Below are 72089 nucleotides of genomic sequence, written 5' to 3'. Positions count from 1 at the left end.
ACATGGCGATTATGTAATATCTAATATTTTAGAGATTATATACTCTTATTCTAACGGTAAATCAAATGAGATTAATATTATATTAACTCATTGAATCCATGATTACATCTGTAGAAAATATATATGTATATGTATTTTCATAAGGATTGTAATAAAAAGTTCTTTTGTACAAACTGTTAATGGTGAAAAAATTTTAACGGGTAGGTAATACCCGAGGAATATTTAAATTTCACATTAATAAGTTATACTGTACATTTTTCGAATCTGATTCAACAGTCAATTACTATCCCACTTACATCCACAGATATACGTATCCGTTCACCGCGGAATAACCATTTTCATTCAATTTCATATTTGGATTTTGACCTATCAGAATCCAACAAGTGGCATAATGAAGAAAACATTGGACAAATTAAAATTTGTTAGAAACAGACAAAATTAACTATGAGAAATTTTGTTAAGAATCCACGCTAACAAAATCCTAGCTAACTGTTCCTAGCTAACTGTTAATTCCTTATTACATTTATTTATCTCAATTTATTTATCGCAATTTTAATTCTCGCAATTTTATTTGTCGTAAATTAATTTCTGTTATTTACTTTACGCACTTTAAATATCGTCGGATAAATCGGGACACATATACAATGTTTTGACATATCATATCGACACATCTATATATATTATTTGGAATAACCATAGACACTTTATATGCGGTAATGATCGAGTTAGCTATACAGGGTTGAGGTTGATTCTCAAATAATATATATACTTTGAGTTGTGATCGAGTCTGAGACATGTATATAATGGGTCACGATACGTATTAATTAATTCGAATATTATATATTAAACTATATATGAATTATTGAATTATTAATTGTGGACTATTAACTGTGGACTGCTAACATTGGACAATTAAAATGAATTAAAATATTGATTATAACATATGAAACTAAACATTTCTTCAAGTTTGCCACTTGATTTCATCTTAAACCTCATTTGTATCTTGACGATTACAATCTGCGTTCAAACCTTTCATGATTCTTGAAAACACCTCAATCAAGAGGATGAACAAACCGCACTTCATCGACGGAAGGAAAGATTTATGCATATAGTTATGCACCTGAAAATACTCGGAACCTGAGTAAATGTTTAACACGTATCTGTACTAGCTCCTTTGGCGTTGTTATTACCAAAAATAACTTTACAATCCCTTTACAAAGTAGCCAATTTTGTCACAGCTTCAGCAAATCAATTTTGACTTTTCATTCAAATAAACTCTACTATAAATTTGATATATAAGTTACCGTTTGTCAACATTACCATGGAACTGTTTATATTCCACCACACTAGTAGTAAATTTACCAACAACCTTGTTGATCTTTGACTTTTCGAAAAATCATTATATTTTCTCATTAAAACCCTATCATATACTCATCTGTATCTTGTAACGAGAATTGCCATACCAGTTACCGAAAATTGGCAATCAGTATTTGGAAACTCGCAGCATGTCTACATTGACAGTTATATGTATACCATCTATCTCTTAGAATTATGATCTTTCATTCTGGAATTACGAAAAACAACCAGTCTACGAGTCAACACTCCAAAGTTTGAAAATTTCTGATGAAGCAGCAAAAACTGTAAATAATCTTTAAAGTCAAAGTTAATGATAAAGAATGGATTGTTGGAAACGCTTGATAGAAAATTTAGTATTAAAAAGCGGATCATGCGAAACTATGAAGGAAACTGTGGGCAAATCACAAAGACTAAACCTGCCTCCAAAGAATCCAAATGATTCAATATCTACTGAAGCCATTAACGAATACCTTGCTCCTGACTCTACTCTTTTACGGACAAATCTTCATCATCATCCATCGATATTAGAAATTCTAAGATATCATCGTATCTTTCATTATAAATATCCTCGATATTTCTGAAGATATTTTCATAACTATTCTTGTCTGAAATCATTTATCTCTTCGCGATATCAGTGTTACATCAGAAAGGAAACTGTTTTAGTTTCTAAAATCTGAAAAATTCGAACTTAAAATATGAATGTTATTGAAGTAGTGTTGGGAACTGAAGCATGAGTTAGTATAATATAATGACACTTGATCAACGTGATTATATTACAGTAAGTCATGCTGAGTTTCTAATGGAACGTGATGATTCACAGACCCTATCGTCGTCATGTGCCATGTTACACGACTCTTACATTCTACTAAATCTCTAAACAAAATCAAGAATATATTTTCTTGATAATTCTATCTTTTCCTATGACTCCTGATAATTTGGCAAATGTTTTGGAAATATGAATTGAAGTATAAAAGATGAGAGTTGTGGAAATAATGGGACGGAAGAAATTAATTTATAGTGAAATATCAGACAAAGCAATCAAAACAGATCATCACATTTAATCAAAGAGGATCCTAATTTCCTTAATTAACGAAGAATCAAATCTTATCACGAAGATTTTCTCTAAATCCCTTGAACTCCGAAAATCAACCATATCTACGTCAAAGAATATGACGAAACATTATTTTCTCATTTCACTCTTTTGTGATAGCTTCACTTATACTCTTCGCGTAGTCGAATTGTTTTATCCATATTATTCGATAATGATAAAACTCTATTTATCAACTCATATTCATCATGAAAACATTTTTATTGTTAGCTATGATGACCTCGATCAAATTTCGGGACGAAATTTCTTTAACGGGTAGGTACTGTGACGACCCGAAAATTTCCGATCAAATTTAAACTTAATCTTTATATGATTTCGACACGATAAGCAAAGTCTGAAATGTAGAATCTCAAAATTTTTTGAACTGTTTCATATATACAATTACCCTTCGACCAATTCCCGACGATTCACGAACAATTATTTTTAAATAAATGTGTGTGTATATATATATATATATATATATATATATATATATATATATATATATATATATATATATATATATATATATATATATGAATTCTATACATAAATAAAATTATATATTGTAATCAATAAAAAAAATTAAAGATTCAATATATTAATTACTAAACAGGATATAATTAATAAATTGTATTACGAGTTTGAATATAAACGTTATATTAATATTATATTCATTACTTTCATTATTATTATTGTTAATATTAATATTAATAGTATATCATTAATATTATTATATAATATATATATATATATATATATATATATATATATATATATATATATATATATATATATATATATATATATATATATATATATTATATTTATTACTTTCATTATTATTATTATTAATATTAATATTAATAGTGTATCATTAATATTATTATATAAATATATATATATAAAATTAATATACATACAAATTGTTATAGTATTGTTATTACTAATATTATTATTATCATTAATAATATTAGAATTAGTACAATTAGTATTATTGTTAATATTAATATCAGTATTATTAAAAATTATTATTTTTATTTTTATTTGAAATATATAAATTTTATATTTAGTGTTATAAGCAATAATATTACTATTATTATCATTTTTATATTAAAACTATTATCATTTCTATTATTATGGTTATTAATATTAGTATTTTTATTATTATCAATGTAAATAATATTATTATCATTAATACAATGATAATTATTAATATTAGCTAAATCTAAACATATATATATATATATATATATATATATATATATATATATATATATATATATATATATATAAATACATATACAAAATACAGTTATATATCAATACATAAATATATATACAGATATAGTTATAGATAAATACGGTCATATACATAGATAAATACATAATTACGTATTCTGTATCCCAGCATAATCAGCTTTTACAAAATTCTTCACCTTCTGTTCATGATTTGTACTATCTCTGATTCATATCGATCTCCATTCGGAGATATAAAACAAAGTATGTTAAATAACAAAATCATAAAATCGTACGAATCTGATTTCAATCACAATCAAACCTTTTGATTTTTGTTTCTTGTTCTTGTCTGTGAGAATCAAAGGATGATAGATACATCTTCTCTATATAATAACAATAAGACATCTTAGTTGTTGAATTATTATTCGATTGTCCGGCATCTTCTATAACTATTACTATCAACACAAACAAAACTTATCTTGATTTCTGCATCGTTTTTCTTTTCAAACTCAACCATCCTTAACTCTTGGCCACCATCACAATGGTCTCCCATCGTCACCCTCTACAACCCTTGAGCCACCAAGAGCCGATACCCTTTTCATTGTATCATGAAACACCACCACCTTGGCCATGAGACTCCTCGTAAATTACTAGCAGTCGAGAGCACCACGCTATATTTTTTTCTGTTGCTATATGATCTCCACCATTTAATCATTAATGAACTGCCACCATCCACTATTCTGCTTGTTCGAAAATCAAACCACACGCCCACTTTGCCAATCGTTTGCTTACTTCTGTTTCTCTTCTAATCGTGATCAATCAATCACCACCACCATAGTTATTTTCATTTAAACCCACTAGCTATTACCGCTGCTTAAATTGCTTCTTCTTCGTGATAAACCACCACCATTCCACACCATAAACCCACACTTGTAAACCGAAGCCCAAAACACCATTTGTGCTTTATTTCTTCTATTATTTTTTGTTGTTCTTATTGAACTCCATCACCCTGTTTGAACCAAAGAAAAGCCATCCGATTATTTTTTTTCTCTCTCGAAAACATAACTTACAACACCAACAATTAATTTATGTTTCTGACTGATCAAACCTCATCGAAATTATTGTGTGAGCAAGTAATAAAGAATCTTTATGGTAGGAGTTTGAGTGGGTAGCATATTGACCCCATCCTAAAATAATTAAGGATCTCCACTCTCATTACATCACACTAATTACGGGTACCATGTGTCCTTTTCACTTTGGTAGTGGATGATGATGATTTGATGATGATTTATTAAACGAACGCCTTAAAATTCCCTTGCGGGTTGTAAAGTCTGTTTATTAGTTAGACATCCTGTTGGCCGATTAGATAAAGGCTTGTTGAGTCATATATCACAAGAATATTGGGCTGGGAAAACGTTGGGCTTGTGAAACTACACTTGGGCCGGAAGAAAATTTGGGCAAGACTTGTATATAGCAATGATTTCTGTTTCTGTGATATTTTTTTAACGAATCCATTATGTTTAAGGAAAGGAAAATGCGTATTTTAGGTTGGTGATGATCAGTAGGATCGATGATATTATTTATGAAGATGGTACACATCTGTTTCTCTTCCTATTCCATCTGTGGGAAATTAAAACGTGAATTTATACATGTTAATTTGTGATGATGATGATGATGATGATATTGGGGGTTATGATCTTATGATGAAAATAATTATGTTACGATTAGGAATATGGTGAGTACTATTGTGTGTCGAATTTAGATGATGATGATAGTTGATGATAGTCATGAAGTTTGATGATGATGTAAGTGATCGTTGATGATGTATATCAACGAATAATTCTGGGTGTTTTTGAGGAAGGAGAATGAAACAGAATTCGTGGTTAAATAGATTTAATCTAGGATGCAAATCAGAAAAGCATTAGCCAGAGGAGTGGTTATGGAAGGTGCTGGGTTAGCGGGAGGTCGTGGGTTCGAGTCCGGTCTGGAGCATTTTTTTGTGAGAAAGCCTTTTAAAAACTTTTAAGGTAGTATCTTAATTATTATTATTATTATTATTATTATTGTTATTAAGTATTATAGATATTATTTATTATCATTATTATTACTTTTACCATTATTATTATTATTACAACAAAATTATTATCATAATTATCATTAACAGTAAAATTATTAGTTTTATAGTTATTACTATTATCATTATTATTATCACTATTATTGTTAATCTTATTTCCATAAAAATTATTACTAGTATTATCACTATTATTATTATTATTATTATTAAAAATGATTATTACAATTGTAATTATTGGTATTATTATTATAAAGACATTACAACTTTTTACTTATTATTATTATTATTATTATTATTATTATTATTATTATTATTATTATTATTATTATTATTATTATTATTATTATTATTATTATTATTATTATTATTATTATTATTATTATTATTATTATTATTATTATTATTATTATTATTATCATTATTATCATTATTATTATTATTATTATTATTATTATTATTATTATTATTATTATTATTATTATTATTATTATTACTATTATTATTATTATTATTATTATTACTATTATTATTATTATTATTATTATTATTATTATTATTATTATTATTATTATTATTATTATTATTATTATTATTATTATCATTATTTCTAAAATGAGTTTTATTATTATTATAACCACTGTTATTATTATAAAGATATTGCGACTTTTCATTTATTAGTATGATTTTAACCAGATAAATATTAGTTACATAAAAATATATCTAATACATATAACCTAACTCTATTATTATTATTTTTATAAGTAATATATATATATATATATATATATATATATATATATATATATATATATATATATATATATATATATAAAATAAATATATGTAAGTTTTTAATGGAATGCCTAAACCATTTAAATAACAAGTATATCACTAATAATATATAAATTCGTTCGAATACGAGTATATGTGTTAATGTATATATAAATGATATAGGTTCGTGAATCCAAGACCAACCCTACAATTGTCAATGTCGTCATATGTATTTTTACTACAAAATACAGTATTGTGAGTTTTATTTGCTCCCTTTTTAAATGCTTTTGCAATATATATTTTTGGGACTGAGAATACATGCACTTTTATAAATGTTTGACGAAATAGACACAAGTAATTGAAACTACATTCTATGGTTGAATTGTTATACCGGATATCGCCCTTGTTGAACTTGGTAGCCTAAGAATTGGTGTTTATTATAATTGCCATCAATTAACGCGAATCCTCAAGATAGATCTATGGGCTTTGACACGCCCCAGTCAGAGAATTTGAACTGCTTTAGTACTTCGATGTTTATATATCGGGATATTCTAGATACATTTTGTTAATGTCGGTTACCAGGTGTTCAATCCATACGAATGAATTTTTTAAACACTTGCGAATGTATGATTATTGAATAAAGGAAATCTTGTGGTCTATTAAAATTATTGAAATGATCGATTACGATAAACTAATGAACTCACCAACCTTTTGGTTGACACTTGAAAGCATGTTTATTCTCAGGTTTGAAAGAAATCTTCCGCTGTGCATTTGCACATTTTAGATATATTACTTGGAGTCATTCATGGCATATTTCAAAAGACGTTGCATTCAAGTCGTTGAGTTCATCAAGATTATTATTAAGTCAATTATAGTTGGATGTATGATGAAATGGTATGCATGCCGTTGACTTTCGATGTAAAGAAAGTTTGTCTTTTAAAAACGAATGCAATGTTTGTAAAATGTATCATATAGAGGTCAAGTACCTCGCGATGTAATCAACTATTGTGAATCGTTTATAATGTATATAAACGGGTCCTTTCACCTAACTGGTACCGTACCGCTCCAATCGGTATGGTATTTGGTAATTATTTATTCGAGAATATTAAATGCGGTACTTTCGGTACGGTATTGGTATTTTCCCGTTTTAATACCGGTGCCGCATTACAAATGTATATAGTTAAGTAATTCAAAGATATACTACGATCTTATGGTGTTAAGGGAGATACGAACAAATAGTTTAGAATGGAATGTAAATCGATGGATAAAGGGCCACTACAAGAAAACTGTTATCTTAGGACCCCTCGTCTGGGACCCCGCTGAAAAAGCGTCCTAAGTAACCATAAATTAGGACAAGGCAATTCTGGGGGTCCCATTTGATATATGCAAAAGTAGTGGTGTCCTAAAACACATTTCGCTTATAAAGTGGGGTCCTAAAAAGCTATAGAATATGACACATGATTTTTGGGTCATATTATTAGATACGCTTATAATCTTGGTCCTAAAAAGTTGTTTAATATGACACATTATTTATTGGGGTCCTATTATTCTATATTTTTATAGGACACTTAGAAGGTTAGTCACACTATGATATGATTGTATAAACTGGTGTAATAAAATGTATATAATAGGACACATAATTTTTTGGTGATATTATCATAGGATGCTTGCGTCACTCATTTGATACACATGTTGATAACAATAAGACGCTCGGGTATTTAAGGTCCTAATTATCATAGGACCCTTAAATTATGGTTACATAAAAATAGACTTATTAGGACATTATCTTGTTGGCGTGGCATAATTAGTGACCAACAAGTTAATATGGTCATAAGAATAGAACGCTTGGGTATTTAAGATACAAATTATCATAGGACCCTTAAAAAGTGGTTGCATAAAAATGGACTTCTTAGGACATTATCTTGTTGGTGTCGTATAATGAGTGACCAACAAGATAATATGGTCATAACAATAGGACGCTCGGGTATTTAAGGTCCTAATTATCATAGGACCCTTAAATTGTGGTTGTATAAAAATGGACTTATTAGAACATTATCTTGTTGGTGTTTCATAATGAGTGACCAACAAGATATAAGGTCATAACAATAGGACAGTTGGGTATCTAAGGTCATAATTATCATAGGACCCTTAAATTGTGGTTGCGAAAAAATGGACTTATTAGGACATTATCTTGTTGGTGTCTCATAATAAGTGACCAATAAGATAATAAGGTCATAAAAATAGGACGCTTGGGTATTTAAGGTCCTAATTATCATAGGACCCTTAAATTTTGGTTGCGAAAAAATGGACTTATTAGGACATTATCGTGTTGGTGTCTCATAATGAGTGACCAACAAGATATAAGGTCATAACAATAGGACGCTTGGGTATTTAAGGTCTTAATTATCATAGGACCCTTAAATTGTGGTTGCGAAAAAAAAATGAACTTATCACATTTACTATTTAAGTCGTATTATTTTACTTTTGTTACAAAAATGATTCAAGTATTATATAATTGAACTTTCATTCAATATTCAAAAGCATTGATAGTCTAGTGGTTTATGTGTGACCTTTTCAACTGATTTACCTGGATTAAAATCCCTCTTTTGTCATTTTTGTTTCAAAAATTAAAAATGTGTGTATAACAGATCAGACTTTAAGCTGGGAATCGTGGTTGGTCCATATTTAATGAATTCATTTTTTATTTGTTTGGTCCAAACAACATGGCCCAAAAAACATGCTCATCGGTCAATAGTTAAAGCATTGTTGTCTTTTTTTTATTTACTCCGTACTTTTCAAACCTCACTCAAGTCTCAAACCATGGCTGCTCATTCGTTGTACTATTCAAACAACACGAATCCAATGCCAGGAAGAAAATATTGTGATTGTGGTTATCGAGTATATGATGGAATTGCATGGACTCGAGCAAACCCAGGAAGAAGATTCGTCGGGTGTCCATTATTTGTAAGTGCTCAATTTGCCCTAATTTTAATTTTTCCCCATTTGATTGTTTCTTTTGCGGGATAAACAAAGAAAGTGTAAATTTTTTATGTTTTTTGATGATGAGCTTCCAAACCAACATTACAAAGATCTGCTATACAAAATGCATTTAGAAACTAAGAAATTGAACCCTTGAATTCATGATGTTGAAGATTCGAAACTCATAGAAGACTTAGCTATTTTCAAGAAAAAGTTGGAAGTTTATGATAAGTTGTTTTTAACTATGATAGCAATTGTGGTTGTCTTGTGTGTAGTCATTGCTATTTTGATAGATAGATGAACGTATGTGACTGTTCTTGTTCTTCTATCTTTTGGCTTCAAATTATGTGTTTCAATTTGACAATTAGTGTAGAAATTGGTTACAACAAGATGAACTAAGAAAGGTTTGCGATTGTGACGATCGCTTCAAATCCATATGGATAATACGTCATTCATCGATTTCATTGCGAGATATTTGACCTCTATATGATACATTTTGTAAACATTGCATTCTTTTGAAAAGGCACACCATAAATGTATATTTAAATCAAAGGTTTTTGACATCTGATGATTTCTACATATAGACAATCACCGTAATAATAGTTTACAATAGTACTTCCGTTGACAATGCAGTCAAAATATGATATATGGTGATGATTTGGTGAATGCAACGTTTCCTCGAAAAGTATGCCATGTAAGACTCCATGCACATAGCTTGTATAACATATAAGCAAACAGCAGAAGACTTCTAGGGAACCTGAGAATAAACATGCTAACAAGTGTCAACACAAAGGTTGGTGAGTTCATAGTTTTAGTGTTTCGCATAATCTGTATATAAAAGTGGATCACAAGATTTCAGTTGTTTCATCTAGAAACATTTATCAAAAGTTTGTCAATAGATTCTATTTAACAGAGCACCCTGGTAACTAAGCTTTAACGTTATAATGATAAATACCCCATTCGTTTTAATACACGCAAACCAACGTGTCCTAAACTCAAATAACACACGTCTGTTAAAAGACTAGCGCTCTAGCTCAGACGGGGATGTCAAGCCCTATGGATCCATATACTATTATTCGCGCTCACCAGTCCATATCCTATGTACTGGCAGCTACTAGTTACCAAAGCTAAGGGATTTTCGGTTCAAACTCAGTGTAGAATTAAGTATGTACTTGTATCCATTGCGTTTAAAATAAATTGCATGTATTCTCAGCCCAAAAATATATATTGCAAAAGCAATTAAAAAGGGAGCAATGAAACTCACCTTAGCAGTTCATAAAGTCGTTCACCGAAATGTGATCGAAACTTGGAATACCAAATAACCGTAGATCTCAACCTAGAGAACATATGTTGGTCAATAATTGTCTATCAAGCTAGGTCGGGTCATAGTGTATCATAATCCTAATGCTCGAGATCGACATACAATAATTATCAAAAGTTTTTTCAAAAAGTTAATCTGATTCAATACAATAGTTGAATGATCATAGCAATCGAACCATTTTAACATTTCCTATAGTTTCCCAATTCTTGAAAAATTAGACTATAGTTTTTATGAAGCTTTTAAAAACATGATAGAATAGTCAATTTTGACGATTGTTCAACAAACGAGACATGCCTTATTTAAGAATTCATTTACTCGGCTAGTAATATTTAAAAATCCATTTTATCAATCCCGTAAACCATTTATTTAAATCTTAATTGCAGATTCAAAAGCAATTTCAATTAACTTTAATCATAATTCAGTTGATCATATCTTTTAATCCGTTCATCGAAACTATTCGATATCTAAATGAAAAGTTATTGATTTTTCGCCAGCATTCCGAAAACATGTATATCATATACCTTTTACCAGTAATATATATATTTAATTTGTGATTCATTATAAACTGTTTAACGACAAAATTTAACATATAAACATGTATAAATATATATAATCGAGCACTAGACATGTATACACTATTAATTTATAAAAGATAAAATATAAATGCTTACTTATCAATATTGTGATTCAATATTTCAGAAAAGTACGTAGACGTAACGGAGATGATAAACACTAGGTTTGATTCACAAATATACCCCTGAACATTACCTATAATCTCCTTGGCAATAACCCATAATTTCCTTAGCTATATCCCGCTCGAAAACTCATTTTGAAAGTGACACGCTCATGACCTCGTCGTAATATTTTATGTAATACTAATACTAATAATAATAATGATGCAACTTAATAATAATACTAAGATTAATAATAATCTTAATAATAATAATAATAATAATAATAATAATAATAATAATATAAATAATAATATAGAGATATGTATGTGTGTGCCTCTGGAACCAGAACTCGATTTCATTTATAGACAATTCCTGAATCCAGCCTCCATGCGATCGCATGGGTCTGAGGCACAATGGCCATGCGATCGCATGGCCCCTTTTTCCAGCTCAGGTTCGTTTAACTTCTTCCTCGTCGACATATTTTTATATTATATATATATATATATATATAATATATTTAATTTATATAATTAATTATATATTATATTTAATTCACGTGCATAGTTGACTTGAACTTTTCGTTCCGATGACTCGTACGTTTACGCTCGACTTATGCCCCGCTTCCGGTTTCTCGAACGCATTTTCGTACGCTTAGAAAACTAATACTTTTCGTTTCGCGAATCGTACCTTTGCCAAAATATAGCCTTAAGTTATCCATAAACTATACCACTCAAAGTATATCTTAAACTTTTGAGTGTTTTGGTCATTTACTTCTATAAATCATCGTCTCGCTATTTGTTAATATATAATATATACATTTTCATTTTGAAATAGTATTTTACTGTAGCAAAGTTTTTTTACTGTAGCAAATAGTGATTTTCGAAAACACTGTAGCTTTTCGGGTACTGTAGCAATTTGAAAATACTGTAGCAAATTAGAGTTTTACTGGTTCATCTTAAACGTTTTAGTTAACTTATCTAAATATTAATCGAATCAATAAGCGAATGTTAATATCGTTTACTAAATAACTTGAAATCATATATATATATATATATATATATATATATATATATATATATATATATATATATATATATATATATTTATTTATATATATATATATATATATGCAAATTAAGTTAAATATATATTGTTCGTGAATCTTCGAGAACAGTCAAAGAATAATTGATTACATGAATATAGTTCCAAAACTTTGAGACTCAACATTACAGACTTTGCTTATCATGTCGAAAACATTAAATCATTTAAAGATAAAGTTTAAATTTGGTCAGAAATTTTCGGATCATCACAGTACCTACCCATTAAAGAAATTTCGTCCCGAAATTTAAGTGAGGTCATCATGGCTAACAATAAAAATGTTTTCATGATGAATATGAGTTGATAAATAGAATTTTTATCACCGTTGAATAATATGGATAAAACAATCCAATTACTCGAAGCGTATGAGGGAAGTTATCGTAATAGAGTGAAATGGAGAATAGAGATGCGTCTTATCTCTTGACGTAGTAACGATTAATTTCCAGAATTTAAGGAATAGAAAATCTTCATTATCTAAATAAGATTTGATTCTTCGAAATTTGCAGAAATTAGGATTTTCTTTGATTAAATGCTTAATCTGCCTCAATTGCTATGTCTGATATTTCGCTATAAATTGACCTCTTCCATTTCATTTATTTTCACCACTCCTATAATCTTCTTCATTATTTAATACTTCTTAATAGATTGTGAAAATGCTTTATTCAGTTCTGATTCTTGATATACTCCTAACTTTCATATTTATCATTCTTCTTTTTCATCTGCCGCCGGAGGAATCTATTCACTTTTACTAAACTCTTGGCTTTATAGTGTTTTTAGTTCTCCCCTGTCTTTACGTTGCAATACTTATTGATATTCATGGTTTGTAATTTATGTGTTTTTATCGGGCTTTATATTCTCCGTTATATCTCGGAGCTTCATGCTTTCGTTTTTCCTTCCCGACTTCTAGTCAAGCGAATAATGGTCCAGAATTCGTAGATATGGAGTTTCGAATGTTCATAACATACAAAGCAGAGAGGAAAGGTAATAGCACGATTTGATTTTGTCAAATTACCAGAATATTCAGAAAAGACCGAATCATCAAGAAATATATTTTCTTGATATATTTAGAGATTATATATAATGAAAGAGTTATGTAACATGGTTCACGATGAGGGTGAGATCTGTGAACCTTTATCACGTTCCATTAGAAACTCCGCATGACTTACTGTAATATAATCACGTTGATCAAGTGTCATTATATTATAATAACTCATGCTTCAATTCCCAACATTACTTCAAAACATCCATTTTTCGAATTTTTCAGATTTTAGAAACTAAAATAGTTTCTTTTATGATGTAACACAGATAGCGCGGAGATGAATGATTTCAGATAATAATGGTTATGAAAATATCTTCAGAAATATGAAGGATATTTATAATGGGAGATACGATGATATCTTAGAATATTTAAGATAAGATGATGATGAAGAATATTGTCCGCAAATGTTTTAGAGTAAGGAGCAAGGTATTCGCTAATGATTTCAGCAGACACTGAATCATTTGGATTCTTTGAAGGCAGTTTTAATCTTTGTGATTTGTCCACAGCCTCCTTCATAGTTTGCTCAATCCGTTTTTCAGTTCCAAACCTTCTCTTTTTCTCATCTTTACCACCATACTATTCTTTATCATCAAAATTTTGACTGTTAAGGTTGTTTACAGTTTTTGCTGCTTCTTCAGCATTTTTCCAAAATTCGGAGAACTAGTTTCATAGTTTGGGGTGTTTTTCAGAAACTTCATATTCGAAGTATGTAAGTCTAGAAGATAGAAGTTATCTATATATAACTGTTGTCGTAGAAAATGCTGCGAGATACAAAATACTAATTGCTAATTTCCGGTGGTTGGTATGGCAATTATTGTTACAAGATGTGGATGAGTACATGATAGGGTTTCAATGAGTATAAGGATTTTTCGAAAGGTCAAGGATTAATAAAGTTGTTGGTAAATTCACTGCTAATGTGGTGGAACATGAAAGGTTCCCCAGTAACAAGAACGTATATGTCAAGGTTATAATAAGGCTAATCTGAAAATTCGAAGTTGACTGGTTGGAAGTATAGTAAAACTGGATACTTTGAAAAAGATTGCAGGATTATTTTCGGTAAAAACAACGCTAAAGGATCTTGCACAGTTTTGAAGTCAAAGTATAGCTTTGAAAGATGTAGAGATCTAAGAGTGATGTCACCGGTTCAGAGTTATGACTTGGATTATGATCCATCAATATCAGAATATGTAATTGAATTTGTATGAAAACGATTGTATATCATTGTGAGCATAGTTAATAATTTTTGAATCAAAGTTGAAGAATGTACAGTGTAACATATTAATTGTGAACTTATATATTTCCCGAGTATTACCTACCCGTTAAAGATTTCACAATTAATACTTTGTACAAAAGAATTTTTATTACCGTCTTTATGAAAATATATGTATGTATATTTTCTTCAGATGTAATACAGATTTAATGAGTTAATATTATATTAAGCTCATTTGATTTTTGGCTTGACTTAGAAATGATTAATCTTTAAAATATTAAAGATTACATAATCTTTGCGGAGTATTTCGCTAATGAAATCAATACTTCATTATTTATTCTTATTGATATTCCTTGGTGAAGGATGTTGTTGCTCGTGGAATTCTTGTGAACCTTACAATGCACAGATGATGTTTTCTGAAAAGTTTCGAGTACATCAAAAATGAAAATGTAAAATCAATTATGTAATTGAATAATACACTTGGTTTATTATGAAATGGAATTCATTAAGTTGAAACAGAGATTGTAGTTAACAATGGTTAAGTTGTTAAGGAAGGATGTACATCATTGCATATTAGTAATATGAACTAACCGAGTAGTACATACCAGTTAAGATTCACACGTAATAGCTTAGTACGAAAAGATTTATTTTAATTTCAAAATTCATATATATTAAATATACATAAAATTTCTTCAGGGGAAATGAGTTGATACTTCATCGGTTATTGTTGCTGGTATTTTCTTGGTAACTACGGTGCGTATGATGTTGATGCTCGTGGGACAGATTGTGAAGTTGAGGTTTGCGATGCGGATGTTGTTGGTGGTGGTAATGGTACTGTTGGTGTTATTGTCGGTGGTACTGTTGATGCCGGTGATGCTGCTGGTGCTGGTAACCTTTGCACCGTATTCTCCAAAGCCACTACCCGAGCGTGATGCTCGTTGACTTCTTCTACTACACCGGGATGATTGGCGGTTCGGACTAGCGGATGAATAAGATCCAGAATTTGAGAGAGTATATGATCATGACGAGATATTCTGGAGATGAGAGAGAAAATGGTATTACGAACAGGTTCGCCAGTAAGTGCTCCAGGTTCTTCGCCAAGAGGGCAATGTGGTGGATGGAAGGCATCGCCTTCTTCTTGTCTCCAATAATTAAGCAGGCTACGAACCCATCCCCAATTCATCCAGAATAGGTGATGGCTGATTAGTTGATCCATTCCGGTTACACTGTCTTCAGAATTCAGGTGAATATCCATATCGGAATAGCTGTCGGAGTTTAAGGAATTTGAACTGGATAAAGGATTATAGAATTTAGTTTGGTGTTCTTCAATACATAATTTATATATGTATATATAATACCAAATTCCATAAATCACGGAGAAATTTTCGGAAGATGTCAGGAAAAGTTTACAGTAACAGATACGCTAACATATGAAATTTGGTCTATACACTATCTATGCAATCAATGCAATAAGACACGTTTAGACTTAAGATGATAGATAGGTAATTTCTGATAAGAAATGATAAGCAAAACTTTTAACATGCAGACATAGTCGAAGTCCAGACTTACTAATGCATCTTAACAACTATCAGTTAGACAAACTCATGCAAGACCTGGTTCACTAGGACCAACGTTCTGATACCAACTGTGACGATCGCTTCAAATCCATATGGACAATACGTCATTCATCGATTTCATTGCGAGGTATTTGACCTCTATATGATACGTTTTGTAAACATTGCATTCTTTTGAAAAGGCACACCATAAATGTATATTTAAATCAAAGGTTTTTGACATCTGATGATTTCTACATATAGACAATTACCGTAATAATAGTTTACAATAGTACTTCCATTGACAATGCAGTCAAAATATGATACATGGTGATGATTTGGTGAATGCAACATTTCCTCGAAAAATATGCCATGTAAGACTCCATGCACATAGCGTGTATAACATATAAGCAAACAGCGGAAGACTTCTAGGGAACCTGAGAATAAACATGCTAACAAGTGTCAACACAAAGGTTGGTGAGTTCATAGTTTTAGTGTTTCGCATAATCTGTATATAAAAGTGGATCACAAGATTTCAGTTGTTTCATCCAGAAACGTTTATCAAAAGTTTGTCAATAGATTCTACGTAACAGAGCACCCTGGTAACTAAGCTTTAACGTTATAATGATAAATACCCCATTCGTTTTAATACACGCAAACCAACGTGTCCTAAACTCAAATAACACACGTCCGTTAAAAGGCTAGCGCTCTAGCTCGGACGGGGATGTCAAGCCCTATGGATCCATATACTGTTATTCGCGCCCACCAGTCCATATCCTATGTACTGGCAGCTACTAGTTACCAAAGCTAAGGGATTTTTGGTTCAAACTCAGTGTAGAATTAAGTATGTACTTGTATCCATTGCGTTTAAAATAATTTGCATGTATTCTCAACCTAAAAATATATATTGCAAAAGCAATTAAAAAGGGAGCAATGAAACTCACCTTAGCAGTACATAAAGTCGTTCATCGAAATGTGACCGAAACTTGGAATACCAAATAACCGTAGATCTCAACCTAGAGAACATATGATGGTCAATAATTGTCTATCAAGCTAGGTCAGGTCATAGTGTATCATAATCCTAACGCTCGAGATCGACATACAATAATTATCACAAGTTGTTTCAAAAAGTTAATCTGATTCAATACAATAGTTGAATGATCATAGCAATCGAACCATTTTAACATTTCCTATAGTTTCCCAATTCTTGAAAAATTAGACTATAGTTTTTATGAAGCTTTTAAAAACATGATAGAATAGTCAATTTTGACGATTGTTCAACAAACGAGACATGCCTTATTTAAGAATTCATTTACTCGGCTAGTAATATTTAAAAATCCATTTTATCAATCCCGTAAACCATTTATTTAAATCTTAATTTCAGATTCAAAAGCAATTTCAATTAACATCAATCATAATTCAGTTGATCATATCTTTTAATCCGTTCATCGAAACTATTCGATATCTAAATGAAAAGTTATTGATTTTTCGCCAGCTTTCCGAAAACATGTATATCATATACCTTTTACCCGTAATATATATATTTAATTCGTGATTCATTATAAACTGTTTAACGACGAAATTTGCATACAAACATGTATAAATATATATACTCGAGCACTAGACATGTATACACTATTAATTTATAAAAGATAAAATATAGATGCTTACTTATCAATATTGTGATTCAATATTTCAGAAAAGTACGTAGACGTAACGGAGATGATAAACACTAGGTTTGATTCACAAATATACCCCCGAACATTACCCATAACCTCCTTGGCAATAACCCATAATTTCCTTAGCTCTATCCCGCTCGAAAACTCATTTTGAAAGTGACACGCTCATGACCTCGTCGTAATATTTTATGTAATAATAATACTAATAATAATAATGATGCAACTTAATAATAATACTAAGATTAATAATAATCTTAATAATAATAATAATAATAATAATAATAATAATAATAATAATAATAATAATAATAATAATAATAATAATATAAATAATATAAATAATAATATTAATAATAATATAGAGAGAGATATGTATGTGTGTGCCTCTGGAACCAGAACTCGATTTCATTTATAGACAATTCCTGAATCCAGCCTCCATGCGATCGCATGGGTCTGAGTCACAATGGCCATGATAATAATAATAATAATAATAATAATAATAATAATAATAATAATATAAATAATAATATTAATAATAATATAGAGAGAGATATGTATGTGTGTGCCTCTGGAACCAGAACTCGATTTCATTTATAGACAATTCCTGAATCCAGCCTCCATGCGATCGCATGGGTCTGAGTCACAATGGCCATGCGATCGCATGGCCCCTTTTTCCAGCCCAGGTTCGTTTAACTTCTTCCTCGTCGACATATTTTTATATTATATATATATAATATATTTAATTTATATAATTAATTATATATTATATTTAATTCACGCGCATAGTTGACTTGAACTTTTCGTTCCGATGACTCGTACGTTTACGCTCGACTTATGTCCCGCTTCCGGTTTCTCGAAAGCATTTTCGTATGCTTAGAAAACTAATACTTTTCGTTTCGCGAATCGTACCTTTGCCAAAATATAGCCTTAAGTTATCCATAAACTATACCACTCAAAGTATATCTGAAACTTTCGAGTGTTTTGGTCATTTACTTCTATAAATCATCGTCTCGCTATTTGTTAATATATAATATATACATTTTCATTTTGAAATAGTGTTTTACTGTAGCAAAGTTTTTTTACTGTAGCGAATAGTGATTTTCGAAAACACTGTAGCTTTTCGGATACTGTAGCAATTTGAAAATACTGTAGCAAATTAGTGTTTTACTGGTTCATCTTAAACGTTTTAGTTAACTTATCTAAATATTAATCGAATCAATAATCGAATGTTAATATCGTTTACTAAATAACTTGAAATCATATATATATATATATATATATATATATATATATATATATATATATATATATATATATATATATATATATATATGCAAATTAAGTTAAATATATATTGTTCGTGAATCTTCGAGAACAGTCAAAGAATAATTGATTACATGAATATAGTTCCAAAACTTTGAGACTCAACATTACAGACTTTGCTTATCGTGTCGAAAACATTAAATCATTTAAAGATAAAGTTTAAATTTGGTCAGAAATTTCCGGGTCATCACAGCGATTCTTTCAATGCGTATTCATTGTACATTCAGTTTACATTGCAAAGTAACTCACCCAAACAATACACAAAAGTAACTCACCCATATTTAATGATGTATTTGATGATGTTAGTTATTGATCTAATGATGCGAATTGAATACTACCCATTTTCCCATTACTTTAGATAGAATTACCAGCATGATATTGAATTCTGCATTTACGAAAATAAAAAATATGGTATTGCGTACTATAGTAGACAGAACATAAACAAACAAAACAAATGGAATCCTTCCTTTTAAGGTAGTTAAAGTTTGGATCAGAAGAAAGTGTTCTCCATCATATCAAAATATAGAAAGGGACTAATGGTGACAGTTTTAAGCAACAGCAAAATGCAGACCAACATACAACGGCTTAAAGAGCAGTTAGTCAACAACAAACGTTAACAAGGAATCACCTCTTTGGGTGTTCTCTTTTGTGTTACAGTATTAGTTTTATTAGAGGCTCTTTTCCTCTTATATGACTCTTGAAGATTTGAAGGCACTTAATTAGTTTGAAATAACTGTCAAAAAGCACTTAATTAGCCTTTATTTTTCTTTTGTTAACATAGACAATAGTCATGTTAGATATATCAATATAAATAACATCACAATCCACATAATAGGAAGGAAAAATGGAAGCAATATAATCAACGGATCATATGTATGATAATAAAAATTACTACTAACATTTACATTAATTAACTGGGTAACATTTATTCAAAATCTAAAAAATACCAACATAAATCTAGTTTTTTTTTCTACTAATATTTACATTCACCGGTAACATACCCAAATCGGTATGCAAAAACACCCAACTCATAGGCCCAAAAACACGACATGCATTCCGGTATCCTCATTTCAAACCCACTCCCTCGTATGTGTGAAAAATAACCTTTGTGGCCGGTGATAGGGCAACGCGTTGCCAAGTCATCAAAAGGACGGCGGTTATGTAACCATAATTCATGCAACAAATGAAAAACCTTTGTTCTCTCCGCAACCACCAAGTCCGGCACTGGTGGGAATGTTTTATTCAAAACTTGTAATCCGACATGCTTTGCTTCTATTTGGTGAGAGGCAAACATGATCAAATCATAAACATAAACCGCCTCTATAATTTAGCTGTTCGCGGCTTCTTCTATACGACGAAGCCCTAACTCGGTGTAAGATTTATCAAAATAATTTATCAAACACCTGCGAAAAATTGCATTGGAGTTTCCAAAAAAATAACAATGTCCGATTTTATTTTATTTAAGTATAAAATATTTGCCAATATTACGAAATAGGTTTTTTTTATCATATACTAGTATTAATTTTTGAAATCTCATATGTGCACACTTAAGGTAAATAATATCATATATGTTCATTTTTAATGTCTAAAAGTAACATATTTAAGTGAGTAAATATGTAATTTTAAAGTTTAAGAGGGGTATATATGATAAAAACCCTATGAGATATACGTATATAGATTGAAATTTAATTTTTGAATTTAAATTTCAAGATAATAATGAGAATGGTTAGATTACAACCTTTGTATTTTGCTTCTTCTCACTTGTTTTAGTGTTTTGTCCTTTGTGTGGGATATGTTGAGGGCTTCTGCCCCTAATTTGTAACAACCCTGCTTTTTTCATCACTTCCGTTAACTGTCTGTTAGTTGTTTTAATGGCGATTATTTGACTTTTATGTGTTTAAGTGTATTAAATGGATAACTGATCCTTGGAAGGCTACGAAAACTAATATGGGTTAATATTAATTGATAAATATATTTCGGATAATGAAATACGATAAAAACGATACGGTTTGAATAACTGCAAAAACTACTTTTCGAGTAGCGAAACGCTCGGGTTTATTTTAATAGTTATTTTAATAATTATTAACTTTTAAAAATATTTAATTTATTTGGTATTTTAATAAATTAAATGATTGGATTGCGTTCTAACGATTGGTTGTTCCGGGCCTTTGGTACGTTTAAACGGTACTTGAAACGAATCACGATTGCACTTTTTGTAAAACACGAGCCCGGGCACTCACCTTGGGCCCCATTCAGCCGAATGGCCCCACTACCCTCCCCATTTATTTTTTTTCTTGGGCCTTTTTGCTAGTTACTAGTGATTAGAGCCTAAATATAAATTACCATGTAAAACCTTGATTACTGGAAACCCTCACACACATCTATTCAGTCGACTTTTCTTTTTGGATCCGCCCTCCCCTCTGGTCGTCGACCTTCATCCCCACCCAACACCATCAAAAATTAACTTTTAGATTAAACCTTGAACACGAAAGTTGCAATTCACATCATCCTCTATGCGTTGGTATAACTAATTTGTTGATCAAAGGTATATTTACATAAACCCTCATCTTTAAAAATCGGATTTTGATGTGATTACATAGTGTATGATGTCAATTGCTCAAGTCAATATGCGTTGTTGTTAATTACTTGCGTTAATTTGATTGTTTGATGTGATTAGGGTTAATCACGAATTTATTTTGTATGATTACAGAAACTTGACTTTTCTAAATGTTAAATATTATTCTATATTTGAAATCCTCTTGAAAAACTAATAATTTTAGGCTTTGGATTCGCGTATTTTCGTTACCGTATGCATAAGTTGTGATTAAAAGAAGTTTTGTTGATGATTCTGTGAAAATGTCGAATTCTGGAAAATTGTGCAAGGAATTGAATTATGTACTGATAAAAAATGTGTAGAGAATTTAAAAGTACTCAAGTTAGACTAGGATATCATGCTATTTGGATTTAAAATGCTCACTTTATGCTTAAACGAACGTTCTTGATAAAACTGATTTGCTCGGTATCATGAAACTGATTTTTAAATTCATTTGAAGTTGAGATATTGAATTAAGTCTTTGCATATCTGTAAATTTCATATGTTGTAGTTAACTCTTCATCTAGTCCTTGTCTTATTTGGAATTGTGAAGCTTGAGTAATATGCGAATCAAAATGATGACCTGTATTTTGTCCAAATATGGAACGTATGCACCTTTATCTCTATAGGATGAGTTGTGGACTTTTTGAAGATTTGGACTTCTGGATATTGAATATTTGTATGTTATGTGATAAAAGTCTAGTTTCTGGAAAGCCTTGAAAACTGATGTATTATGCACAATAGGGTCAAACATTTGCTATGTACTGAATTGAGCTGAAATAGAATGTCTAAAATGCATGAATAAATTGTACCAATTGGCTAAACAAACATGTCTCATCTTTTGATATGTGGTAATTTAGCTTGTCCTTGAACCATGGCCACTGACCTATCTTGAATTGCATGCTCCTAGCTTCGGTTATGGCCAAAATAAAACTGATGCGCGTTTTGAAAACTGAATTGGTGTAATGTGTTTTGTAAATGCGAGTACATACTTTGTGTTTGAGACTAATCTTTAAACTTATGATGCATTATGAGTTAGTTATTGACCATTGACATACCATGAATGAAATTTGATTGCCATATGGTCATGTGTGTCTTTGTGTATACTAGCTAGAACACAGAATGACAACTAAATCGATAATCATTGAAACTTGAAATTGAAATTGGTAATGAACGTTATGAACCAAATTTGACTATTTAACCAACATTTGACATGAACCTACTGAGGTGTTGACTTTGGTTGACCACTTTGACCAAGTTTTACTTTTGGTTTGACTTACGTTGACTTTGTTTGACTTGCATGAACTAGTTGACTATGTGTTGTCTTTTACTTTGAAACGCGTCGAGTCAAGCAATAGGACAACTTACTCTATGAAACCACTATTGTATATGATATATATATTGACCAACCTAAATACGTATACTTAGGTTGCATTAATCGGCAATAAACCGACAAGTTGTTTTTTCTTAACTCACTCTCAGAGCTTTTGAAAGGTGAGTCTACAGTCCCACTCTTACTTACTATTTTTTGGGATGAGAATACACGATGGTTACATTTTACAAATGTTTTTATATTTGACACGAGTACTTATTATACATATTAAGTTTTGTTCACAAAGCCCCTAGCTTGAATACTTTTATTACCATCGGGTAAGCACAATTTAGATGGACGGATCCGTTAGGTTAGACAAACCTCACCCTACTATAACTGTGGTGCATTTACTTTGAACTGTTTGTACACTCGAACAATTGTATACGTCTTATGGGGTAAATGTGGTCTTTATGCTAGTATTCATGTGCTCATGGATTATGTAACATTTTGCAACTTTGGGTTGTGATTATTGAAATCTCGTGGTCAAATACAATTAAACTATTTTTCTGATAACTGTTTTCAGATACTGTTAGATTATTAAACCTGTTGATTCACCAACATTATTGTTGACATGTTTTGTGTGTTTTTATTCTCAGGTCCTTAAGAGGTATAGCTTCCGCTGTGTGTTTGATGATTTGGTCTAGCCGAGAAGTCAGCACGCTTTAATTAAAGACGTTTATTACTTTCGCATTTAAACTTTTGTAACTGTTTAATATTGTTGGCTTGTGGTTACGATCACAATAGTATTACTTATTTTGGTTTATTGACTTATGTTTTGAAAGTCAACCGTTTTTAATAAAATTAAAATGCGATTGCTTTGAAACGTCTCATATAGAGGGCGTAACTGTTAACTGTGGATCCTATGATTAACATGTCGTCAGATGGGAATTTGGCGGGGTGTTATAGTTCATATCAGAGCTAATGGTTTGTAGGGAACTAGGATTTGCATTAGTGTGTCTAATCGAGTCATTAGAACATTTTAGCGAGTCTAGACTACGACCTGAACTTAGTCACTACATGATTACTTACTGATTATACTTTTGTGACTAACTGACTTACTGTTTCCATCTGTTCTTGTATTATTGTGTTAGATGTCGAACTCTTCAGGTAATTCAAGTAATTCAAGCGCTGCACCTGCACCTGCCCCGGCACCTGCTAACCTTGCACCTGTTCAGATGCCAAACCACCCCGTTAATGTTCTTGCTATGGATTTGATTCACACTAACAGGAACTTGCTTATCCGTGATCGTTATAATGCTCTCAGTGACCTCATGAGGGTGTACCAGCATCCGAAAGTGACTGATGGGTTACAGGCGACAGTGACATCCTTTAATGAGTACCTGTATGAGATCAAGGCTTGTTTTCTCGCACAGGAAAGGTGGAATGCAACACAGGCTGCTAGGATCGTTGCGTTAGAGGCGGCTCTAGCTAGGCCTAGGGGCGATGAGCCGGCATTTCATACTAGACAGAATAGGAAGTGAAGGGTCATTTGACCTTGGACTTTCTTCTTCTCCCTCTCCACCATTCTTTCCACTATCTTTATTACATATGACTTACAGGGTAGTTTAAACTAGGCTACTAGTACTTGGTTTTTATTTTGATTGGATTATTTACTTTTGGGATTTCTTTTTAATAATAATGGTGGATTATTTTATTAGTTATGAATCATTATTTATCCTTATAATTGCTTATTATGGCTATATATATGTGTGTGTGTGTATATATATATATATATATATATATATATATATATATATATATATATATATATATATATAACTACAATGTATGATGATTATAATACTCTACGTTATGTGATTATATATAACAACCCTCACTTTTTAACTTCTGAAATTACTGAAATGACCCTAGGGTTTACTGTCTGACTATACGTATTAATTATTTAAGGGTTGTTATATACACAATAAATTTGACCAAATAATAAACTTTTATTCGACACTCACTGCTAATTAAAATTTATGCATTTCAATAATATTATTTATAACTATTAATCTATAAGTAATAAATAAAAAGTGACATTTATATAAATAATAAAACAATTGGGAACTAAATAAAAATAAATACAAGTCATGAATTAGTAAAAAGAAAATAATACTTATCATGTAGTAAATGTAAAAATAATAATAAACATAATAATAATAATAATAGTAATAATAATGAGACTAAAGAATCTTAAACAATTACATCCTTATGTTGACTAAAAATAAAGTATAAACTAGTACATCCTTATGTTGACTAATTATAAACTAGTACCACCTTTTGTTGACTAAAAATTATAAAACAAAATAAAATCATTAATTAGAACATCCTTATGTTGACTAACACTCTAATACTTGCACTATATAAACACTCCTAGACTCCTAGTTTCTCATTCACAAATCACACCAAAATCCTCTCTCAAAAACAATCTCTCCCTCTCCCTCTCTTGTGGTATTCGGATCTTTAAGCTTGTTCTTCGTGTTCTTCAAGAATCTTCAAAGAGTTCTTCAAGATTTTTAAGGCTTTGATCTTCCATCTTCATCGTGTTCATCTTTTCTTTGTTAATTATCTTGAATCTTCAAAGGTATAACATAAACCCTAAACTATTTACATAAACTTTAATCTTTGTTAATTCATATTCATATTATAAACTTGTTATTCATAAGTATATACCTAAACACTCCTAGATTTATATATACATATATACTTGTAAAAAAAAAAATATTTTTATGTATATATACGAATTATATATACATATACATATTAAAACCTTAAACCCTAATACTACTTATACTAGTACTTAACATGTATACACTATTACTAGCACCTATAACCTACTACTTATATTGTAGCACAAAAACATTTTGGGATATGTATTAGAGATGTATAGATCTTCGAAATTTCTTGACGAATGGTTTCTACGAGATTCTAAGCAGAGGGTTTGGATTTCCGATTTAAAGGGTCCTATGGCTCAAGCCCCTAGATCTAAATTAGCCATTCGAAGGGAAAGGGGTGATTGGAAGCTTATCTAGTACGGCAAGTATCCTAAAATGAAAAACACTCATAAAAGTAGAAACTCTCTAGTCATAGAAACTTAGTAAAATAAGAAACTTTCTAAAAATGGAAACTTTATAAAAATAGTAACTTACTAGGAATAGAAACTTAGTAAAACAAACTATACTTAAACACATACTTAAACGTAAACATGGGCAAAACACTTAACTACTCTTAAATGTCAATAGGTTGACTTTCCTGCTCACTCGTTCAACTCTTTATTCCGAGGAATAACTCTCTCTCTACTTACTAAGGTGACTTTCATAGCCCCACTCTTATTGCTATAGCACTTTTTATACTTACTGGGGTGAGACACATGCTGCTTTTATACTTTAAACAACTTAGACACAAGTACGAACCTAAACTGTACTATGACTAGCTTATGCTACTAAGACCCCACAGTGATATTTTTTAATTGCTTTCAGGATAAGGCATTCTTAATTATTGGGGGTAGGCCTATCGGGAGTAACGTCCCCGATACATTTGACCGTGATGTCTTTGTATTACTTAATAATGATTTAAACATGGTGATAAGGTACTGCCAACTTATCATCGGGGCAACAAAACAAACGTTTAGTTTAAAATATCACGAATCAGTACTACTTTTGGATCTGCGAGATCTACTTTTTGATCCTGCGGGAGATCAACTTTACAACTAAATCTTGTGGTCTAAAAACAACGATAACTACTTTTGTTAAACCTATGAACTTCACTCAACCTTTTTGGTTGACACTTTAGCATGTTTTGTCTCAGGTGCTGTTTGATTCAAGCTTTCTTATCTACTACTTATGTGATGCTACTTGGACTTAGGATCAAGAGATATCGCATTTATTACTTCTACATATGAACAATTACTTTATCGTTATTTCCATTATTGTAACGACATTTCATTTTCCGCTGCGTACTCAATAAAGTTAAATTTTCTCATTTAGTATTGTTCTCGTATTATAATATGTTGGTTTATTTGATATTAGTAACGTTTCTTCCAGACCCTATTGGGAGGATGTTACAGATTGGTATCAGAGCATAACCAGGCTGTTATAGAGAACCAGGATTGTATTTTTATGTGTGCCTTACTTGCTAGCTAGGATGCCTTAGCAATCTAGGAAACTATAACCTTTCCTGCCTTAGACTTAAAGCATTTAGAATTGCCTTATAATCTTAACAATCATGCTTTACCAAACTTGACTTAAAGATTCTAATCAAAGTCTCTTTCCTAATGTAGGACTACAACTTTCCTTGACCATAGTACCTTTAATTGTTGCCTTTAACTGTTAAATGCTACACTATACTTTAGAAACTTTACTTATCTTAGAATGCCGAGCTAATCTAAGAACTCTGCTCATTTTCCTGAGTACTATCCAATTACACCACCGCATCTAAATGCGACACAATGATTTCAGAAATTCTTGACATTCATAAGTCATCTATCATGGTTATGTGTATTACATATGTATTACATGAAATATTATCCATGATTTTGAAATTCTTATAATTGTTACTACTCACACTCAAACGTATATAACTCTCTGTTATATCACGTACCCATATGCTTTATGCCTTTATGCATCGGTTTGCGAATTGAAAAATGTCATTGGGTTATCACAGTATACGAATTGAAAGTCTTTAATCAAAAGATTATTAGATTACATACTTATCACTTTATGATCTCGACACGTCATACTGCCATTATTAAAGTAAAGACACATCATATCTTATTATATCTTATCGTATCTATCCTAATAAATTTTGTCTAACACTTTTCCTAAATTCCCTCCATAAATTACGGAAATCTTTTTGCTATATACACGTATTCGAGGAGACGAATATATCATCCTGTATTTAAAACTAATCTCATATCAAAAACCCTAATTCCAAACACATAATATGGATTCCTCGAACTCTTTGAGCTCCAATGGCAGCGTAACCGGAATGAACCAACCAATCAGCCATCATCTATTTTGGATGAATTGGGGATGGGTTCGTAGTAAACTTAATCAATGGAGACAAGAAGAAGGTGATCCCTTCCACCAACCGAATTCACCTCTTGGTGAAGAACCTGAAGCACTTACTGGCGAACCCATTCGAAACACTATTTTCACCCTCATTTCTAGGATATCCAGTCACGAATATATAATATCTAAAATTTTAGATCATATTCATCCACTTGTCCGAACCGCCAATCATCCCGGAATAATAGAAGAAGTCAACGAGCTTCGCGCTCGAGTAGTGGCTCTGGAGAATATGGTGCGAAACCTACGAACACCAGCTGCAGCACCAGCAGCATAACCAGTACCACCAGTACCATCGGCATCACCACCAACATCACCAGCTTCACCAACGAAAACATCCGCATTCCACGCCTCAACATCACACTCAGTACCTCAAACATCAACATCATACGCCCCATAGATACCAAGGAATATTAGTAATAATGAGTTAAGATGTATTGACTCATTCTTCCTGAAGAATTACATATGTATGCTTTATATATATATGGATTGGAACAATAATAAATCTTTTCATACTAAGCTATTACGTGTGAATCTTAACTAGTATGTACTACTTGATTAATTCATATCATTAATATGCTATGATGTACATCCTTCGTTAATGACTTAACAATCGTTAATCACTACTTCAACAAAATAAACTTCATTTCATAATAAACCAAGTGTATTACTCAAATACATGATTGATTGTATACTTTCATTTTCGATGTACTCGAAACTTTCTAGAAAACATCATTCGTGCCTTATGAATTTCACAAGAATTCCACGAGCACCAACATCATATACTGAGGTATATCAATAACAATGAACGATGAAGTATTGATTCATAACTTCATTAGCGAAATATTTCGCGACAATTATGAAATCTCTAAGGTTTTGGAGATTATTTATTCTCGTTTCAACCGCAAATCAAATGAGTTTAATATTATATTAACTCATTAAATCTATATTATATCTGAAGAGTACATATATGAACGTATATCTTCTCTTCTGTACAAACTGTTAGTTGTGAAAATATTTTAATGGGTAGGTAATACCCGAGAAATATTTATATCTCACATTAATATGTTACATTGTACATTCTTCAAATTCTGATTCAATAATCAGTAACTATACTACTTACATCCACATATGTATCCGCGCACCAAAGAACAACCATTTTCATTCAAATCAAATTACATATTCTGAATTTGACATATCATAATTCAAGTAAAGCTATAGCAGATGTTATCTTCCTAAAGATCACTACATTCATGAATTATATTCATTCGTATTCTATGATGAATTATCACATCAAACCACCAAAATTATCATTCATTACTTTTGAAATCAACAACGCCTATTCGTCAACCATTAGATCCATTGACGATTACAATCAGCGTTTAATCATCTAAAAATAAAATTTCTTGAAACCATCTCGGGTTGTCAATCAATGATTCAGATTCGTTAACCTTGAGAATGCTGACGAAGCAGCAAATGCTATAGATGTTCTTAAGGGCTAACAGTTTGATAATAAAGAATGGTACGTTGGAAAAGCCCAAAAGAAAATTTGGAACTGAAAAACGGATTGAGCTAACCATGGAGGAGACCAAGGACAAACACAAGGGCCAAACCCTATATTCAAAGAATCCAAGAAATTCTGAATCCGGTGAAATCTTTAGAGAATATCTTGCTCCAAAGTCATGTTAAAAGCTTGCGGAAAATTTTTCTTCATCAACTTTCGAACTTAGAAATTCCAAAATATCATCATAAATATCCTCTATATTTCGGAAGATATCTTCATAACGATTCATGTCCGCAATTAAGTATCACTTTGCGATATCTTTATAAAGGAAACTGTTTTAGTTTCTATATTCTGTAAAATTCGAGTTTAAATTATAAATGCTTTGAAGAAGTGATTGGGAATTGAAGCATGTGTTAATATAATATAATGACGTCAGGCCAACGTGATTATATTACAGTAAGTCATGCTCAGTTTTTAATGGAAGATGATGATTCATAGATTTTATAATCATCATTTGCCATGTTACACGACTCTTACATTCTATTTAACCTCTAAACATATCAAGAAAATATTTTTCTTGATGATTCGGTCTTTTTCGGATATTCTGGTAATATGACAAATCAAATCGTGCTATTACCTTTCCTTTCTACTTTATATATTATGATCATTCAAAACTTCATACCTATGAATTCTGGACCATTACTCGCTTGACTTGAAGTCGGGAAGAAGAAACAAAAACATAAAGCTCCGACATATAAGGGAAAATATAAAGCCCGATAACGACTCCGAAATTACAAACCGTGTATATCAATGCGTATAGCAATATAAAGACACGGGATAATTAAAAACACTATAACCCCAAAAGCATAGAAGAAGGAAACAGATTCCTCTGGCGGTAAAAGAAAAAGAAGAATGACTGCATAGATGGTCAATATAATAACCAGGATCAGAACTGGATTTAGCATTTTCTTAATTTTTTGGAAGTTTGAATTGAGAAAGAAAGTATAGAAGTGGTGAAGATAATGAAACGGAAGAAGCTAATTTATAGCAAAATTCCAAACACATCAATCGAGGCAAATCACCGCATTTAATCAAACTAATCTCAAAATTTCGTAAATACTGGAGAATCAAATCTTATAGATTACGAAGATTTCCTTTAATTCCTTGAATTCCGGAAATCAATCGTGACTACGTCAAAAGTTAAGGCGAACATTTAATTTTCTCATTTCACTCTTTTATGATAGCTTCGTTTATACTCTTCCTATAAACGAATCGTTTTATCCATATTATTCAATAGTGATAAAACTTTATTTTTCAACTTATATTCATCATTAAAATATTCTTGTTGTAAACAATGAAGATCTCTATCAAATTTCATGACTGTGATTTTCACGAACTCCTCTCTGTTTGTCTGCCCTAATATTGTGGCATAAAATGCTCAAGGTTTTAAATGAGCTCAATACCATTCATAACACATTTCATGTATCCAATTTACTGAAATGACTTGTATAACATCATCATTTTGAATGATCTTCGCATTAATGATAAAATGCACTTCGTTGAAGAACCTATAGAAATCATGGAAGGAGAGGTCAAACAAACACGTAAAAGCAACATACCTATCATTAAAGTCTGTTGGAATTCGCGTAGAGGCCCCGAATATACCTGGGAACGCAAAGACCATATGAAACGGAAATATCCCCATCTCTTCTCAACTGCTGATGCATCCGAGAAGTCTACCTAAAACTTCGGGACGAAGTTTTTATTAACGGGGAGGTACTATAACAACCCTCACTTTTTGACTTCTGAAATTACTGAAATGACCCTAGGGTTTGCTATCTGACTATACGTATTAATTATTTAAGGGTTGTTATATACACAATCAATTTAACGTTGACCAAATAATAAACTTTTATTCGACACTCACTGCTAATTAAAATTTATGCATTTCAATAATATTATTTATAACTATTAATCTATAAGTAATAAATAAAAAGTGACATTTATATAAATAATAAAACAATTGGGAACTAAATAAAAATAAATACAAGTCATGAATTAGTAAAAAGAAAATAATACTTATCATGTAGTAAATGTAAAAATAATAATAAACATAATAATAAGAATAATAATAATAGTAATAATAATAATAATAATAATAGTAATAATAATGAGACTAAAGAATCTTAAACAATTACATCCTTATGTTGACTAAAAATAAAGTATAAACTAGTACATCCTTATGTTGACTAATTATAAACTAGTACCACCTTTTGTTGACTAAAAATTATAAAACAAAACAAAATCATTAATTAGAACATCCTTATGTTGACTAACACTCTAATACTTGCACTATATAAACACTCCTAGACTCCTAGTTTCTCATTCACAAATCACACCAAAATCCTCTCTCAAAAACAATCTCTCCCTCTCACTCTCTTGTGGTATTCGGATCTTCAAGCTTGTTCTTCGTGTTCTTCAAGAATCTTCAAGGAGTTGTTCAAGATTTTTAAGGCTTTGATCTTCCATCTTCATCGTGTTCATCTTTTCTTTGTTAATTATCTTGAATCTTCAAAGGTATAACATAAACCCTAAACTATTTACATAAACTTTAATCTTTGTTAATTCATATTCATAATATAAACTTGTTATTCATAAGTATATACATAAACACTCCTAGATTTATATATACATATATACATGTAAAAAAAAAAAATTTATGTATATATACGAATTATATATACATATACATATTAAAACCTTAAACCCTAATACTACTTATACTAGTACTTAACATGTATACACTATTACTATTACTAGCATCTATAACCTACTACTTATATTGTAGCACAAAAACATTTTGGGATATGTATTAGAGATGTATAGATCTTCAAACTTTCTTGATGAATGGTTTCTACGAGATTCTAGGCAGAGGGTTTGGATTTCCGATTTAAAGGGTCCTATGGCTCAAGCCCCTAGATCTAAATTAGCCATTCGAAGGGAAAGGGGTGATTGGAAGCTTATCTAATACGGCAAGTATCCTAAAATGAAAAATACTCATAAAAGTAGAAACTCTCTAGTCATAGAAACTTAGTAAAATAAGAAACTTTCTAAAAATGGAAACTTTATAAAAATAGTAACTTACTAGGAATAGAAACTTAGTAAAACAAACTATACTTAAACACATACTTAAACTTAAACATGGGCAAAACACTTAACTACTCTTAAATGTCAATAGGTTGACTTTCCTGCTCACTCGTTCAACTCTTTATTCCGAGGAATAACTCTCTCTCTACTTACTAAGGTGACTTTCATAGCCCCACTCTTATTGCTATAGCACTTTTTATACTTACTGGGGTGAGACACATGCTGCTTTTATACTTTAAACAACTTAGACACAAGTACGAACCTAAACTGTACTATGACTAGCTTATGCTACTAAGGCCCCACAGTGATATTTTTTAATTGCTTTCAGGATAAGGCATTCTTAATTATTGGGGGTAGGCCTATCGGGAGTAACGTCCCCGATACATTTGACCGTGATGTCTTTGTATTACTTAATAATGATTTAAACATGGTGATAAGGTACTGCCAACTTATCATCGGGGCAACAAAACAAACGTTTAGTCTAAAATATCACGAATCAGTACTACTTTTGGATCTGCGAGATCTACTTTTTGATCCTGCGGGAGATCAACTTTACAACTAAATCTTGTGGTCTAAAAACAACGATAACTACTTTTGTTAAACCTATGAACTTCACTCAACCTTTTTGGTTGACACTTTAGCATGTTTTGTCTCAGGTGCTGTTTGATTCAAGCTTTCTTATCTACTACTTATGTGATGCTACTTGGACTTAGGATCAAGAGATATCGCATTTATTACTTCTGCATATGAACAATTACTTTATCGTTATTTCCATTATTGTAACGACATTTCATTTTCTGCTGCGTACTCAATAAAGTTAAATTTTCTCATTTAGTATTGTTCTCGTATTATAATATGTTGGTTTATTTGATATTAGTAACGTTTCTTCCAGACCCTATTGGGAGGATGTTACATTATAACACTATTATGATTATCATTGTTGTCAGTACTTGACACCACTACCACTACTATCACTACATAACACTAGTGCCACTACTGTCACTACTACCACTAGTGTCACTGCTACCACTACTATCACTAGTGACACTACTGTCATTATTGTCACTACTGTCACTACTTACTGCTACTAGTGCTACTTAACACTACTTCTTGCAACTAGGAATCTCTTCGTATTATTAATATTTACTAGTCTTCAACACTCGTTGCTAGTATATTTTTATATATATTGTTGTTTTGACACTGACCTGGTGTATTTTTCTGTGTTGAAGATCATGCATCCGAAGGAATCTACTGCATCCCAAATCAGGAGAATGATCATCGAAGGTATTGCGGCTGAGAGAGCCGAACTACTCCGAGAATTTAACAGTATGCGTAACAACAATGAAGGTCCGAACAACAACCGTGACCGTGGTGGGCCGAGCAACAACAACACTAGTAATAATGGTCGAGGTGGATGTTCTTATAAGACATTCACTAGCTGCAACCCACTCCTTCAATGGGACTGAGGGACCAGTTGGTCTCAACCGTTGGTTCAAGAAGTTAGAGTCTGTTTTCTGCATTAGTGGATGCAATGATGTTGATCGAGTGGGTTTTGCTACGGGCACACTGTCTGACAGTGCGCTCACTTGGTGGAATAATTATGCACAATCTCTGGGTTATGATCAAGCGTATGCTCTTCCGTGGGAAACTTTGAAACAATGAATGATAGAAGAGTACTGTTCTCGCAGTGAGATTAAGAAGATGGAACGTGAGTTTCGTGGGCTGAAGTTAGCTGGTACTAATATCACTGGTTATAACAAGAGGTTTTTTGAGTTGGCTTTGATGTGTCCCGAAATGGTCACACCTGAAACTCGTAAGATCGAGCAGTATATTGAAGGTCTAAGTGAAAATATTCAAGGTGGGGTTATTACTTCCAAACCCACTACTGTGCAAGAAGCTATTGATATGGCGAGTCTGTTACTAGATCAGATTTCTCAGCGAGGAAAGGGTACTAATATTAATGAGGTTAAGTCTAATGATGGTAAGAGGAAATGGAACGGTGGGCAAGATAAGAACTATAATTAGCAACCGTTCAAAAAGCAGGATTCTTACAGAAATGACACTGGGGTCACTGGAGCTAATTCTGGGTATAAGGGTAAGAAGCCACAATGTCAAAAGTGTGGCAAGCATCACTCTGGAACCTGTACTACTGTAATTTGTGACCGGTGTAAGAAGTTTGGCCATTTGGCTAAGGATAGTAAGGTGAATCTCAACAACAATACCAACAACAGCAGTGTGAACAATAACACTGGTAATGCTAAGAATTGTTTTGGTTACGGACAATCGGGTCATTTCAAGAAAGATTTTCCCAAGAACAACATTGGAACTGCTCGAGGCCAGGTATTAAACATCAACTCTGCAGAAGCTTGTGATGATCCGAAGGTAGTCACGGGTACGTTTTCACTCAATGATCAACATGTTTATGTTTTTTTAACACTGGTGCTGATAGATGCTTTATATCTAAGGATATTTGTAACAACATTAAGAACCCTGTTTCTCCCTTAGATAACGTATATTACATAGAAGTAGGGAACGGTAACTTGATGAGAGCTGATAAGATTTATCGTGGTTGTATTTTGAAGTTAGAGGGTAAGCCTTTTAACATTGATGTGATACCTGTTAAACTGGGAAGTTTTGACCTGGTGGTTGGAATGGACTGGTTATTCGACAACAAAGCCGAAGTGGTCTGCGACCAAAAGGCTATTCGTATTCCTATCGCAAACGGTGAACCTATGATGATATATGGAGAAAAGAGTGGCTCAAAGCTACATCTCATTAACTGCTTGAATGTTCAGAAGTATGTGAGAAAGGGATGTATCGCGTTTATGGCTCACGTAAGCCAAGTTGTACCCGAACAAAAGAGACCCGAGCATGTTCCTATAGTTAAGGATTTTCTCGAAGTTTTTCCTGAGGAACTACCTGGTCTCCCACTGCATCGGTAAGTTGAATTTCAAATCGATTTAGTGCCAGGAGCGACACCGGTGGCACGAGCACCGTATAGACTTGCACCACCAGAACTACAAGAGTTGTCTAGCCAATTGCAAGAGTTGTTAGACAAACGATTTATACAACCGAGTTCTTCACCTTGGGGAGCTCTGGTCTTGTTCGTTAAGAAGAAGGATTGGTCGATGAGATTATGTATCGACTACAGAGAATTGAACAAGTTGACAATCAAGAATTGGTATCCACTGTCGAGGATTGATGACTTATTTGACCAATTACAGGGATCTAGTTGTTACTCAAAAATTGATCTGAGATCCGGTTATCACCAACTGAGATTCAAAGAAGCTGATGTCTCGAATACGGCGTTTAGAACACGCTATGGACATTATGAGTTTACAGTGATGCTGTTTGGTTAAACGAACGCACCGACAGTGTTCATGGACCTCATGAACCGTATGTGTAAGACATACCTAGACAAATTCATCATTGTGTTTATTGATGACATATTGGTGTAATCCAAGAATAAAGAAGAGCACGAGAAACATTTACGTTCGATATTGACTATGCTTAGAGAAGAGCAACTGTATGTGAAGTTTTCTAAGTGTGACTTTTGGTTGCAAGAGGTACAATTCCTTGGTCATGTGGTAGGGGCTAACGGAATACAAGTTGATCCAACAAAGATTGAGACGGTTAAGAATTGGGAAACCCCAAAGACACCAACTCAGATCCGATAATTTCAAGGTCTAGCTGGTTACTACAGGAGATTCATTGAAGGATTCTCTAAGATTTCCCGACCATTAACCACGTTGACTCATAAAGGTAGGAAGTATGAGTGGTCAGAATTGCAAGAAACTACATTTCAGTTGTTGAAGGAGAAGCTAACAACTGCACCGATATTGTCTTCACCCGAGGGGAACAAAGACTTTGTTATTTATTGTGATGCCTCGCTTCAAGGTATAGGTTGTGTGCTTATGCAACGAAACAAGGTTATTGCTTATGGATTGCTAGATCGCGGCAGTTAAAGATTCACGAGCAGAACTACACTACGCACAGCCTTGAACTAGGAGCTGTAGTCTTTGCACTCAAAATGTGGAGACACTACCTGTATGGAACCAAGTTTACTATCTTCACCGACCATAAGAGTTTACATCACATATTTGATCAGAAACAGCTTAACATGAGAGAACCACGCAGGGTGGAGTTACTTAACGATTATGATTGTGAACTTCAATACCATCCGGGCAAAGCGAATGTTGTAGTGGATGTTTTAAGCAGAAAAGAGATAGAGAGAAAGCTCTCAGGGTTAATGCTCTTAACATGATTGTACGTACGAACCTCACATCATAGATCCGTGAGGCACAACTGGTGGCCGTGAAACAAGAGAACGTCGATGTTGAATTTATCAAAGGGTTGGATAACAAATTCGACATAAAAGAGGATAGAACACGGTACTTTGCTAACCAAATCTGTACCAAAGTTTGGTGGATTGAGAGAACTGGTGTTGGAGGAAGCACACAAGTCAAGGTACTTAATTCATCCTGGATCAGATAAAATGTACCAAGATTTGAAGGCGTTTTATTGGTGGCCAAATTTGAAGGCTGACATTGCTACCTATGTCGAAAAGTGCTTGACTTGCGCTAACATCAAGGCTGAACACCAGAAGCCATCAGGGCTACTGACTCAACCAGAGATTTCCCAGTGGAAAAGGGAATGTATTGCAATGGACTTCATCACGAAACTTCCAAAAACCGTGGGAGGTTACGACACCATTTGGGTTGTCGTGGATCTTCTCATTAAGTCTGAACACTTCTTACCAATAAGAGAAACTGACAAGATGGAAAAGTTGGCACAGGTTTACACAAGGAAGTCATCTCTAGGCATGGAGTGCCTATATCCATTATATCCGATCGTGACAGCAGATTTACTTCTAGATTCTGGCAGACAATACAGAAAGCAATGGGGACTCATCTAGATATGAGTATAACATATTGTGACGACCCGACAATTTCCGATCAAATTTAAACTTAATCTTTTTATGATTTCGACACGATAAGCAAAGTCTGTTAAACCGGGTCTCAAAATTTTTGAACTAATTTATTTCATTCATTTAACCTCGACCAGTCACGACGATTCACGAACATTTTTGTGTAAATAAATATGTAAATATGTAAATATATATATATATATATATATATATATATATATATATATATATATATATAAGTGTATATAATAATTAATATAACATTATTTAATCATTTGGAAATTAAATGTGTAAAATAAGATACAAAATAATTAAGTGTAACTTAAAATAAATTTATATATAAATATATATGACTATATGTAAAATCATTATGATATGTATATTGTAATCTATAAATAATAAATATTCAATAAAAGCTATTACATAATAATACTATTAAATATTACATAATATATAATACAAGCTAAAGAATATAATTATTATATTATTACTATTTATATTAAAAATCAATATTAGTATTATTATTATTATTATTATTATTATTATTATTATTATTATTATTATTATTATTATTATTATTCATTAAATATAAATTAGGCATCTAAATTACATATAGATACAAGAACTCGCTTGATTTTCAACATCAACTGTTTTTAATCCTTTTTTTCTATCTCAAATCTGTTAGATGTCTGAATCACATTATCAATACATTACAAATCCAGTACAAATCAATCACAGCCTTTATTATTATTATTTTTATTTCCTTTTCTTTCTTCTTTGTCTGATTGGTACTTTCTACTTTCTTTCATTTCATCACGGGATAATTTAAAGATATCTATCTAAATATAATACTACATACAAGATTAAGAGAACTCTCTTAAACATCTTTCTGGTTCTTATAAGTTTGTAAGTTTCACTAGATCAACGATATCAACTCAATTCATCATCCAACCTCCAACACCCTCGATACATCACTATACTTGATATCCTGTTTCCTGTTTTAGATCACCGTCGATCAACAAAAACCCTTTCCATCATAAACCAAACACCTCTTATCTTTTATGCTGCTTGAGAACCAAACAGTACACCAACTTAAATTACTTCTTATTTTCTGGCAAAACAAAAACCCAAAAACCATGATCCTTCTACTGTCCTTCTGCTCCTGCACGCTTTACTATTTCACTACTATTTGTATACTCGAACACTTTCATCAAACCACTAAATCATTATCATCTTATTACTACTCCTCCTTGTTTATTTCTAATGTTCGTTGATCACCAAAACTATTACACAAATCGACTTTGGTTGATCTCATCATAAATTGAAAACCATTAACAGTTGTACCATTTGATCTAGAATGGAACAAAACCCAGAGAGATGAACGTTGAGGAGACCCACGTGAACCACAACCGCAACAATCATTTATCTCTCTCTAAAAACTCTCATCGTGAATCACCTACAAACACATTCCACGATTTCTTTGAAGCCACCACAACCACCACCTACAAATTTATCCTGTCTCATTCGAACCCTAATCTGCAAACATAACCAAAATTGTTGCTGCTTTACTTATTAAATTACACCGTTTTATATGCCTGTTATGTCACCAAGACCCAAACCACCGTATGTTGCTTTACCTTTCGGCTTTATATCACAAAACCACCTTCTTTGGTGGATTCTTGCTGTCGCCATCGCTCTAATCTAAATTGATTAAACCTACACCGAACCAATTACTCTTTTGTTATTTGATGATGCAGTGAGTATTTCGATAGAAGTAGGTGCAGGTCACAACTTAAATTAAGTGGGTTTATATTATGGATTTTTTTAAAAGAAACTAATGGAATTAGTTGGCCGACCAAGGGAACCACTAAAAGGAAGTAACTTGTTTTTTTTTTTTTTTTTAATAAAGACATAATGAAACCCCACTTGTGCAAATATGGGATTTAGTATTTCGGTTACTTGTATTTGGATACAATCAGACACAAATTCCACTATCATTAATTTATCATTGAAACAAGTTAGTGGGATGCTAAAGGTTTTTGTAGGGTCAGCGTATGAAAACAAATATAGAGAGGTTAGATGACGAGCTGGTTCCCTCTTTTCAATATCTAAACAACTAATCAGATTTTCTATATTGGACTGTAAAGGGACGTGAGTTGTTATTACATTGGACCGAGAATTTCAATTATGATTATGATTGGGCCTTAAACCTACTTGATGTAATTCGGGCTGAATCTTTTTGGGTTTCTGGTGGACCGAATGAAATAAATAGTGAAACATAAACTGCGTGTCTTTTTCTTTCTGTTTCTCCTTTCGTTCCCAAATCTATTACTGCCCAACGAATGATGCAAGATGATGATAAAATGATGAGTGTGTACATGTTATGATGATAACGATGATGTATGATATAAGAATGATGACAATAGTAGATCATGATAATGATGATGAAATGATAAGGGTTTGATGAGGATGAACTAGTTATCATGTGGTTAAATACCAAAACAAATAGTTGGTTCATAGGTTTAAAGGTGTCGGGTTAGCGAGAGGCCGCGGGTTCGAGCCCGGACAAGGGCGTTTATTTCTTTTAAGGCTCGATACATTAAGGTTCATGAATCCAAGGCCAACCCTACACTTGTTCAATGTCGTCAAATGTATTTTTACTACGAAATACAGTATGGTGAGTTCATTTAATCCCTTTTTTACTCATTTCATTTTTGGGCTGAGAATACATGCAAATGCTTTATTAACTGTTTTACAATATTTATATGCGTGAGTTCATTTGCTCCCTTTTACTCTTTAAATTTTTGGGACTGAGAATACATGCGCTGCTTTTACAACTGCTTTATTAAATGCTTTTGAAATATATTTTGAACTGCGAATACATGAAATGCTTTTATAAATGTTTGACGAGATAGACACAAGCAAAACATTCCTCGAATGAATTATTATGCAGACAGAAGTTCTACGAATTATTATTGAATTATGTGGACATGATAATTGCCACCATTGAATTATGTGGACATGATAATTGCCACCATTGAATTATGTGGACATGATAATTGCCACCACTGAAATATGTGGACATGATAATTACCACCAATTGAAATGAATGTTATGTATCGAGAGAATGATTTTATACACAGGTTATGTATATGTTATTTTTGTGCACGAGATATGTGTATGGTTACTAAGATTTAAGAAAAATGATTTCGTACACGAGAAAGGTGTACTGTATTTAAAAGATATCGCATGTACATTACAGGTGGGTATAGGATTCGGGCCTATTTGTACCATGCATGATTTAAATCTTGTGGTCTATAAAAATGATGAATTTTATTGTTTTATGATAAACTTATGAACTCACCAACCTTTTGGTTGACACTTTAAATCATGTTTATTCTCAGGTATGAAAGAAATCTTCCACTGTGCATTTGCTCATATTACATGGAGTCGTTCATGGCATGTAGAGGTCAGAACCTCGCGATGGGACCAACTGTTGAAGACTTCGTTCAGATGGATTAGGACGGGGCATTTCAGTTGGTATCAGAGCGATGGTCTTAGAGAACCAGGTCTTGCATTAGTGTGTCTAATTGGTAGTCATTAGGATGCATTAGTGAGTCTGGACTTCGATCGTGTCTGCATGTCAAAAGTTTTTCTTATCATTTTTATTGGAAATCATCTGCTTATCACCCTTAGGAAATTACCTGCTTATCATTCTTAGTCTAGACACATCTTACTACAATGATTGCATGAATAGAGTATAGACAACATTCGTATCTTAACGTATCCGCTAATTCATATCTTAGCGTATCTGTTATGTAAACTTTTCCTGACATTTTCTGTAGATTTCTCCGTAACTTATGGGATTTTAGTATTATATATGCATATGTAAATTATGTATTGCAGGGTACTAATCTACATCCTATAATCTATTTCATATCGAAAATCCTTCATCTGATCGTATGAAATGAATCCCTCAACCAATTCGAATTCCTTGGATTCCGACAGCTATTCCGATATGGAGTTTCAACTAAGCTCCAAAAGCAGTGTCACCAGAATGAATCAACCAATTCATTTGATGGGTTCGTAGTCTACTTAATCATTGGAGACAAGAAGAAGGTGATCCTTTCCGTCAACCGAATTCACCTCTTGACAATGAACCTGAAGCGTTTACCGGCGAACCTGTTCGAGACACCATTTTCAGTCTCATTTCCAAGGTAACTCGACAAGATTATATTCTATCCACAATTCTGAATCTTATTCATCCGCTCGTTCCGACCGACAATCATCCTGAAGTAAAAAGTCAACGAACTTCGCGCTCGAATAATCAATTCGGAGAATATGATGTAAAATGTACCAGCTTCAGCAACATCACCGGCACCAACAGTACCATCAATAATAACACCAGTACCATCAACAATTCATGCTTCAATATCACCATCTGTACTTTGAGTATGATCTTCGTTCTACGTATCGTTCTACCTCATTTATCTTCGTTCGACATGGTGAATATGTAATCTCTAAAGTTTTAGAGATTATTTATTCTAGTTCCAAACGAAAAGCAAATGAGTTTAGTATTATATTAACTCATTAAATCCATGAATACATCTGAAGAAAATATATATGTATATATATGTTTTCATAAAGATTGTAATTAAAAAAAAAAATTCTTTCGTACAAAGTGTTAATTGTGAAAGTATTTTTAACGGGTAGGTAATACCCGAGGAATATTTTAGATTTCACATTAATAAATTACACTGTACATTCTTTGAAGCTGATTCAACAGTCATTTACTATTCTACTTACATTCACTGATATACAAATCTGTTCACCACAGAATAACCATATTCATCCAATTACATATTTGGATCTTGACCTATCAGAATTCAACAAGTGGCATAATGAAGAAATAATGGACACAATAAAAATTGATTAGAAACAGATTAATTAACAATATGAAATTCTATTAAGAATCCACGCTAACAAAATCCTAGCTAACTGTTCCTAGCTAACTGTTAATTCCGTATTACCATTTAATTATCGCAATTTATTTATCGCAGTTTATTTATAGCAATTTACATTCTCACAATTTTATTTATCGTCATTTAATTTCTGTTATTTACTTTACGCACTTTATTTATCGTCATTTAATTTCTGTTATTTATTTTACGCACTTTAAATATCGGGACACGTATACAAGGTTTTGACATATCATATCGACGCATCTATATATATTATTTGGAATCACCATAGACACTCTATATGCAGTAATGATCGAGTTCTCTATACAGGGTTGAGGTTGATTCTCAAATAATATATATACTTTGAGTTGTGATCGAGTCTGAGACATGTACACGGGTCACGATATTTATTAATTAATTCGAATATTATATATTAAACTATATATGAATTACTGGACTATTTCTGTGGACTATCAACTGATGACTATCAACATTGGACAATTAAAATGAATTAAAATATTGATTATAACTTATGAAACTAAACAATTCTTCAAGTTGCCACTTGATTTCATCTTAAACCTCACTTGTATCTTGACGATTACAATCTGCGTTCAAACTTCTCATGATTCTTGAAAACACCTCAAACGATAGGATGAATCAACCACACTTCATCTACGGAAGAAAAGATTTATGCATCTAGTTATGCACCTGAGAAACTCTCAGCAACTGAGTAAAAGTTTAACACGTAGCCGCGTCAGATTCTTTGGCAGTTATTAGCAAAAATAACTTTTCGATCCCTTTTCAAAGTAGCAAATTTTGTCACAGCTCCAGCTAGTACATCGACCTTTCATTCGAATAAGTCTTATTATAACTTTGATATATAAATTTACCTTTCATCATCGATACCGGAAAACCGTTTATATCTCATTACATTAGCAGCAGACGTACCAGCAACCTCGTTGCTTCTTGGCTTAAATCTCTCTGATAAATCATTATATTTATTCATTGAAACCCTATCATATACTCATCCGCATCTTGTAACGAGAACTGCCATACCAGTTACCGGGAATCAGCAATCGGTACTTTGAAAACTCATAGCATATCTACATCAACAGTTATATGTAAAACATTTATTTCTTAGAATTAAGATCTTTCATTCTGAAATTCTGAAAAGAACCCAGCTTACGAAACAATACATTGAACTTTGCAAAAGTTGAATGAAGCAGCAGAAACTGTAGACAACCGTAAATGACCTTAATCATCGAAAGTGTTATGATAAAGAATAGTATGTTGGAAAAGCTCAGAAACGTTGGAACTGGAAAACAGATTGAGCTAACCATGAAGGAGACAAAGGACAAATAGAAAGACCATACACTCTATTCAAAGAATCCAGGTAATTCTGGATCCGTTGAAATCTTTAGAGAATACTTTGCTCCGAAGTTATGTTAAAATCTTGCGGAAAATCTTTCTCCATCAACCATCGAACCTAGAAATTTCAAAAATATCATCATCAATATCTTCGATATTTCTGAGGATCTTTTCATAAATATTCTCGTCCGAAATTATATACCTCTTCGTGCTTCCTGTGTATCATTATATCGGAAACATTCAATAGAAAATTTAGTATCGAAAAGCAGATTATGCGAAACTATGAAGAAAGCCGTGGACAAATCACAAAGAATAAGTTTGACTTCAAAGAATCCAAATGATTCAATGCCTGCTGAAGTCTTTAGCGAATATCTTACTCCTTACCCTAAACTCTTGCGGACAATAGTCTCCATCATCCTCTGATCTTAAATATTCAAGGATATTATCGTATCTTTCATTATAAATATCCTCCATATTTCTGAAGATATTTTTATAACTATTCTTATCTGAAATCATTAATCTCTTCGTGCTATCAGTGTTACATCATATAGAAACTGTTAGTTTCTATATTCTGTAAACTTTTGAGATTAAAATGTGAATGTTATTGAAGTAATATTGGGAACTGATGCATGAGTTAGTATAATATAATGACACTTGATCAACGTGATTATATTACAGTAAGTCATGCCGAGTTCTAATGGGAAGTGATGATTCACAGAATCATAACGTCATCACGTGTCATGTTACATGACCCATTCATTCTATTTAACCTCTGAACAAATCAAGAAAATATATTCTTGATAGCTCTATCCTCAGTAATTCTGGTAATTTAATAAATCAAATTGTGCTACTACCTTTTCCTTTCTACATTGTATATTATGATAATTCGAAACTCCATACCTATGAATTCTGGACCGTTACTTGCGAAAAGTAAACAAAAGTATAAAGCTCCGAAGTAGAAAGGGAGTATAAATCGCAGCAAATAGGAGAGAGCATTAACTGTAGATGACAATAATTATAGGAGACAGAAGTAGGGACATTGAAATATAAGGGAAGATATAAAATCCAACAACAACGCAGAAATTACAAATCATGGATATTAATACGAATAGCAATATAGAAACACGGTATAATTAAGAATAGTATCACCCCAAGGTAATAGTAGAAGTAACAGATTTTTCTGGTAGAAGATTGAAAAGAAGGATGACAGAAATGATAATGAGAAAAATATCAAGGATTAGATCTGGATTAAGCATTTTCACAATCTTTTGGATGTATGAACTAAGAAAGAAAGTATAGGAATTGTGAGAATAATGGAACGGAAGAGCTTAATTTATAGTGAAAATATCAGACAGAGTAATCAAGGCATATCACCGTATTTAATTATAGAGATCTTAATTTTCTTATTCACCGAAGAATCAAATCTTTTAGATTTCGAAGATTTTCTTTAATCCCTTGAATTCCGAAATTCAACCCTGACTCTGTCAAAAGTTAAGACGCACCTTATTTTCTAAATTCAACCCTGGTTACGTCAAAAGCTAAGGAAAATCTTATTTTTCTTCAATTCACTCTTTTACGATAGCTTCATTCGTATCCTTAGAATAATTGAATTATTTTATCATTATTATTCAATGATGATAAACCTCTAATTACCAACTCATATTGGCCATGAAAACATTTTTATTGTTAGCCATGATCACCTTACTCGAATTTCGGGACGAAATTTCTTTAACGGGTAGGTACTGTGATGACCCGGCAATTTCCGACCAAATTTAAACTTAATCTTTTTATGATTTCGACACGATAAGCAAAGTCTGTTAAACCGGGTCTCAAAATTTTTGAACTAATTTATTTCATTCATTTAACCTCGACCAGTCACGAAAATTCACGAACATTTTTGTGTAAGTATATATATATATATATATATATATATATATATATATATATATATATATATATATATATATATATATATATATATATATATATATATATATATATAAGTGTATATAATAATTAATATAACATTATTTAATCATTTGGAAATTAAATGTGTAAAATAAGATACAAAATAATTAAGTGTAATTTAAAATAAATTTATATATAAATATATATGACTATATGTAAAATCATTATGATATGTATATTGTAATCTATAAATAATAAATATTCAATAAAAGCTATTACATAATAATACTATTAAATATTACATAATATATAATACAAGCTAAAGAATATAATTATTATATTATTACTATTTATATTAAAAATCAATATTAGTATTATTAATATTATTATTATTATTATTATTATTATTATTCATTAAATATAAATTAGGCATCTAAATTACATATAGATACAAGAACTCGCTTGATTTTCAACATCAACTGTTTTTAATCCTTGTTTTCTATCTCAAATCTGTTAGATGTCTGAATCACATTATCAATACATTACAAATCCAGTACAAATCAATCACAGCCTTTATTTTTTTTTATTTCCTTTTCTTTCTTCTTTGTCTGATTGGTACTTTCTACTTTCTTTCATTTCATCACGGGATAATTTAAAGATATCTATCTAAATATAATACTACATACAAGATTAAGAGAACTCTCTTAAACATCTTTCTGGTTCTTATAAGTTTGTAAGTTTCACTAGATCAACGATATCAACTCAATTCATCATCCAACCTCCAACACCCTCGATACATCACCATACTTGATATCCTGTTTCCTGTTTTAGATCACCATCGATCAACAAACACCCTTTCCATCATAAACCAAACACCCCTTATCTTTTATGCTGCTTGAGAACCAAACAGTACACCAACTTAAATTACTTCTTATTTTCTGGCAAAACGAAAACCCAAAAACCATGATCCTTCTACTGTCCTTCTGCTCCTGCACGCTTTACTATTTCACTACTGTTTGTATACTCGAACACTTTCATCAAACCACTAAATCATTATCATCTTATTACTACTCCTCCTTGTTTATTTCTAATGTTCTTTGATCACCAAAACTATTACACAAATCGACTTTGGTTGATCTCATCATAAATTGAAAACCATTGACAGTTGTACCATTTGATCTAGAATGGAACAAAACCCAGAGAGATGAACGTTGAGGAGACCCACGTGAACCACAACCGTAACCATCATTTATCTCTCTCTAAAAACTCTCATCGTGAATCACCTACAAACACATTCCACGATTTCTTTGAAGCCACCACAACCACCACCTGCAAATTTATCCTGTCTCATTCGAACCCTAATCTGCAAACATAACCAAAATTGTTGCTGCTTTACTTATTAAATTACACCGTTTTATATGCCTGTTATGTCACCAAGACCCAAACCACCGTATGTTGCTTTACCTTTCGGCTTTATATCACAAAACCACCTTCTTTGGTGGATTCTTGTTGTCGCCATCGCTCTAATCTAAATTGATTAAACCTACACTGAACCAATTACTCTTTTGTTATATGATGATTGCAGTGAGTATTTCGATAGAAGTAGGTGCAGGTCACAACTTAAATTAAGTGGGTTTATATTATGGATTTTTTTAAAAGAAACTAATGGAATTAGTTGGCCGACCAAGGGAACCACTAAAGGGAAGTAACTTGTTTTTTTTTTTTTTAATAAAGACATAATGAAACCCCACTTGTGCAAATTTGGGATTTAGTATTTCGGTTACTTGTATTTGGATACAATCAGACACAAATTCTGTAGTGACCCGAACTTTTCCATGTTTATATATATTAATTGAGATTGATATTTACATGATTAAATGTTTCCAACATGTTAAGCAATCAAACTTTTTAAGACTTGATTAATTGAAATATGTTTCATATAGACAATTGACCACCCAAGTTGACCGGCGATTCACGAACGATAAAACTTGTAAAAACGACATGACGATATATATATGGATATACATATGGTTAACATGAGATTATGATAAGTAAGTATCTCCATAAGTATATTAACAATGAGTTATATACATATAAACAAGACTACTAACTTAAGGATTTCGAAACGAGACATATATGTAACGATTATCGTTGTAACGACATTTAAATGTATATATATCATATTAAGATATATTAATATATCATAATATCATGATAATATAATAATTTAACATCTCATTAGATATAATAAACAATGGGTTAACAACATTAATTGAGATCGTTAACTTAAAGGTTTCAAAACAACACTTACATGTAACGACTAACGATGACTTAACGACTCAGTTAAAATGTATATACATGTAGTGTATTTAGATGTATTAAAATACTTTTGGAAGACTTCAAGACATATATCAAGACACTCATACTTAACGAAAATGGTTACAGTTACTTTCCCATTCTTTTCTTTCATCAAGAATTCTAGTCGTATTCTTACCCGTATTATACACAGCTTCAAAACGTACTTACTATGGGTATATACCAATAGGAACTAGCATGGGATTCCACTCTTGATTATGTCATGTATGACTAATCAATTTTAACTTCTACCATGAGCTAGTCAACTAACTAGAACTCCTTTTAACCCCACTCACCACTCACCAATTACCACTCATCATTCACTCCATTTCACTTCCAATTCTCTTTCTAATTCTCTCTAAACACACACACACTATTATGAACGTATTTTTCCAGTAGTTAATCATCGTCTTCATCAAAAATCACTTCAAGAATCAAGCTATAATCATCATAGGTTGAACACTTCAAGAACACTTCAAAAATCCCTTCAAGTTTACTAATTTACTTCCAAGCTTTCTAATCCATTCCAAGTAATCATCTAAGATCAAGAAACCTTTGTTATATATAGTAGGTTATCTTTCTTATTCAAGGTAATATTCATATTCAAACTTTGATTCAATTTCTATAACTATAAACTATCTTAATTCGAGTAAAAATCTTACTTGAACTTGTTTTTGTGTCATGATCCTACTTCAAGAACTTTCAAGCCATCCAAGATCCTTTGAAGCTAGATCATTTCTTGTCACTTCCAGTAGGTTTACCTACTAAACTTGAGGTAGTAATGATGTTCATAACATCATTCGATTCATATATATAAAACTATCTTATTCTAAGGTTTAAACTCGTAATCACTAGAACATAGTTTAGTTAATTCTAAACTTGTTCGCAAACAAAAGTTAATCCTTCTAACTTGACTTTTAAAATTAACTAAACACATATTCTATATCTATATGATATGCTAAATTAATGATTTAAAACCTGGAAACACGAAAAACACCGTAAAACCGGATTTACGCCGTCGTAGTAACACCGCGGGCTGTTTTGGGTTAGTTAATTAAAAACTATGATAAACTTTGATTTAAAAGTTGTTACTCTGAGAAAATGATTTTTATTATGAACATGAAACTATATCCAAAAATTATGGTTAAACTCAAAGTGGAAGTATGTTTTCTAAAATGGTCATCTAGACGTCGTTCTTTCGACTGAAATGACTACCTTTACAAAAATGACTTGTAACTTATTTTTCAGACTATAAACCTATACTTTTTCTGTTTAGATTCATAAAATAGAGTTCAATATGAAACCATAGCAATTTGATTCACTCAAAACGGATTTAAAATGAAGAAGTTATGGGTAAAACAAGATTGGATAATTTTTCTCATTTTAGCTACGTGAAAATTGGTAACAAATATATTCCAACCATAACTTAATCAACTTGTATTGTATATTATGTAATCTTGAGATACCATAGACACGTATACAATGTTTCGACCTATCATGTCGACACATCTATATATATTTCGGAACAACCATAGACACTCTATATGTGAATGTTGGAGTTAGCTATACAGGGTTGAGGTTGATTCCAAAATATGTATAGTTTGAGTTGTGATCAATACTGAGATACGTATACACTGGGTCGTGGATTGATTCAAGATAATATTTATCGATTTATTTCTGTATATCTAACTGTGGACAACTAGTTGTAGGTTACTAACGAGGACAGCTGACTTAATAAACTTAAAACATCAAAATATATTAAAAGTGTTGTAAATATATTTTGAACATACTTTGATATATATATGTATATATTGTTATAGGTTCGTGAATCAACCAGTGGCCAAGTCTTACTTCCCGACGAAGTAAAAATCTATGAAAGTGAGTTATAGTCCCACTTTTAAAATCTAATATTTTGGGATGAGAATACATGCAGGTTTTATAAATGATTTACAAAATAGACACAAGTACGTGAAACTACATTCTATGGTTGAATTATCGAAATCGAATATGCCCCTTTTTATTAAGTCTGGTAATCTAAGAATTAGGGAACAGACACCCTAATTGACGCGAATCCTAAAGATAGATCTATTGGGCCTAACAAAGCCCATCCAAAGTACCGGATGCTTTAGTACTTTGAAATTTATATCATATCCGAAGGGTGTCCCGGAATGATGGGGATATTCTTATATATATGCATCTTGTTAATGTCGGTTACCAGGTGTTCACCATATGAATGATTTTTATCTCTATGTATGGGATGTGTATTGAAATATGAAATCTTGTGGTCTATTGTTACGATTTGATATATATAGGTTAAACCTATAACTCACCAACATTTTTGTTGACGTTTTAAGCATGTTTATTCTCAGGTGATTATTAAGAGCTTCCGCTGTAGCATACTTAAATAAGGACGAGATTTAGAGTCCATGCTTGTATGATATTGTGTAAAAACTGCATTCAAGAAACTTATTTTGTTGTAACATATTTGTATTGTAAACCATTATGTAATGGTCGTGTGTAAACAGGATATTTTAGATTATCATTATTTGATAATCTACGTAAAGCTTTTTAAACCTTTATTGATGAAATAAAGGTTATGGTTTGTTTTAAAATGAATGCAGTCTTTGAAAAACGTCTCATATAGAGGTCAAAACCTCGCAACGAAATCAATTAATATGGAACGTTTTTAATCAATAAGAACGGGACATTTCAGTTGGTATCAGAGCGTTGGTCTTAGAGAACCAGAATTTTACATTAGTGTGTCTTATCGAGTTTGTTAGGATGCATTAGTGAGTCTGGACTTCGACCGTGTTTACTTGAAAAATGATTGCTTAACAAATTTTGTTGGAAACTATATATTTTTAACATGTGAATATTATGTGATATATTAATCTCTTAACGCGTTTGATATTATGTGATAGATGTCTACCTCTAGAACAAGTCCCATTGACTCACCTAATAATAATGAAGAGTCAAATGTAAATTGGAATGATTCGTGGACTGATTCACAAGTTCCCGAAGAGGAACCGGAAGAAGAGTCGGAACCAGAAGAAGAATCGGAACCGGAAGAAGAATCGGAACCGGATGAAGAAATAGAACCGGTGGGGGAAATAATAAAACGGTTAAGTAAAAGAAAATCCTCAACCAACCCACCAAGGTTAATTATGGTCAATGGTGTTTCCGCTAAGGAAGCAAAATATTGGGAGGATTACCAATTCTCCGATGAATCGGATTCTGACGAGAATTCCGATGATGTTATAGAAATTACCCCAACTGAATTTAAAAAGGCAAAAGAAAATAATAAGGGAAAGGGCATAAAAATAGAGAAATCTAATTCCAACCCCGATGAACTTTATATGTATCGTCAACCCCCGAAGTCCTTAAGTTGTAACAATGACCCGGGAACCTCTAAACCACCAGGTTTTTCTAAACCAATGTGGATAACGACGGCTCGTATTAGGGGAACATCATATATCCCTAGAAACTTGGCAAAACGAACCAAAACCGAAGAAGAAGAAACAAGCGAGTCAAAATAAGATAGTTGTATTCGCGTGGTGTAATATAAGTAATATAGTGTGCTTATGCTTTATGATATATGTAAAAATTGCTTGTATTAATAAGTATTTTTTTTTATGAATCTAACTCTTGTCTATTTTACAGTATAAAAACACAAAATGGATAGACAACCCAATATTTTAAGAGACCTACCCGGACACATGATTGATGAAATCTTGTCTAGAGTCGGTCAGAATTCTTCGGCACAACTATTTAAGGCGAGATCAGTTTGTAAGACATTCGAAGAACGTTTCAAGAATGCCTTGGTTTATAAAAGGCTTTCGTTCGAAAGATGGGGGATATCACATTGGGAAATCCATAAGTTACGATGTGTTTACTTTGACGCATATATTGCGGGGAACCCAAATGCTATTTTACGCAATGGGTTAAGAAATTATTTTGACTCAATATATCCGAATATTGGACTTCGTGATTTAGAAAAAGCGGCTAACATGCAACATAAAGAAGCATGTTATGCTTACGGATTAGTAATGTTCGCTTCTCACCAAAGTGAGAACAAGAACATCGGGCTACAACTATTAAACAAAACGTTCCCACAAGTGACGGAGTCGGTAATTGGGGTAAGAAATGAGGTTTTTAGATTGTTACGGGACTGTTGGACATTACGTAACCCTCGTCCCTTTGACGACGTTACAACACGCTGTCTTATCAATGGCCATAACGGTTATGTTCCACAAGACCAAGGATGGGAAGTAGTCCTAGTAAAACCAGAATGCATGACTTGTTTCTGGACGTATGAATTACGTGTCTTTATTGCCTTTGCTGAACGACTTGTGTACTAGCTAGAATTATCTTCACAACTATCTTGTATCAAAGTTATTGTGTGCTATATTTCATGCTTTATGTAAAATAAGCGGTATTGTAAGTTTGTAAAATATTGTATAAAAGTTTGAACGCAAAATATTATTATAATCAATTTTTCATATAGAATTGTAGTAGTTGAATTGTATATTAGTTACTAAGTATGAACTTAACGGGTAGGTACTACCCGAATTTAAACTTATAAAATGCTAATATGAAGAAAAAGCTTTTATAAATGAGTTCATATTATGCTACGAAATACTATTAACTACTCTTAATATTCTGTATGATTAACTTGTTCCATTTGACTATTTTAAAGGAAATGGCACCGACTACTCGACACACCGTGAATATGAATGAAGAGGAATTCCGTACTTTTCTAGCTTCAAACATAGCCGCAGTACAGGCTGCGCTACATACCAACAATAACCTTGGATCTAGCAGTACAGGAAATCGTGTAGGATGCACCTACAAAGAATTCACTGCCTGCAAACCTTTGGAATTTGATGGAACCGAAGGACCGATCGGATTGAAACGGTGGACCGAGAAGGTCGAATCGGTGTTTGCCATAAGTAAGTGTACTGAAGAGGACAAAGTAAAGTACGCTACGCATACCTTCACAGGTTCTGCGTTAACATGGTGGAATACCTATCTAGAGCAAGTGGGACAAGACGATGCGTACGCACTACCGTGGTCAGCATTCAAGCACTTGATGAACGAGAAGTACCGTCCCAGAACTGAGGTCAATAAGCTCAAGACAGAACTTAGAGGGTTACGAACCCAAGGATTTGATATTACCACGTACGAAAGACGATTCACAGAATTGTGCCTATTGTGTCCGGGAGCATTCGAAGATGAGGAAGAGAAGATCGACGCGTTTGTGAAAGGATTACCGGAAAGAATCCAAGAAGATATAAGTTCACACGAGCCCGCCTCCATACAACAGGCATGTAGAATGGCTCACAAACTAGTGAACCAGATAGAAGAAAGAATTAAAGAACAGACTGCTGAAGAGTCCAATGTGAAGCAAGTCAAAAGAAAGTGGGAGGAAAACGGTGATAAGAATCACCAATACAACAACAACAGCAATTACAACAATAATCGCAACAATTATCCCAACAATCGCAACATCAATCGCAACTACAACAAACGGCCCAACAACAACAACAACAACAACAGCAACAATAACAACAGCAACTACAACAATCATCCCAACAATAATAATAACCGCAACAACAACAACAATCAGAAGCAGCTATGCCAAAGGTGTGAAAAGTATCACTCGGGGTTCTGCACCAAATTTTGCAACAAGTGTAAAAGAAATGGTCATAGTGCGGTGAAGTGTGAGGTCTACGGACCAGGGGTTAATAGAATGAAAGGAACAAGTGGTGTCAGAACGAGTAATGGCGGAGCAAGTAGTGTCGGAGCAAGTTATGCCAATGTAGTTTGTTATAAATGTGGAAAATCGGGCCACATTATTAGAAATTGCCCGAACCAGGAGAACACGAATGGACAAGGCCGCGGAAGAGTTTTCAATATTAATGCGGCAGAGGCACAGAAAGACCCGGAGCTTGTTACGGGTACGTTTCTTATTGACAATAAATCTGCTTACGTTTTATTTGATTCGGGTGCGGATAGAAGCTATATGAGTAGAGATTTTTGTGCTAAATTAAGTTGTCCATTGACGCCTTTGGATAGTAAATTTTTACTCGAATTAGCAAATGGTAAATTAATTTCAGCAGATAATATATGTCGGAATCGAGAAATTAAACTGGTTAGCGAAACATTTAAGATTGATTTGATACCAGTAGAGTTAGGGAGTTTTGATGTGATAATCGGTATGGACTGGTTGAAAGAAGTGAAAGCAGAGATCGTTTGTTACAAAAATGCAATTCGCATTATACGAGAAAAAGGAAAACCCTTAATGGTGTACGGAGAAATGGGCAACACGAAGCTACATCTTATTAGTAATTTGAAGGCACAAAAACTAATAAGAAAAGGTTGCTATGCTGTTCTAGCACACGTCGAGAAAGTACAAACTGAAGAAAAGAGCATCAATGATGTTCCCATTGGAAAAGAATTTCCCGATGTATTTCCGAAAGAATTACAGGGATTACCCCCACATCGATCCGTTGAATTTCAAATAGATCTTGTGCCAGGAGCTGCACCAATAGCTCGTGCTCCCTACAGACTCGCACCCAGTGAGATGAAAGAACTGCAAAGCTAATTACAAGAACTTTTAGAGCGTGGTTTCATTCGACCAAGCACATCACCGTGGGGAGCTCCTGTTTTGTTTGTCAAGAAGAAAGATGGTACATTCAGGTTGTGTATCGACTACCGAGAGTTGAACAAACTTACCATCAAGAACCGCTACCCACTACCGAGAATCGATGACTTATTTGATCAACTACAAGGCTCGTCCGTTTATTCAAAGATTGACTTACGTTCCGGGTATCATCAAATGCGGGTGAAAGAAGATAATATTCCAAAGACTGCTTTCAGAACACGTTACGGTCATTACGAGTTTATGGTCATGCCATTTGGTTTAACTAATGCACCAGCTGTATTCATGGACCTTATGAACCGAGTGTGTGGACCATACCTTGACAAGTTTGTCATTGTTTTCATTGATGACATACTTATTTACTCAAAGAATGACCAAGAACACAGTGAAAATTTGAGAAAGGTGTTAGAAGTATTGAGGAAGGAAGAATTGTACGCTAAATTTTCAAAGTGTGCATTTTGGTTGGAAGAAGTTCAATTCCTCGGTCACATAGTGAACAAAGAAGGTATTAAGGTGGATCCGGCAAAGATAGAAACCGTTGAAAAGTGGGAAACCCCAAAAACTCCGAAACACATACGCCAGTTTTTAGGACTAGCTGGTTACTACAGAAGGTTCATCCAAGACTTTTCCAGAATAGCAAAACCCTTGACTGCATTAACGCATAAAGGGAAGAAATTTGAATGGAATGATGAACAAGAGAAAGCGTTTCAGTTATTGAAGAAAAAGCTAACTACGGCACCTATATTGTCATTGCCTGAAGGGAATGATGATTTTGTGATTTATTGTGACGCATCAAAGCAAGGTCTCGGTTGTGTATTAATGCAACGAACGAAGGTGATTGCTTATGCGTCTAGACAATTGAAGATTCACGAACAAAATTATACGACGCATGATTTGGAATTAGGCGCGGTTGTTTTTGCATTAAAGACTTGGAGGCACTACTTATATGGGGTCAAAAGTATTATATATACCGACCACAAAAGTCTTCAACACATATTTAATCAGAAACAACTGAATATGAGGCAGCGTAGGTGGATTGAATTATTGAATGATTACAACTTTGAGATTCGTTACCACCCGGGGAAGGAAAATGTGGTAGCCGATGCCTTGAGCAGGAAGGACAGAGAACCCATTCGAGTAAAATCTATGAATATAATGATTCATAATAACATTACTACTCAAATAAAGGAGGCACAACAAGGAGTTTTAAAAGAGGGAAATTTAAAGGATGAAATACCCAAAGGATCGAAGAAGCATCTTAATATTCGGGAAGACGGAACCCGGTATAGGGCTGAAAGGATTTGGGTACCAAAATTTGGAGATATGAGAGAAATGGTACTTAGAGAAGCTAATAAAACCAGATACTCAATACATCCTGGAACGGGGAAGATGTACAAGGATCTCAAGAAACATTTTTGGTGGCCGTGTATAAAAGCCGATGTTGCTAAATATGTAGGAGAATGTTTGACGTGTTCTAAGGTCAAAGCTGAGCATCAGAAACCATCAGGTCTACTTCAACAACCCGAAATCCCGGAATGGAAATGGGAAAACATTACCATGGATTTCATCACTAAATTGCTAAGGACTGCAAGTGGTTTTGATACTATTTGGGTAATAGTTGATCGTCTCACCAAATCAGCACACTTCCTGCCAATAAGAGAAGATGACAAGATGGAGAAGTTAGCACGACTGTATTTGAAGGAAGTCGTCTCCAGACATGGAATACCAATCTCTATTATCTCTGATAGGGATGGCAGATTTATTTCAAGATTCTGGCAGACATTACAGCAAGCATTAGGAACTCGTCTAGACATGAGTACTGCCTATCATCCACAAACTGATGGGCAGAGCGAAAGGACGATACAAACACTTGAAGACATGCTACGAGCATGTGTTATTGATTTCGGAAACAGTTGGGATCGACATCTACCGTTAGCAGAATTTTCCTACAACAACAGCTACCATTCAAGCATTGAGATGGCGCCGTTTGAAGCACTTTATGGTAGAAAGTGCAGGTCTTCGATTTGTTGGAGTGAAGTGGAGGATAGACAGATTACGGGTCCGGAGATTATACAAGAAACTACCGAGAAGATCATCCAAATTCAACAACGGTTGAAAACCGCCCAAAGTCGACAAAAGAGCTACGCTGACATTAAAAGAAAAGATATAGAATTTGAAATTGGAGAGATGGTCATGCTTAAAGTTGCACCTTGGAAAGGCGTTGTTCGATTTGGTAAACGAGGGAAATTAAATCCAAGGTATATTGGACCATTCAAGATTATTGATCGTGTCGGACCAGTAGCTTACCGACTTGAGTTACCTCAACAACTCGCGGCTGTACATAACACTTTCCACGTCTCGAATTTGAAGAAATGTTTTACTAAAGACGATCTCACTATTCCGTTAGATGAAATCCAAATCAACGAAAAACTCCAATTCATCGAAGAACCCGTCGAAATAATGGATCGTGAGGTTAAAAGACTTAAGCAAAACAAGATACCAATTGTTAAGGTTCGATGGAATGCTCGTAGAGGACCCGAGTTCACCTGGGAGCATGAAGATCAGATGAAGAAGAAATACCCGCATCTATTTCCAGAAGATTCGTCAACACCTTCAACAGCTTAAAATTTCGGGACGAAATTTATTTAACGGGTAGGTACTGTAGTGACCCGAACTTTTCTATGTTTATATATATTAATTGAGATTGATATTTACATGATTAAATTTTTCCAACATGTTAAGCAATCAAACTTGTTAAGACTTGATTAATTGAAATATGTTTCATATAGACAATTGACCACCCAAGTTGACCGGCGATTCACGAACGATAAAACTTGTAAAAATGACATGACGATATATATATGGATATACATATGGTTAACATGAGATTATGATAAGTAAGTATCTCCATAAGTATATTAACAATGAGTTATATACATATAAACAAGACTACTAACTTAAGGATTTCGAAACGAGACATATATGTAACGATTATCGTTGTAACGACATTTAAATGTATATATATCATATTAAGATATATTAATATATCATAATATCATGATAATATAATAATTTAACATCTCATTAGATATAATAAACAATGGGTTAACAACATTAATTGAGATCGTTAACTTAAAGGTTTCAAAACAACACTTACATGTAACGACTAACGATGACTTAACGACTCAGTTAAAATGTATATACATGTAGTGTATTTAGATGTATTAAAATACTTTTGGAAGACTTCAAGACATATATCAAAACACTCATACTTAACGAAAATGGTTACAGTTACTTTCCCATTCTTTTCTTTCATAAAGAATTCTAGTCGTATTCTTACCCGTATTATACACAGCTTCAAAACGTACTTACTATGGGTATATACCAATAGGAACTAGCATGGGATTCCACTCTTGATTATGTCATGTATGACTAATCAATTTTAACTTCTACCATGAGCTAGTCAACTAACTAGAACTCCTTTTAACCCCACTCACCACTCACCAATTACCACTCATCATTCACTCCATTTCACTTCCAATTCTCTTTCTAATTCTCTCTCAACACACACACACTATTATGAACGTATTTTTCCAGTAGTTAATCATCATCTTCATCAAAAATCACTTCAAGAATCAAGCTATAATCATCATAGTTAGAACACTTCAAGAACACTTTAAAAATCCCTTCAAGTTTACTAATTTACTTCCAAGCTTTCTAATCCATTCCAAGTAATCATCTAAGATCAAGAAACCTTTGTTATATATAGTAGGTTATCTTTCTTATTCAAGGTAATATTCATATTCAAACTTTGATTCAATTTCTATAACTATAAACTATCTAAATTCGAGTAAAAATCTTACTTGAACTTGTTTTTGTGTCATGATCCTACTTCAAGACCTTTCAAGCCATCCAAGATCCTTTGAAGCTAGATCATTTCTTGTCACTTCCATTAGGTTTACCTACTAAACTTGAGGTAGTAATGATGTTCATAACATCATTCGATTCATATATATAAAACTATCTTATTCGAAGGTTTAAACTCGTAATCACTAGAACATAGTTTAGTTAATTCTAAACTTGTTCGCAAACAAAAGTTAATCCTTCTAACTTGACTTTTAAAATTAACTAAACACATGTTCTATATCTATATGATATGCTAACTTAATGATTTAAAACCTGGAAACACGAAAAACACCGTAAAACCGGATTTACGCCGTCGTAGTAACACCGCGGGCTGTTTTGGGTTAGTTAATTAAAAACTATGATAAACTTTGATTTAAAAGTTGTTACTCTGAGAAAATGATTTTTATTATGAACATGAAACTATATCCAAAAATTATGGTTAAACTCAAAGTGGAAGTATGTTTTCTAAAATGGTCATCTAGACGTCGTTCTTTCGACTGAAATGACTACCTTTACAAAAACGAATTGTAACTTATTTTTCCGACTATAAACCTATACTTTTTCTGTTTAGATTCATAAAATAGAGTTCAATATGAAACCATAGCAATTTGATTCACTCAAAACGGATTTAAAATGAAGAAGTTATGGGTAAAACAAGATTGGATAATTTTTCTCATTTTAGCTACGTGAAAATTGGTAACAAATATATTCCAACCATAACTTAATCAACTTGTATTGTATATTATGTAATCTTGAGATACCATAGACACGTATACAATGTTTCGACCTATCATGTCGACACATCTATATATATTTCGGAACAACCATAGACACTCTATATGTGAATGTTGGAGTTAGCTATACAGGGTTGAGGTTGATTCCAAAATATGTATAGTTTGAGTTGTGATCAATACTGAGATACGTATACACTGGGTCGTGGATTGATTCAAGATAATATTTATCGATTTATTTCTGTATATCTAACTGTGGACAACTAGTTGTAGGTTACTAACGAGGACAGCTGACTTAATAAACTTAAAACATCAAAATATATTAAAAGTGTTGTAAATATATTTTGAACATACTTTGATATATATGTATATATTGTTATAGGTTCGTGAATCAACCAGTGGCCAAGTCTTACTTCCCGACGAAGTAAAAATCTATGAAAGTGAGTTATAGTCCCACTTTTAAAATCTAATATTTTGGGATGAGAATACATGCAGGTTTTATAAATGATTTACAAAATAGACACAAGTACGTGAAACTACATTCTATGGTTGAATTATCGAAATCGAATATGCCCCTTTTTATTAAGTCTGGTAATCTAAGAATTAGGTAACAGACACCCTAATTGACGCGAATCCTAAAGATAGATCTATTGGGCCTAACAAACCCCATCCAAAGTACCGAATGCTTTAGTACTTCGAAATTTATATCATATCCGAAGGGTGTCCCGGAATGATGGGGATATTCTTATATATATGCATCTTGTTAATGTCGGTTACCAGGTGTTCACCATATGAATGATTTTTATCTCTATGTATGGGATGTGTATTGAAATATGAAATCTTGTGGTCTATTGTTACGATTTGATATATATAGGTTAAACCTATAACTCACCAACATTTTTGTTGACGTTTTAAGCATGTTTATTCTTAGGTGATTATTAAGAGCTTCCGCTGTCGCATACTTAAATAAGGACGAGATTTGGAGTCCATGCTTGTATGATATTGTGTAAAAACTGCATTCAAGAAACTTATTTTGTTGTAACATATTTGTATTGTAAACCATTATGTAATGGTCGTTTGTAAACAGGATATTTTAGATTATCATTATTTGATAATCTACGTAAAGATTTTTAAACCTTTATTGATGAAATAAAGGTTATGGTTTGTTTTAAAATGAATGCAGTCTTTGAAAAACGTCTCATATAGAGGTCAAAACCTCGCAACGAAATCAATTAATATGGAACGTTTTTAATCAATAAGAACGGGACATTTCAAATTCCACTATCATTAATTTATCATTGAAACAAGTTAGTGGGATGCTAAAGGTTTTTGTAGGGTCAGCGTATGAAAACAAATATAGAGAGGTTAGATGACGAGCTGGTTCCCTCTTTTCAATATCTAAACAACTAATCAGATTTTCTATATTGGACTGTAAAGGGACGTGAGCTGTTATTACATTGGACCGAGAATTTCAATTATGATTATGATTGGGCCTTAAACCTACTTGATGTAATTCGGGCTGAATCGTTTTGGGTTTCTGATGGGCCAAATGAAATAAATAGTGAAACATAAACTGCGTGTCTTTTTCTTTCTGTTTCTCCTTTCGTTCCCAAATCTATTACTGGCCAACGAATGATGCAAGATGATGATAAAATGATGAGTGTGTACATGTTATGATGATAACGATGATGTATGATATAAGAATGATGACAATAGTAGATCATGATAATGATGATGAAATGATAAGGGTTTGATGAGGATGAACTAGTTATCATGTGGTTAAATACCAAAACAAATAGTTGGTTCATAGGTTTAAAGGTGTCGGGTTAGCGAGAGGCCGCGGGTTCGAGCCCGGACATGGGCGTTTATTTCTTTTAAGGCTCGATACATTAAGGTTCGTGAATCCAAGGCCAACCCTACACTTGTTCAATGTCATCAAATGTATTTTTACTACGAAATACAGTATGGTGAGTTCATTTAATCCCTTTTTTACTCATTTCATTTTTGGGCTGAGAATACATGCAAATGCTTTATTAACCGTTTTACAATATTTATATGCGTGAGTTCATTTGCTCCCTTTTACTCTTTACATTTTTGGGACTGAGAATACATGCGCTGCTTTTACAACTGCTTTATTAAATGCTTTTGAAATATATTTTGAACTGCGAATACATTAAATGCTTTTATAAATGTTTGATGAGATAGACACAAGCAAAATATTCCTCGAATGAATTATTATGCAGACAGAAGTTCTGCGGATTATTATTGAATTATGTGGACATGATAATTGCCACCATTGAATTATGTGGACATGATAATTGCCACCATTGAATTATGTGGACATGAGAATTGCCACCATTGAATTATGTGGACATGATAATTACCACCAATTGAAATGAATGTTATGTATCGAGAGAATGATTTTATACACAGGTTATGTGAATGTTATTTTTGTGCACGAGATATGTGTACGGTTACTAAGATTTAAGAAAAATGATTTCGTACACGAGAAAGGTGTACTGTATTTAAAAGATATCGCATGTACATTACAGGTGGGTATAGGATTCAGGCCCATTTGTACCATGCATGATTTAAATCTTGTGGTCTATAAAAATGATGAATTTTATTGTTTTATGATAAACTTATGAACTCACCAACCTTTTGGTTGACACTTTAAAGCATGTATATTCTCAGGTATGAAAGAAATCTTCCGATGTGCATTTGCTCATATTACATGGAGTCGTTCATGGCATATAGAGGTCAGAACCTCGCGATGGGACCAACTGTTGAAGACTTCGTCCAGATGGATTAGGACGGGGCATTTCACATATCACCTTCAGACATATGGCCAAAGCGAACGAACAATTCAAACTCTTGAAGACATGTTGCGAGCATCTGTCATTGATTTTGGAAACGGATGGGACAAGTATCAACCATTAGTTGAATTCTCATACAACAACAGCTACCATACGAGCATTAAAGCTGCACCTTTAGAAGCATTGTATGGAAGGAAATGTTGATATCCCGTATGTTGGAGCGAATTGGGGGATAGTCAGTTACCAGGTCCTGAGATTATTCAGGAGACAACGGAGAAAATTGTAGAGATTCAAGAACGATTGAAAATGGCTCGGAGTCATCAAAATAGTTATACTGATGTTAGGAGGCGAGATTTATAATTCCAAGTTGGCGATATAGTCATGCTTAAAGTATCACCCTGGAAGGGTGTTGTACGGTTCAGGAAACAAGAAAAATTGAGTCCTAGATATGTTGGACCATTTGAGATAACTAAAAGAATTAGACCAGTGGCTTACAGACTGAAAGTGCCACAAGCGCTTAGTGAAATACATGACACTTTCCATGTGTCCAACCTAAAAAAGTGCCTAGCCGACGAGAACTTGGTGATTCCTTTAGAGGAACTGCGTATCGATGACAAACTTCATTTTATTAAGGAACCTGTCGAGATCATGGACCATGAGGTCAAACGTTTGAAGCAAAGTAACATTCCTATCGTTAAGGTTCAGTGGAACGCGAGAAGAGGACCAGAGTTCACGTGGGAACGTGAAGATCAAATAAAGCAGAAGTACCCGCAACTGTTTCCGGAAGGAACTACTTCAGTGGACGTTCACTAAAATTTCGGGATGAAATTTTCAATAACAGGTGGGTAATGTAACAACTCTGCTTTTTCTGTCACTTCTGTTAACTGTCTGTTAGTTGTTTTAACGGCGATTGTTTGACTTTTATGTGTTTAAGTGTATTAAATACATACATGATCCTTGGAGGGTTACGTAAACTAATATGGGTTAATATTAATTGATAAATATATTTCGGATACTAAAATATGATAAAAACGACACGGTTTGAATAACTGCAAAAACTACTTTTCGAGTAGCGAAACGCTCGAGTTTATTTTAATAATTATTCTAATAATTATTAACTTTTAAAAATATATAATTTATTTGGTATTTTAATAAATTAAACGATTGAATTTCGTTTTAACGATTGGTTTAGCGTTCCAGGCCTTCGATACATTTAAACGGCACTTGAAACGAATCACGATTGCACGTTTTTTGTAAAACACGAGCCCGGGCACTCTCCTTGGGCTCCATTCAGCCGAATGGCCTCACTCCCCTCCCCATTTATTTTTTTCTTGGGCCTTTTTGCTAGTTACTAGTGATTTGAGCCTAAATATAAATTAGCATGTAAAACCTAGATTACTAGAAACCCTCACACACATCTATTAAGTCGACTTTTTTTTGGCTCCTCCCTCCCCTCTGGCCGTCGAAAATTAACTTTTAGATTAAACATTGAACACGAAAGTTGCAATTCACATCATCCACTACGCGTTGATTTAACGACCCGTCAAAGTACACTTGACGACCATCGTTATCTTGGTCCCACAGCTTGATCATAACTCTATATGAATTTAATAAAACAACCTTGCATTCTTTATTTGAAAATGATTTCCTATAAAGGAAATCTACCAAAATGTATAAGTTTAGAAAAACCATACATAAATACTTTAACCAAAAGTTGACCAAAACAAAGTCAACACACACCCACTATTTAATGTATCAAAATAGAATGCAAGTTAATATTTAACAAAAGCTGCCATCATAAATATGCAGACTCTCTAAGCACAGCGGAAGCAATCAATTATTAACCTGAGAATAAAACATGCGAGTAACTGTCAACAAAAATGTTGAGTGAATTATAAGTTTAATATTGCAAACAATATTTAAAGTTAAACCATAAAAATTTATGCTTGAAAACATAAAAAAAAAACTCCTTTTTGGACCACAAAATTATATGCTAGAAAACATATAAAAACATTATTCCATTTTCCGTGAGCCACCTGGTAACCACTTAACCATTTATTTACCCTTGCCAAACACAATAAATAATATACATCGAACAAGTGTATCTACAACAAAATACGAAGTACTAAACATTTCGATTATAAATTGCTAGCGCGACTAGCTCGAAACGGAGTTGTCAAACCCGATAGTTCTATCCGTAGGATTCGCATTCACAGTAGAAACCAGTGATTACAATTACCAGATTAGGGAATATTTTTCTTCGACTCACAATGAATAATTTAAACCAATTTCCACTTGTCCAAAATATAAAATAAATTGCATGTATTCTCATCCCAAAAGATTTAAAATAGAAAAACTGGGACTATAACTCACCTTAACAGTAACGAAGTAACCAACGCAGTAAGCGAACAGCAAATAGAGTATAGTGATCAGGAATGATCACAACGCCGACCTATAAATAAAGCAGGTTGATATAAATAACTAACTTAAGTCAAGTCTTAGTATGATAGCTATTGTACATGTTGCAAGTAGACATAGAACAATACTCAACATGCATCGGTTTGATCGGAACAGCGTACGGACACCCACTTTCTATTTTTAGAAAGTTTCTATTTTTAGCAGGTTTCCATTTTTGAAAAGTTTCTATTTTTGGAAAGTTTCTATTTTTGGAAAGTTTTCAAATTTAGAAAGTCAACAAAAGTCAACTAAAAGTCATAGTCAAACGAAAGTCAACTCAAAAGTCAACTTTGGTCAAACATAGTCAACGTTAATTTTAAAAGTATAAGTTATAATAATAATATAGGTTATAATGTTTATTAAATTTAAATATGTCTAATTACGTCATAACATAAGTTTAATTAAATTAAAATGAATTATTAAAGTTAATATAAGTTTAAATGATATAATTAATATAACATAAGTATTTAATTAATTAATTAAATATTAGTCATAATATAAGTATTATTAATTAATAATAAATTTTAAATCATACCATAAGTATTATTAATTAATAATGAATTATTAATCATATCATAAGTTTCTAATTATAATCATTAAATCATAAGTATTTAATAATTAAATTATAATTAAATAATAACTAAGCCTTATAATAATTAAATAATTAATTAATCTTTATTATAAGCCTTATAATAATAATCTTATAATATAAGTTTAATACTTATCATAAGTATTTTCCGTTAATAATAAAAGTATTATTAATCATAAGTTTAATTAAAATGTTAATTAAATCATAAGTAATAATTAAATGATATAATAAATATATATATCATAAATCTTAAAATTTTAATAATTACTTTTTATATCATAAGTAATTAAATGATAATGATATTCATTATTTATCATAAGTTTAATAATTAGTCATAAGTTTTAAATCAAAAGTTCATCGGGTCAAATCCTGAGCCCCGGGTGTCGGTTTTCGGCGAGCCTTACATATATCTCCGCCTGATCAAACCACCCGACACTTTGGTACACCTAAGAACACACCAAGAACAGCCCACAAGTCATGGTGATCAGCCATGACACCACTTGAAACTTTAATTCAATCAAAATCGTGTTTTAGACGTAACGGGTGATTCGTGGCTCGGATTTAGATGACCTGAACATGAAAGTTCGTCCCACCATTAATCCTAACACACTAACATACCCTAAAGTCACCAAATATGGTCACAAAGTAGGACCAAACCTGTTTCATACCAAAATCACATTTCAATCTTAGCAAAATACCACTTTGATCATATCTAGGGCTCCGGGAATCGAAACGACATGAATCCGGAGTCTAAAATTAATGTCTTGATGAGAGAAACTCATCTAGATACTTTATTTTAACTTTTATATCAGTCACAACATCAGAAAGACACGAAATAGCTGCTGTCCCAATTATATCAAACCGAAAACATGTGTTTTTGAGTAATTCTACGCATACAAACAATATTACAATAACAAGTAATCATCATACTATTAAAATAGACATCAAATACAGAAAAATAAAGAAAAATTAAAAGTTCTAGGGTTAGGGTTTATACCCTAATCAATAATCAACAAGTATAATCGCGTAGAGAACGGAATGAGGAACGCGTTGGTGTTAATTGTTTCTTGATCCAAGCAATGATTTGATGAAGGATGATGATGATGGTGGTGGTTGTGACGATCGCTCCAAATCCATATGGACAATACGTCATTCATTGATTTCATTGCGAGGTATTTGACCTCTATATGATACGTTTTATAAACATTGCATTCTTTTGAAAAGGCACACCATAAATGAATATTTAAATCAAAGGTTTTCGACATCTGATGATTTCTACATATAGACAATCACCGTAAATAATAGTTTACAATAGTACTTCCGTTGACACTGCAGTCAAAATAAGATACATGGTGATGATTTGGTGAATGCAACGTTTCCTTGAAAAGTATGTCATGTAAGACTCCATGCACATAGCTTGTCTAACATATAAGCAACAGCGGAAGACTTCTAGTAAACCTGAGAATAAACATGCTAACAAGTGTCAACACAAAGGTTGGTGAGTTCATAGTTTTATTGTTTCGTATAATCTGTATGTAAAGGTGAATCACAAGATTTTAGTTGTTTCATCCAGAAACGTTTATCAATAGATTTTATAAAAATGGATCACAAGATTTCAGTTGTTTCATCCAGAAACGTTTATCAATAGATTCTACATAACAGAGCACCCTGGTAACTAAACTTTAACGTTATAATGATAAATACCCCATTCGTTTTAATACACGCAAACCAACGTGTCCTAAACTCAAATAACACACGTCCATTAAAAGGCTAGCGCTCTAGCTCGGACGGGGATGTCAAGCCCTATGGATACATATACTATTATTCGCGCCTACCAGTCCACATCCTATGTACTGGCAGTTACTAGTTACCAAAGCTAAGGGATTTTCGGTTTAAACTCAGTGTAGAATTAAGTATGTACTTGTATCCATTGCGTTTAAAATAAATTGCATGTATTCTCAGCCCAAAAATGTATATTGCAAAAGCAATTAAAAAGGGAGCAAATGAAACTCACGCATATAAATATTGTATATCGGTTAACAAAGCATTTGCATGTATTCTCAGCCCAAAAATGTAGAGAGTAACAGGGATCTTATGAAACTCACCTTAGCAGCATATAAAGTCGTTCACCAAAATGTGATCGAAACTCGGATTACCAAATAACCGTAGATCTCAACGTATCAGTATTGAGATTCAATATTGTAGAAAAGTACGTAGACGTAACGGAGATGATAAACACTAGGTTTGATTCATAAATATACCCCCCGAACATTACCCATAACCTCCTTGGCAATAACCCATAATTTCCTTAGCTCTAGCTTGCTTGTAAATTTATTTTAAAAGTGACACGCTCATAACCTCGTCGTAGTATTTTATGTATAATACTAATAATATTACTAATAATAATTAGATTAATAATAATATTAATCTTAATAATAATAATAATAATAATAATAATAATAATAATAATAATAATATTAAATAAAATAAATAAATATCTACGGAGTAATTAAAATAAGATCAGAAACAGAAATGATCGGGTATTTATAGTTGTGGCATGTCCCTGGTGTCCATGCGATCGCATGGCTGGGAAGGCTATATCCCATGCGATCGCATGGGCCGGCTGTCCAGCACACAATCCTTTTGTTTTCTTGCTTGTCGACATATTTTAATATTAATATAATATATATAATTTATATAATTAATTATATATTATATTAAATTCATGTGCATAGTTGATTTTTAATTTTTGTCCCGGAAAGTCGTACGTCGTCACTCGACTTATGTCCCGGTTCCGGTTTTTCGAACGCCCTTTCGTACGCTGAGAAAACTAGTTCTTTTCGTTTCGTGACTCTTACCTTTGTCAAAATATAGTCTTAAAACATCCATAAACTATACCACTGCAGCAAAGTTACTGTAGCAAAGTCAATTTTTACTGTAGCAATGAACTGTAGCAAGGTCAATTTTTACTGTAGCAATTTCATTGTAGCAAATAGTGATTTTCGAAAACACTGTAGCATTTTGGGTACTGTAGCAATTTGAAAATACTGTAGTAAATTAGTGTTTTACTGGTTCATCTTAAACGCTTTAGTTAACTTATCTAAATATCAATCGAATCAATAAACGAATGTTACTATCGTTTACTAAATAACTTGAAATTATATATATGTATATATCTTTTTAATATACATAAATCAATTTTTAAATACACATTGGAAGTTATTTATAAATAAATTTTAATAATAAATATTTCAACTTATCATATATATTCAAATAGATATTTAAACCAATAAGTTTAATGTACGGTATCAAATAATTAATACATTGTTACCTTTTCAAGTTATAGTATATATGTATCTATTTACATATAATTGTTCGCGAATCGTCGAAAACAACCGAAGGGTATTTAAATATATAAAAGTAGTTCAAAAATTTTGAGATTCAGTTTTACAGACTTTGCTTATCGTGTCGGAAATGTTAATCATACAAAGATTAAGTTTTAATTTGGTCAGAAATTTCCGGGTCATCACAGTACCTACCCATTAAAGAAATTTCGTCCCGAAATTTGAGTGAGGTTGTCATGACTAACAATAAAAATGTTTTCATGTCGTATATGTGTTGATAAATAGAGTTTTATCACCGTTAAATAATATGGATAAAACAATCCGATTTTTCGAAGCGTATGAGAGAAGTTATCGTAAAAGAGTGAAATGAAGAATAGAGATTCGTCTTAGCTTTTGACGTAGTTACGATTGATTTCCGGAATTTAAGGAATAGAAAATCTTCATAATTTAAATAATATTTGATTCTTCGGAATTTAAGGAAATTAGGATTTCCTTTGATTAAATGCGTAATCTGCCTCGATTGCTATGTCTGATATTTTGCTATAAATTGACCTCTTCCCTTTCATTTATTTTCACCATTCCTATTATCTTCTTTCTTATTTCATACTTCTTAATAGATTGTGAAAATGCTTAATCCTGTTCTGATTCTTGATATTTTCTTGGCTATCGTATCCTTCATTCTTCTTTTTCATCTACCACCAGAGGAGGTTATTTTCTTCTACTATTACCTTGGGGTTATAGTGTTTTTCATTCTCCCGTGTCTTTATATTGCTATACGCATCGATATACACGGTTTGTAATTTCGGGGTTGTTTTTGGGCTTTATATTTTCCATTATATTTCGGAGCTTCATGATTTCGTTTTCTCTTCCCGACTTTAAGTCAAGCGAATAATAGTCCAAAATTCGTAGGTATGGATTTTGAAATGAACATAGTTAATGTTCTAAGAAAGAAATGGTAATGGCACAATCTGACTTGTCAAATTACCAGAATATTCGAAAAAAACCGAATCATCAAGAAAAATATTTTCTTGATACGTTTGGAGGTTAAATAAAATGAAAGAGTTATGTAACATGGTTCATGACGAGGGTGGGATCTGTGAACCTTTATCACGTTCCATTAGAAACTCAGCATGACTTACTATAATATAATCACGTTGATCAAGTGTCATTATATTATACTAACTCATGCTTCAATTCCCAATACTACTTCAAAAATATTCATATTTTAAACTCGAAGGTTTTAGAATTTAGAAATTAAAATAGTTTCTTTTATGATGTAACACAGATATCATAAGGAGAAAATTGATTTCCGATAAGAATGATTATGGAATTATCTCCAAAAATATGGAGGATATTTATAATGAAAGATATGATGATATCTTAGAATTTCTAATATCAGAGGATGATGAAGAATATTATCCGCAAGGGTTTAGATTCGGAAGCAAGGTATTCGTTAATGGCTTCAGCAGATATTGAATCATTTAGATTCTTTGAAGGCAGGTTTATTCTTTGTGATTTATCCACAGCCTCCTTCATACTTTGCTCAATCCGCTTTCCAGTTCCAAACTTTCTCTTTTTATGAGCTTTGCCAGCACACTATCCTTTATCATCAAACTTTTTACTGTTAAGGTCGTTTACAGTTTTTGCTGCTTCATCAGCATTTTTCAAGATTTCGAGAACTAGTTCGTAGTTTAAGGTGTTTTTTGGAAACTTCACATTCGAAGTATGTAAGTCCAGGAGGTAGACGTTATATGTACACATATAACTGTTGGTGTAGACGTGCTGCAAGATTTCAAAATACTGATTGCTAACTCCTGATAATTCGTATAGCAATTCTCATTACAAAATGCAGATGAGTAAATGATAGGGTTTTAATGAGTATAAGGATTTTTCGAATGGTCAAAGATCAATGGAGTTGTTGGTAAATTTACTGCTAATGTGGTGGAACATAAAAGATTTCCCGATAACAAAAATGTATATGCCAAAGTTACAAGTCTGAAAGGTCGTCGTTGACTGGTTGAACGGTTGATAATACTGGATACTTTGAAAAGAAATTGCAAGGTTATTTTCAGTAATAACAATGCTAAAGGATCTTTCACATTTTTGAAGTCAAAGTATAGCTTTGAAAGATGTAGAGATCTAAGAATGATGTCACCCGTTAAATCTTAACTTGGATTCTGATCCATCAATATCAGAATATGTAATTGAATTTGTATGGAAACGATTGTATATCGCTGTGAGCATAGTTAATAATTTTTGAATCAAAATTGAAGAATGTACAGTGTAACATATTAATTGTGAACTTAAATATTTCTCGAGTAGTACCTACCCGTTAAAGATTTCACAATTAATACTTTGTACAAAAGGAATTTTATTACCGTCTTTATGAAAATATATGTATGTATATTTTCTTCAGATCTAATACAGATTTAATGAGTTAATATCATATTAAGCTCATTTGATTTTCGGCTTGACTTAGAAATGATTAATCTCTAAAACATTAAAGATTACATAATCTTTGCGGAGTATTTCGCTAATGTAATCGATACTTCATTATTTATTCTTATTTCTCGTGAAGGATGTTGATGCTTGTGGAATTTTTGTGAACCTTACAAGGCACAGATGATGTTTTCTGGAAAGTTTCGAGTACATCGAAAATGAAAATATAAAACCAACCATATAATTGAATAATATACTTAGTTTATTATGAAATGGAATTCATTGGGTTAAAATAGAGATTGCAGTTAACAATGGTTAAGTTGTTAAGGAAGGATGTACATCTTTGCATATTAGTAATATGAACTAACCAAGTAGTACCTACCAGTTAAGATTCACACGTAATAGCTTAGTACGAAAAGATTTATTTTGATTTCAAAATTCATATATATTATACATAAATTTTCTTCAGGGGAAATGAGTTAATACTTCATCGGTTATTGTTGCTGGTATTTCTTGGTAACTACGGTGTGTATGACGTTGAT

Source organism: Rutidosis leptorrhynchoides, chromosome 2 (assembly GCF_046630445.1).
Source record: "Rutidosis leptorrhynchoides isolate AG116_Rl617_1_P2 chromosome 2, CSIRO_AGI_Rlap_v1, whole genome shotgun sequence".
NCBI classification, from domain to species: Eukaryota; Viridiplantae; Streptophyta; class Magnoliopsida; order Asterales; family Asteraceae; genus Rutidosis; species Rutidosis leptorrhynchoides.
This window is presented reverse-complemented; position numbering follows the sequence as displayed.